At 44.6% G+C, this 72,089-nt stretch overlaps 1 protein-coding gene across 1 annotated transcript; it reads right to left on the bottom strand.

Annotated features, from left to right (window-relative positions):
* Positions 1–29,548: 29,548 nt before the first annotated feature.
* Positions 29,549–54,770, bottom strand: LOC124613567 (transcription factor SKN7-like). The gene is made up of 2 exons (XM_047142282.1): positions 54,757–54,770; positions 29,549–29,885 (listed from the first exon to the last, which is right to left on the bottom strand). Exons 1-2 carry the CDS (start codon positions 54,768–54,770, stop codon positions 29,549–29,551), a joined length of 351 nt encoding a protein of 116 aa, XP_046998238.1.
* Between the last annotated feature and the right edge of the window lie 17,319 nt (positions 54,771–72,089).

Raw genomic sequence — 72,089 nt, 5'->3', positions numbered from 1 at the left:
CCCAGGTTACGTTTTTGCACCTAAGCCACGCACCTCATAGCTTTCCCGTTAGCACAACCAACGCGTTTCCTTACGCACAGCTCCAGTGATTGGTTTTCCCTTTTATTTTAAAACAAGTGCTTTGATTAGGTCTTATTTTCAGGTATGTTGCTGGGAGCTGATCTTCTGCACAGTGTTCATGCATTTTCTATTTTATTTTAAATGTTTGATTCTCGTGAACAGTGCACGGGTAATACTATTAATTACATCGCATTCCCTATGAGCGACATCACAACGTACGCATTTTTATGAGTTTTTGGTCTGTGACCAAATTAATTTATTTTCCGGTTCGGCCAAACCTTTTATTAGTTGTATGGTCAGAATCTTCTCACGTTAATTTCACAATCAATAAGCATTCCCATTCTCAATAATAACGTGATAACCCGTGGAAACAGGTTAGTTACAACGCAATCTGACTAACTTTGTCAGATTTCGTAATAAAAATAAACTTTCTCATAGTGCAGAAGAATAATTGAATGGTGTTTATCGTAAGCTAAACCAAGACAAAACTGAAACATAATGTTCATGATATGATCCACGTAGCTATTCGCCAACTGTCTCACTAAATTAGAACGCAGTGCAAATATGTTTACATTTTGTACGCTAGAACATCAAATAAATTCAAAAGATATCCATTGGTGCGATAGCAACATATTGAAGTTTCCGTCGCTGCAACCATGTACTTTGAAGTTCCGTTTTAACACCAACATATCTGGCTAGCTGAGAATTCCATTTAAAAGTAAGAAAGTGTCGTCACTGCTGAATGTTGGTTACTCTCCCTCTGCTTGAAATACAGTGAAAGCAGATAGCAGCTCTTATGTATACACATGTAATTCATTTGAGTTTGAGAATTACAGAGATATTCAGAAGCACCACACTAGAAGGAAAAAGATTTGCGTTACCCTTTTGTGAACCTAATTTTGGCACAGAAAGGGATGAAACATGCAGTGATAGAACTCTTTGACACTCTACCCGCGGAAATATCTAAAAGATGGCAAAAGTGTTTTCAAATGCGGGTTAAAGATGTTTTTCCTTATCAACTCTATATAAAAAGAAATTCTTGAATGAAAATAGTTTGTAATTTTTACATAAAAAATTTAAGTGGCTGGTATGTAGCCATATAAACATTTTTTTCGGCTGTGTCTTCTACGTTAGTTCTGTAGTCACGTTCCACATCATAAGCTTTTTCGTGAATATTATCTAATAAACATTTAACTAATTAACTAATACACATGCAACAAATAGTGGAGTGCTTTGAAGTGGCAAAAAACACTGCCCAGTCACAGTTGACATACCAGCCTATTAGCGAACAAAACCGCCAAACACAAACCTCTTCAAGGATTAGGCCATTTTTGGTTTGTTCTGCCCTCAGAAGGTCGTAGAGAAGCCATGTCTTCCTCAGGCGTCAGACGTTCCGTCTCTCATGTTTGACCATCTAATTTAGCTATGTCTTCGAACTTCTGGTGAAATCCATTCATGTTGTGGAATTGTGTGAAAGTGGCATTTGGTTACGTATTATGTTTTTCAGTAACAGCTCCTTTATTGCTTTAGCAAATCCATTTTTTCCACACTTTTACACAGTTCATTACATGGCGGTTTACTCCCCGGAAAGACACCAGGTATTTATTTGATAGCAGGGACAATGGATCTGGGCCTGTTCTGGGAGGGGTTGGATCAAGAAAACTTTTAATAACAGGGCTATCTACGACTTTTTTATTTTTTAAAAACGTTGTTCTGATTTCAGTGCTATTAGTTATGATTTTTAATTGAAGTAATCAATGAATAAAACAAGTTTTATCACTTTTTAATATTTTATTAAAGTAAATAAGGTGTTCTATCACAGTAACAAGGTTCTCAAAGTGTTCCGTCAGAGGAAACGTTTCGAAACCCCTGTTCTACGGCGATACGTGACTCGTCTGCAATACAGACCGAGTCTACGATGTACAGGGAGAAGGAAGTCTTTATTGTTGCTACAGGAAAATGCGAGCTTTTACCACTCGTCATATAGAGTGTTTCAAAAGAAGACTGGAAAATTTAGAAATATTATCTTGAGTTTAGGAACATATGTCCGGAAACATCATCTAAAGCCTCAATTCCGTGACATAAATCTTCTTGGTTTACTTCTTTCGCGTGCGTGATTTATGACATGCCAGTGGAGTGAGATGAAAAGTTCGTATGAAGATGTTCTCACTTTTCCAGGAATTTTCTAATGAGGATGGTCTACGAAAGTATGCAGTAGTAGGCACACATTTCGAACGCGTTCTGCAGTCTTGTTTGTAACATTTCAATATTGACTAATAGTGCCTAGTTCTGCAAATTTAGTTTTCATGTTTTACCAATGACAGTGGATGATTTGCGTCCTCCTTTTCCCAGTATGTTTGCATCTTTCATTTCATATAAATAAAAGAAATTAGTGAGGGCTAGACATACAGACAGTTGTAGAAACCCTCTAGACACAAAACTTTAAACATGTTTTATTGCAGTCTAATTGTCACACTTTTTTGCACTGATTACCGGTTTCACTAAAGAACTGAGCTTATTCAGGTCAAACAGGAAAGAAGTTAATCGGAAAGCCATCCTCCTATGAGATTTCTCACTGTGCTTACCGCTCCAAAGGAGAATAAATAATAAATACACTTAACTCGGACGACTTCTCTAGACACGTCTTAGGGCTTGGATCTCATTGACTGGAATAGAATTGCTTTCTGTGGTGAGCCCCGCTTCGAACGGAGGTCCACTGACCAACAAAGAGGTGTCTAGAGACATCGCAGACGGCGGCGGCATACCAACCCGACTGTACCGCGCTATACGGCCCGACAAGCGGGAATGATGGGCGGGAGTGCAACTTCTTTTCATAGCGGCACCATATCGTTGTTATCCGCGGCACTTTTGCAGCAGTATCTCGACGATATTCCACGCTCCGTTTTGTCGCCCTTCATGGAAAGCCTTGCTTTGCTAACGTTTCAGCAACATAATACCCGACCGCACATGGCGAGAGTTTCTACTGTTGTATTCACGCTTGCCAAACCCGACCTTGGCTAGCAAGGTCGCCAGATCTCTCCCCAGCTGAGAACGTTTGTAGCGTTATGGGAAGAGTCCACCAATCATGTAGGGATTTTAACGATCTAACGCGTCAATTGGACAGAATTTGGTACGATATCTCTCAAGAGGATATTCAAAAACTCCTTCAATCAATGCCAAGCTGAAAAACTCCTTGCTTAAAGGCCAGAGGTGTCCCAACACATTACTGACTTGCTCAATTTCTGAAGCTCTTTCTGTTGAATAAATCATCCCATAATTATGAAATTGTAATCTGGCGTTTGTCTGTACACTTACATCACATATACCGATTTCCGTCCTATTCAGATAATTCTTTCGTTGTGGGTTGTCTTTTGTTTTTTCCTTAGAGTGTATGATCTGGTATCTTCTTTCCCCATTAGCAAGATGCACTTGGACGTTTCACTTTAAATTACATCTTAGAGGTTTTCTTAGACTCGCCAAAATTTGGCTTAACATTATTAACCTTAAGTAACGTCAAAATCAGTTTATTAGGAAAAAGTTAGGTAAAATTTAGAAGAAGAGAGCACCACAGGAGAAAGTACAATCATTTCTTTAGCTTTTTGAGCACGAAGCACAAATTCACGGTGAAGTAAAAAAAAAAAAAAAATCTTCCAAGAAATGATCAAAAAACACGTAATGAATTCATGAATAGATTTTGTGAGGATAAAATGACAGAAATCATCAAGCCAACTACCAAGATTAAATGCGCTTATTAACTGAACAAAATGAAGAAAGAAGAAGAATTTGCTAGTGAAGTTAGTGTGTGGCTCGATTCGTTTCATCGAGTAGTTACTAATCAAGTATACATGGAACAGCCTTAAGACAACGCTAAGTTGCCAACAGGCTGTTATCTGAAAAGGCCGATCAGTGTGGAGTCTAAGAGAGTAAATTTAAAGCAGCTAATTTCCCAGGGCGCAGCCAAACTTTGGGCACGGTCCCCTGCTGTAGTACCAGCTGACAGCTGCTATTGTCTCCCCATTCCCCAGCCCCTCCCATGCTTACGATCCTTTGTCTGCCCATTATACCCCCTGTCATAGCACAGAGAACACTAAACCTGACCTCTCACAGCACATATGCTAAGTAACTTCCATACTGCTACTTCACGCACTTGCACGACATTATTTGACTCCTGTTTGTTTAATTTTATGTTTCTGCGATATTTACACTGTAAGACAAAAGAAAAGAAAAAACCGACACACCACGAAGGAATTATCCGAATGCTACGGATGTACATGTACACACAAACAAATAATTACAATGTCAGAAAAACAGAATTATGTATTGAAGTGAAACAGCTTCACAAATTGAATAACTCAATAACGCATTGGTGCACCTCTGGCCCTTACGCAAGCAGTTACTCGGCTTGGAATTGATCGATACAGTCGTCGGGATTCCTCATCAGGGATATCATGCCAAATTATGTCCTACTGGTGCGTTAGATAGTCAAAATCCCGTGCCGGTTGGAGGGATCTGCACATAATGCTTCAATGCTGGGAGAGATCCGGCGACGTGGATGCGTAAGGCAGAGTCTGCCAATGACGAAAACAAGTAGTAGAAACTCTCGCAGTGTGCGTGAGTGCTTATCTTGTTGAAAAGTAAGCCCAGGATTGCTTGCCATGAAGGGTAACAAAAGAAGGCGTGGGCTATCGTCGACGTACCTCTATGCTGTAAGGGTGCGGCGAATGACGACCAAAAGGGTCCTGCTATGAAAATAAATGGAACACCCGACCATCACTCCTGGTTGTCATACCTTATGTTGGGCTACTGTCAGGTTGGTATCCTACCGCTGTTTGGGGCAACTCCAGACACGTCTTCGTTGCTCGTCGGGGCTCAATTCCAAACGCGACTCATCACTGAAGGCAATTCTACATCAGTCAATGAGATTCCGTGCCAAAGTTGTGTCTGGAAACGCCTTGGACAGCGGTTGGCTGCCAACATGACAGTCCCTCTTTATATCGCCTGACATCCAGGAGTGATCGTCTGGGATGCCATTTCTTTTCATTGCAGGAGTTTTTTGGTTGTTATCTGCGGCACCCTTACAGCACAGCACCGTTTTTTTGCCTTCATGGCAAGCCGTCCTGGGCTTCATTTCACCAAGGAATGCCCGCCCGCGCATGGCAATAGTTTCTACTGCTTGTCTTCGTGCTTGCCAAACCGTACCTTGGCCAGCAAGGTCACTGGATCTCTCTCCAGTTGAGAACGTTTGGGGCATCACAGCAGGTCACCCCTGCCGTCTGGGGTTACTGGTGATCTAACGCGCTGACTGGACATCATTTGGCACGATATCCCTCAGTAGGATGTCTAACAATTCTACAATCAAGGCCAAGCCGAATAACTGCTTGCATGAGGACCAGGGGTGGACCAATACGTTGTCGACGTGATGAATTTATGAAGCTCTTTCTCTTGAATAAATCATTCAGTTCTTCTGAAATTATAATTTTTTCTTATAGTGTATTTCATTATTGTTCATTTAATATTCACGTCGATGTAGTTCAAATGGTTCGAATGGCTCTGAGCACTATGGGACTTAACATCTGAGGTCATCAGTCCCGTAGACTTAGAACTACTTAAAACTATCTAACCTAAGGTCATCACACATCCATGCCCGAGGCAGGATTCGAACCTCCGACCGTAGTGGTCGCACGGTTATGGTCTGAAGTGCCTAGAATCGCTCGGCCACAGCGGCCGGCTTGATGTTCTCTAGTGTAGTGTTTTCCCAGACACATTTATTGATGTGTAAGCGATACTAGAACGCTTCATTACATCCGATGGTACGTATGCTTTTCTGTCAACGCTAATTAAAATGAGAATGTACACGACACATTGCTAAAGATAGGTACAAGAACGTCTTAATTTGTTCTCCAACGCAAACCACCTTACGAAGTGTAGTTTTATCATCGCCTCTCCCACCCGTTGCCTTGTATCTGGCGAAAAATATCCGAAAGGCATTGTATAACCTTATTTTTTTTTATATTATCTAGATAGAAAAGTAGGACACACATATGAAACATACACTTAATGAACCAAAACATGATGATGACTGCCCACGGCGAGAGTAAATGCCACCTGGTCGAGTTGGCAGCCGTGAACCGGTTGAGGAAAGTACGAGTACATGAGCGGATCAGATACTAATGGTGAATCAATCTAAAGACGATATGGGCCGCAGATGGGTAATCCGTCTCTAATGACCTCGATGTCGACGGAACTTTAAATCCAAGCTTCCTTCCTCTTCAAAATAGGCACGTCCACTGACGTAAGTGACTTTGACAAAGGACAAATTGTTATGACCCTGCGCCTAGGAACTAGCATCTCAGAAACGGTGAACCTGGTCGGCTGTTCGCTTGCTACTGTCGTGATCATCTATGTAAAGTGAGAAACCAACGATACGTGACAATTTGTTGGATGTCGACAGAACACGGAGGTTGGAGGTTTGTTCGCTCTGTAAAACAGGATAGGTGGCGATTTGTGGTAGATCTGATGATTATGGTTGGTTATATGGTCAATAAACCAAAATCCAAAATAATTTTGAAGAAAGATCTGCTGACAGAACACTCACAAGCATTTCAGGTCACACTGTTGAACATTGGACGATTGAACATTGTGAGAGGGTCCTGTAGTCCCCTTTTATTATCATTTTATTTGCTTTCCAGCGATGCAGAACTCTCTGGCATGCGTGAGTGAATGAATGTGGGTGTGTTTCATTTTGCTATACGGTGCTTTAGTCTGCTGCAGAGAATCAGCGGTAGTCGTACAGAATGGTAAATCCTTGTAGTTTTCAAGTAGGCAAAGAGGTTTGCTCGCCTTGTGTGAAAGTTACCAGTGTTAGGTTGGTGGTGGAAGCCTCATCTCTGAGCTTTCCTGGCCATGGGGTCGCGTGGGAGACGTTGGAGTGTGTGAGACGGGCAGTCTGCTTCCAGCTCGCCGAGGGTCTGCAACCGAGGTCTCTTTGAAGAAGGGTGAGTTGACTTAACCACGTGGCGCATTGTCTCATAGCAAGAGGGGTGCTTTTAGCTTTTTGTTTCGCGTTTCATCTTATAATGATTGATTTGCTGGGTCGCAGCAAAGAATGCATGGCTTTTGCAGACTTTCAGCTTGATTCCTAATGCAGACTTGAGTTTGATCCGTAAGAAGAACGTAGCACAAAGGTGTTGCATACGTTGAAGCGCTTTCGGCTCAGTGTGAATGTTTGTGTACCTGCAACTGAGTGTGTATGCATTCTAATCTTTTCCGGATCTTGGTAATTTTTGCTTCTTTGTGAATTTTCTTTGTCTCATTACTTTATGTTCCGTGCAAACCATCCACATGGGTTAATATTAGAGTCTGTTGGCCCTCTGCCATTATCCTCTGTCTATTCAAATGTGTCCTCTGTAAAATAAAAATTGGCCGTGACTGTGTGGTGTACTGTTAAAATTTGACCACGGTACGTAGAAATTCTGTCCCCTCCAACCGCGTGGGCACACGAGTTTGTTGTGAGTCGTATAGTGTCTCCATTACCTACGCCATTTATCTTGCAGTTTTCCTTGTTAGCCAATCCACGGCGTTTCCATGCGCACAGGTCAAATAATTGGTGTTCCCTTTTTATTTTAAACAAATGCTTTACAATAGATCTTCAGGAATGTTGCTGCAAGTTGCTCTTATGCAAAGTGTCCACGCACTCTTTGCTTTATTTTAGTATTTGATTCACGTGAACAATTCCGGGATCATATTAATAATTACATCCGATTTTTATGAGTATCTTTATAATGAATGTTCTTTTATGAGTTTTTCTTATGAATAAATTAAGTAATTTTTCGACTCAGCCCAGCCTCTTATTTGTCGTGTGGCTAGAGTTGGTAGCGACCAACTCTTTTACGTTGACTTCAATGTCAGATAGCATTTTCTTTTTCGAAGTACACGTGGCTCTTTTAACTATCAGGATACATTCAAAGTGCGCTTCACGCTTCTTACACATAGCGACCCTCTACTCACGCTACTTACAATTAGAAAAACTTTGTGTTGAGTGACGAATCGCGGTACACAACGTGGCGATCCTCTGGCGGGGTGTGGCTATGGTGAATGCCCGGTGAATGTCATCTGCCAGGGAGTACAGTGCCAACAGTAAAATTCCGAGGCGGTGGTGTTATGGTGTGGTCGTGTTTTCATGGAGGGGGCTGGCACCCCTTGTTGTTTCGCGTGGCACTATCACTCCACAGGCCTACGTTGAAATTTGAAGCACCTTCTTCCTTCCCACTGTTGAAGAGCAATTCGGGGAAGGTGACTGCATCTTTCAACACGATCGAGCATCTGTTCATAATGCACGGCCTGTGGCTGAGTTGTTACACGAGAATAACATCCCTGTAATGGACTGTCCTGCACAGAGTTCTGTCCTGAATCCTATAGAACACCTTTGGGATGTTTTGGAACGCTGATTTTGTGGCAGGCCTCACCGACCGACATCGATACGTCTCGTCGGTGCAGCACTCCGCGAAGAATGGGCTACCACACCCCAAGAAAGCCTCCAGCACCTGATTGAACGTATGCCTGCGAGAGTGGAAGCTATCATGAAGGCCAAGGGTGGGCCAACACCATACTGAATTCGAGCATTACCGATGAAGGGCGCCACGAACTTGTAAGTCATTTTCAGCCAGGTATCCAGATACTTTTGATCACATAATGTATTCCCATGTTGACCCAATGATACTGTCAGTAATGACTGATGGGATTGAGGTCATAGAGACTGGACTGAGGATCAGAGGAAATTTGTCTACTGGTTGGATGAATTGATCTTTCTTGTTGCACCAGATTGGTAGTAGTGTCCAAATACGCCGTCATCTAGATATCATGCTAGGGGGGAAATTCACCTGTACTTCTATGGGACCTGTGGTAGTAACTGAAGGCTCCACGACAGCTGCGGATTACGTGAACACTTTGGTGGACCGCCTGCATCCCTTCATGTTGATGTCTCCCTTGACGGTTATAGCTTCTTCCAGTTAGATACTTGTCTGAGGCCTGAATTGTGCTGCAGGAGTCTGGGGGCATGATAGTAAATTCACGGTGACTCCTTTGGCTCCAAATTCGCCTGATTTGAACCTGATGAGACACATCTGGAACGTATCGGCCACAAACCAACGGTCCCATACTCATGCGAACTGCGTGGCCTGTGTGCAAATATCTGGTGCCACATACCTCGAGAAAACTACCAAAGATTTGTCGAATCGATGCCATGCAGAATCGCTGCATTATTACGTTCTAAAGGTAAACCAACATCTTTTAAGCGCGTGATCATAATTTTTTGGCACGCCAGTTCATGCATTATTTAACAAGTTTCACTATTTGGAGTTCTCTAACACACGAGAGCATCAAATAGAAATTCGTGAATAATTATAGAAGTAACTTAGGGGAGTCCAAAATAGTGTTTAGTTATTGGTCAAACTCCCGCTGTTATTTTTTTATACCACGGTATTACTTTGTTTTCATTTTTGTACGTGTTGACAATCATTTCATGTCTCATATTTAATACGCCCAATAGTCTGTCTTACATATTCTCATCTTTATCTGTTGTAAAATCACTACAGTCACTGTTCCTTATGTGATTAGCAATCATAGTGTTAGAAATTCGCAGTAAATGATGGGACAGCAGTGTGAGGACGTTGGTGAACGTAATGAATATACCTTATGATACGAGGGGCTTTCAATAACTAATGCAACACATTTCTTTTTTTCTAAAAGCAAGTTTGTTTTATTCAGGACTCCAATACTCCACATTATTCCCCACTCTTCTGGCTACAAAACCTTACTTTTCAACATAATTTTCGTTCAGTGCGACGGGATTATGCCACCTTAATGGGAGGACCTGTGTGCCCGCATGGTACCACCCTATCAGTCGACGTCAGAGCCAACGTCTTGCTGCATCAATAACCGCCCCATCATCCATGTGCTCAATCCCGAGGAGTTCATTATTCATAGGGCTAAACAGATGGATGTCAGAACGTGCGGGATCCGGGTTGTAGGGCGGTCCAGTGATGTTTTTTGAGCTCCTCTTGGGTGTGAAGAGTTGTGTGAGGCCAGTTATGCAGCGAGGAGTTCGCTTGGAATCCGTCGATCCCCTCAGGTGAGAGTGTCCGCACGTTCCAACATCGCAGGTGTCACAGCAGTGCGCGGCTGGCCGGCACGCCAGATATCGGACACGCAGCCTTGTTGCAGTCATAACAGATGTCTCGCCTAATGCCTCACCATGCCTTTGTTCACTGCCAGGTCTACGCAGACATTCTGCAAGCGCCGGTGAACACATGGTTTTCCGCCAAAAGAAACCCAATGACAGCTCTCTGTTTGCAACTCAGCTCCTTTACAGACGCCATGTTGAAGGGTACATACAGCGCCGTCACGTATCAGAACTTTATGAAACTATAGCTGCTGAAGCGGGAATATTTCACGACAACCCAGAGCAAATTCCACATTTTTTAACCGAAGCTATCCGAGGGACAAGATGTGCTGCGTTACTTATTGAACGCTCTTCGTAAATTAGTCTAATTTAGGCTTCTTTGCACTAAGATAGAGCCTTATAGGTAAAAAAGATAGGTTTGATGGAGGGCAAGAGAACACAATGAAACAAATTACGTTAGAAGCACCATCGTCCTTTGGGAATAATGATCTTCCTCAATTACAAAGCAATAACAAATTAAGAACCTCCTGAGAAAATGACGCGAGAAGCATCGCAGCACGGTGTATGCTGGCTTAGCGGAACTCCTGAACAACTTCGCAGGGCAATTGAGCACGGACGACAAGCTGCGGTTTTCCGTGCGGGTAATTGTAGGTATAAGCGGTAAGTGACGCTAGCTTCAATATATGTGTATTCGTGCTCGTGGACGGTGGCGCAAAGTACGTTTACCCGCGGCTCGTAATAGTGACAGCCAGAGTGTTCACACGTTGCCTCCCAGAGGACGGCCATTTGCATTTCATCAAGTACGTAAACAATCATAGCGCACGAACGCGCCACGGAGACCGAACGCCGGCATTAAGATTTCATCAGCGGCGGCTCGCCAACTGCCGCCCGGCCGTTCTGCCCTACGTACCTGCTAATACGCCGACAGCACGCCTATTTTCAGCGTCATCGAAGTGGCTTCGTTCCTGCCTCACAGTACTGTTCCTGAACATTGTTTACAAAACTCAGTAAGTTCGCTACTTAAAAATCGTTAAACACTTTTACATGTATTACCCGTACATTTAACAAACAATGCTTAAGCTACTTCACAGACACCTACGAGGGCGTGCTGAAAGGTAATGCTTCCAAATTTTTTTATTCTGGTCTCAATATAAGTTGAGGTTGTGGCGAAACAAGCGCTGTATCATTTGAGAGATACAGAGGCGAGCGAATGTGCCCGGACTTACCCAGTTCACTGCTACTAGTGCCACATCACCGTAACGTGTCTCTGCGTATTGCATCATAATATAGGGATGAAATTAAAAATTAAAGTAACTTTTCCAAATTTTATCAACATATGCTTCAGTATATTAACGTTTAAATCATCAAATCTCAGAGTGATCAGATGAATATTTTTCCCTAAATACATCGTTTTTTAAAAAAAGAAAAAGGAAGCGTTAAATAACAAAGCTAGAAAGCCAAAAATTCGTATGCAGCGTCAGTTAGATATAAAAACCTTAACTATATGGCCCCATTAAGCTACCTCTAATAGCTTTCGATTGATATGTTGAAAACTAACGTCCTTATTTGTAATAGATTAAGTATCAGTTACGTTAATGCTAGAAAGTTATGATTACAGCACACGATTCAACCCATTAAATAATAGAGCTATAACAGGTTTCAAGACTTTGATGTAAATAATAATCAATACAAGGTCTCTTAAAGTTGTAGTTCAGAGGCCGTGCGGTTCTAGAACCGCGTGAACGCTACGGTCGCAGGTTCGGATCCTGCCTCGGGCATGGATGTGTGTGATGTCCTTAGGTTGGTTAGGTTTAAGTAGTTCTAAGTTCTAGGGGACTGACGACCTCAGAAGTTAAGTCCCATAGTGCTCAGAGCCATTTGAACCATTTTTTTTTGTAGTTCAGAGGTCATGTTCTAGTGTCACTTCCGTTCTAAAAATTCTAGACAGCAAAGTTTAAATACACGCGAGGTAAAACTTTTTCTGTGTTTAAAGCCTACTTAACTCCATTCATACAAAAATTGCGAAAATTCTAAATTAATACACAACAGTATTATAAAATACTATGTGTCCGAGAAAGCGGCCATTTAGAGGTTACTACCGGGACATAGAACGGATGACAACAGGTGTTCCCTTCGGCCACCCGCTGCTCCCGTATATAAATAAGGCCTGAGAGGTAACGACAGTACTTCACTTCGCACCTGGCCGCCATACAGACCGCGTTACCCTAACGCTGGCTTACGCGCTATTTCGAATGACGTCACAACCAGACTGCAACTAAACGCATGTTTTTGGCGCAAATAGGAAGTAAACCCGCGAGAACTGTACACCGTCCTGTACCGCTTAGATTTCGCTGAAGTAACTGTTGCTGTGCCGCCTGTAATGTTAACAAAACCGCGTGTCAAGTGGTGAGATTATAGATTACTACAAGTCAGGGCAAAAGACCATTTATTGAAAACTTACCATAGAGGTCGCATCTGAACTGCTCATAGTGCTGTTTATGATAGAGACATCATTATTATTATTATTATTATTATTATTATTATTATCAGGAATATTACTGTGTTGTGCATATGAAATTTTCTTAAATATAATTGAATCAGTTAGAACCCAAAACTTTTATTTTTCCTGATCCCACTGAGTAAACAGAGAGAGTTGCAGACTGGAAATATGTGTGTGAAATCTTATCGGACTTAACTGCTAAGGTCATCAGTCCCTAAGCTTACACGCTATTTAACCTAAATTATCCTAAGGACAAACACACACACACCCATGCCCGAGGGAGGACTCGAACCTCCGCCGGGATCGCAGACTGGAAACTATGGTCAGTATGTTCTCCATCGCTTTCTGGGTAACCACAAAGATAGTTTTCAGCAGCTCGTAGAAGAAGGTGAACAATATTTCTTATTACTTATCATTAACCCGCCGCCCCACAAGGTACTACACGTCATACACATTACAAGGTCAACTTTCCCGTTGGGCTGGCGTTAAGTTGCAGTTCTCTGCCGGACTACGAATTATAGCTTGTAACGTGACGGTGTGTAAAATAACTATATCGGTGCGTGAGAAACTGCGAGCTGTGATGGTGTTTCTAATCACAGAAAATGTACCTGTAATTGAAATCCATAGAAGTGTGAAAGCTCTTTCAGTGTGACAATCCCAGACTACACACGAGGGTTGCGGCATCTGCAACAATCCTACGCCTTGGATTCACTTTCACCGATCGCCCTCCATACAATCCCGACTTGGTCCAGTGCAATTTTTATCTCGTCTCCAAAACTTAAAGAACACCTTTGAGGACTTAAAAGTCATACTGATACCAGTAAAAATTGTGATCACGCCTCACTCCAAATGGATCATATCACACTCAATGAGATTGCAGTCCCACGATGCCCTTAGCAGTGCTCAGGAGGTGTCAGCAATGCCACAGCTTTTTTAAGAACCTCGTCCTGTTGCTCAGCGCACTGCGAACTGTCATTTTCGATCTCGAGCACGTAAGGAATAGCGTGATTTCAAACCTGGACATTGGTGAACTGTCAAACGAAGGTGTGAAACGAGGGTAAGAGGGTCTTGGCAACCTTCCATCGTGTGGCACGCCCACGGTGGTGCTGGACAAAATTGGAGTGAAGTTTGGTGTCAGTATGATGTCATTAATCCACCTTATACTTTACATGGACTTCTGAGCACTGTCTTTTTTTTTCTTTTTTCTTTCTCATGTTTTGACACCTTGCTGTTTGAAGCTTCGCCGAGCCCGAGGTTGACATCAAAGGGCACCAAGATTGTGTACCATCACAGAGGAAGATCGTAGCACCTTCGAGCCAAATTTCAAACATCTGCGTCGCAATAGGGATTTCGAAAACATAACCATTTAATCATGTTGTGCAATGTATATAAAACTATCAAACTTCGAAGCTTAGCTCTGGTTATAAATCTTATTTTAGCCGTATTGGTAAAGGGAGACTGTACTCCGCTAACGAGAAACGACACTTGAAAACACATCAGTTGTAAACTATTATAGATTAACCAACAGCTCTCGTAAGCTTTCTAAGCCTCTATAGACGTCTGTTAGGTAGATTTCAAACATTAGCTCTGATTGCCTCCCCCATGCTTGCCCCACACCCGTTGTTTCCTAAGCTATTAACTGCATATGGTTTGTTTTCGACTGGTCTACAGTGACCAAAATTTCCTCAGTTTCTCTATTCGAAGTCAATTAAAAAGAAGTAAAGATAGCTTCTTAATAAGGCTGTTACTAGTTTTTCTCGCATTCTCGACAATCACTTATAGTAAGAAATTGCTTCCGTTTCTAGTATCATCGCGAGAAGGATGTTGAACTACTTGCGAATTCAGACTTTCTCGGCAGATTTGGATAATGAAGTCTTCTCAGGACATCAGCCGAGTCAAGGCGCCGTTCTGCGGCAACGTTTCAACAATTTTGCTACTTGTCATCTTCAGGCGAAGATGACAAATAGGAAACTTGGTGAAACGTTTCCACAGAACGACGCCTTAACTCTTCTGATAACCAGAGAAGACATTATACACTGAAGCGCCAAAGAAACTGGTATAGGCATGAGTATTCAAATATAGGGATATGTGAACGGTCAGAACACGGCGTTGCGGTCGGTAACAGCTACATAAGACAAATAGTGTCAGGTGCAGTAGTTAGATCGGTTACTTGTGCTACAATGGAAAGTTATCAAGAGTTAACTGAGTTTGAAGTGATAGTCGGTTCACGAGCGACGGGACACAGAATTTCCGAGATAGCGATGAAGTGGGCATTTCCCTGTACGACGATTTCACGAGTGTACTACCGTGAATATCATGAATCCGGTAAAACATCAAATATCCGACACCGCCGCGGCCGGAAAAAACATACTGCAAGAACGGAACCAATGACAACTGAAGAGAACCGTTCAACATGACAAAAGTGCAACCGTTGCGCAAATTGCTGCAGGTTTCAGTGCTGGGCCATCAACAAGTGTCAGCGTGTGAACCATTCAACGAAACATCATCGATATGGACTTTCACAGCCGAATACCTATTCTTGTACCCTCGATGACTGCACGACACAAAGCTTTACTCCTCGCCTGGGACTATCAACACCGACATTAGACTGTTGATCACTGGAAACATGTTGCCTTGTCGGACGAATCTCGTTTCAAATTGTATCGAGCGGATGGACGTGTACGGGTATGGAGACAACCTCACAAATCCATGGACCCTGCTTTCCGGTAGGGGACTGTTCAAGCTGACGTAAGCTCTGTAGTGGTGTGGGGCGCGTGCAGTCGGAGCGATATGGGACACCTGATACGTCTAGATGCTACTCTGACATGTGACACGTACGTAAGCATCCTGTCTGATCAACTGCACCCACTCATGTCCATTGTGCATTCCGACGGACTTAGGCAATTCCAACAGAACAATGCAACACCCCACACGTCCAGAATTGCTACAGAGTGGTTCCAGGAACACTCTTCTGAGTTTAAACACTTCAAATGGCCACCAAACTCCGCAGACATGAACTTTACTGACATACCATCGTACAGTAAAGCATTTGCACAGCACCACCGCTCACGCTCCACTCTAGTCCTGTCAGATAATTTACGGTCGATGAACAGTCCTAGGTATTGGACTATAAACTTCTTAGGGAAGTGATACGGGCCTAGTGCTACTACTGTAGGCAGATCCACTCCGTACCTCGAAAAAAATTTCTGAATTTGATTTAGCTGTGAGCGTACCCAGCTCATTATTTGTGAGTCACTGCTAGGGTATGTTATTAGTTCCATAGCAAATGACAATGCGAGTAAAACGCTACAGAAATTCCAGTATCTACAAGGAATATTCGGAAAGTAAGTTCCGATCGGTCAAGAAATGGAAACCACTGTGAAAATATAATAAAGATTTGCACGTATGTGTTCGACAGTGTCTCTAGTATCCCTGTCGTTTGCATCAGTTCGCTATTTTCAGTTCTGAGCGCATGGTGAGCACATAAAGAAAATAGTGTCTCCCGCCAAGCACGAGGTCCTTAGGTCCTTGTGAGAGATTTCGCCTGATGTTATGCAGCCCACATTACAGAAGTGTCATACGGTTCCTACTTGGTGACAATTCTCGGTCGCAATCTGCAGGGGCAATGAAAATGCTACTACAGTGTTTCCGATGGGAAGTGTTTGATCACCCGCACTACAGCCGGTAATTGGCTCCCTCTGTGTGTTATCTCTGCTCTCATTAACTACTGGCTACGAAGACAACATTTTCAAACACACAACGAACTATAGACGAGCGCAGAGATTTGGCGGGAAGCACAGGCGACTGCCTTCTATGACGAGGATATTGGAAAGTTGGTATAACGGTGCGACGGATGTCCTAGCTGGAACGGCGACTATGTAGAGAAGTAGCTGGAAGGTGGAGCCAACTGTGACAAATAAAACATTTCTGATTCTCAGTGTAGTTTCCATTTCGCGACTGATCTGAACTTATTTTCTAGACAAGCCTTGTATGTGACAAAAAATTATCAAAATAGATAAATTTCTTAAAGTGTATAAAGTAGTGTCAGTCTCGACGTTATTGTATGGACGTGATAGTCGATGTTTATAGATCAAAAGGATCTAATATGCAGTGGTGAAACATCTGAGTGTAGTAGCTGCCTACACATTACTTGACAGGAAGAGAAAGGGAGAAATCAAGAAAGCATTTAACAGTTTTGATCTGAATGAATATGGCAGGGTGTGGGTTTGGCGAATGCCCGGTGAACGTCATCTGCCAGCGTGTGTAATGCCAACAGTAAAATTCGGAGACGGTGGTGTTATGGTGTGGTCGTTCTTTCGTGGAGGCGGCATCTTGCACCCCTTGTTGTTCTGTGTGGCACTATCACCCCACAGGCCTGCATTGATGTTTTAAGCACCTTCCCACTGCTGAAGAGCGATTCGGGGATGGCGACTGCATCTTTCATCACAATCGAGCACCTATTCATAATGCACGGCCTGTGGCGGACACGACAATAACATCCCTGCAAGACTGGCCTGCACAGAGACCTGACCTGAATCCTATATAACACCTTTGGGATGTTTCGGAACGCCGACTCCGTGCCTGGCCTCACCGACAGACGGCGATACCTCTCCTCAGTGCAGCACTCAGTGAAGAATGGGCTGCCATTCCCAAAGAAGCCTTCCAGGACCTGACTGAACGTATGCCTGCGAGAGTGGAAGCTGTCATCAAGGCTAAGGGTGGGCCAACGCCATGACGAAGGGCGCTACAAACTGGGAACTGGTAAGTCATTTTCAGCCAGGTGTCCGGATACTTTTGGTCACATAGTGTACGAACATTACGACGATTCAGTTTGTTGGATACGTAGAAGGTTGCCTCATTGGAGAAATAAATCTTTTCCAAAAAGTCATTGTTTGCTCAGTCTTGCCTGGCAGATCCACTGAAAACTTTGTCGCTTATGTTTGTCCATAGGTTTTAGTGCCTAAAGCGGCTTCATGTTGCAGGGATATAGCTGTAACGTCTTACGCAAGATATTGTGCACTGTTGATCGTCTCATTTCAAACTCTCTGTTGTCCGTACACACCAATGTTTTTGGACTCCTTGCAGACGCCTGCCGCACCTTTTCCACGTTGGCGTCTGAAATAGATAGGCGACCCACACGCTTTTGATGGAGAACACTAACTGTTTCGATAAATCACGTACACCAGAGCCGAATAGTTGGTCGGGACATAGCTTGCCTCTCATACAGTGATCGAAAGTTTCTTTTCACTTTGGTATCGGACGACGTCTGTACGAGCTAGGCCCCACACTGAGCTTTCTCCAATGGTTTTCAATTTCAGTTCTGTGTGGAAATTGCGTCTCTTGGTAGGTAAAAAAGAAGAGAAAGCCTTTTGAATTATCTTATGGCATGTTAAAATCGTCTGTCAATATCTGGTATAATTTCAAAGTTATTAAGGTCTTAAGTTGTAAACATAATTTATGGAACCTCTCTATGTTCCCTGACTCTTCGTGGAACATACGCCCTTGGAATTTCAACATTAAATCTTTCCATGATCCATAACGCTTCTTTTGCAGCATCTGCCGCTGCAATTTCTTGACCCTCTCCGTGACGCTCTCACGTCGACTACATTATCCCGTGGCGGAACTTACTGTTCTTTGTTGAATCATCTTTGCCTCTACTGTTCTCCATCTTGGTAAGTGGCGCAGACTGGTGACCAATACTCGTGAATTGTTTGAAAAAGTGTTTTGTAAGCCACTTCTTTCGTTCGTGAATTACATTTCGTTGCGAATCTCCCAATGAATCTCAGCCTACTGTCTACTTCTGCTGCTTATTTTATGTAGCCACACCACTGTGGGTCAGTCCTGATGATTACTGTTACGTATTCTTTGGTGCTTGCTGCTCCCGGTGGTTTTGTCACAAAATAGTGTAAGCGCACAGTTGTGGAAGTCTTCGCCTATTTATATACATTGCGTTGGATTTATTTCCTTTATGGGTCACTCCAATATCCCTGAAACTAGCGTCCAGATAATGGAACAAGGTGATCGAAAAGTCGCGCAAATCAAGCAGTAATCTTATATTTTATTTCGTAATCTCACACGCAATATTTATAACATATGCTTCTAATGGTTGCCCTGCACAGTAACGCATAAACAAACTTAATATTTGCCATCTTTGAGGGCGCTTTGCTGGGCCTGTTATTACTGATATTGTTGTTGTTGTGGTCTTCAGTTCTGAGACTGGTTTGATGCAGCTCTCAATGCTATGCTATCCTGTGCAAGCCTCTTCATCTCCCGGTACCTACTGCAGCCTACATCCTTCTGAATCTGCTTAGTGTATTCATCTCTTGGTCTCCCTCTACGATTTTTACCCTCCACGCTGCCCTCCAGTCCTAAATTGGTGATCCCTTGATGTCTCAGAACATGTCCTACCAACCGATCCCTTCTTCTAGTCAAGTTGTGCCACAAACTCCTCTTCTCCCCAATTCTATTCAATACCTCCTCATTAGTTATGTGATCTACCCATCTAATCTTCAGCATTTCTCTATAGCACCACATTTCGAAAGCTTTTATTCTCTTCTTGTCTAAACTATTTATCGTCCATGTTTCACTTCCGTACATGGCTACACTCCATACAAATACTTTCAGAAACGACTTCCTGACACTTAAACCTATACTCGATGTTAACAAATTTCTCTTCTTCAGAAATGCTTTCCTTGCCATTGCCAGTCTACATTTTATATCCTCTCTACTTCCACCATCATCAGTTATTTTGCTCCCCAAATAGCAAAACACCTTAACTACTTTAAGTGTCTCATTTCCTAATCTAATTCCCGCAGCATCACCCGACTTAATGCGACTACATTCCATTATCCTCGTTTTGCTTTTGTTGATGTTCATCTTATACCCCCGCTTCAAGACACTGTCCATTCCGTTCAGCTGCTCTTCCAATTCCTTGGCTGTCTCTGACAGAATTACAATGTCATCGGCGAACTTCAAAGTTTTTATTTCTTCGCCATGGATTTTAATACCTACTCCGAACTTTTCTTTTGTTTCCTTTACTGCTTGCTCAATATACAGATTGAATAGCATCGAGGAGAGGCTACAACCCTGTCTCACTCCCTTCCCAACCACTGCTTCCCTTTCATGTCCCTCGATTCTTATAACTGCTATCTGGTTACTGTACAAATTGTAGATAGCCTTTCGCTCCCTGTATTTTACCCCTGCCACCTTCAGAATTTGAAAGAGAGTATTCCAGTCGACATTGTCAAACGCTTACGATATTGTTAATCGTCTATATTTTGTTAATTTCTAGTTTTGAGTTTGTCCGTCTTGCTTTTATACACCCTTCTTTTAACTTAGCTCCAGAGGAACAAGACTGGAGACCTTACATCTCGAGAATGGAAGTACTGTACTCCTTTGGAGATGATTCTATTACCAAAAAATTAACTGTTTCATTATATATGACAGAAGTGGCACCGCACTGTTGCATGCAGCAGTAACGTTCATCTGCCTCAAGATACAAACTACGAGTAAATTGTGTGATTATGTCTCCATACACAACAATGTTCACTGTAGTTTGAGAGAGAAGATGGCCCACTATTCGACGAAGCTATACGTCCCACTACACTCCAATTTTCTGGCAGTGCAGCTGTTTTCATTAAAGATCATTGGATTTTCGGTTGATCGTATTCTTGTGTCTTGATCCCACACCCACTAAAGCGACACCACGCGTCGTTATTGGAGAAAAGGTGCAGTCCTGCCATTCCATGGATGTGAACAAATGATCAAAACCATATAGAGTACGCTAGACGCTTTTCTTTATCCAAAACCTTCAGTTCCTGCACAAAGCGGTCATGATATGCACGACCGTTCAGCGAACGTTGCTGCGTATGGACTTCTGCAGCAGGCACCTCGTTCATGCACCCGTGTTGACTCCTGTTCATCGGCCACGTGGGATGGAATTTGCAGGCCAATACCGCAACTGGGCGTCTACTGAATGGTGATAGGTGGCCTTTTCGAATGAATCAAGTTTTTTGTTGCATCGCACAGAAGCCCTTGGTGTGTACTGCGTGGAAAGCAAATACCCTGTCGTCGGAAGGGCCAAGGTTGGAAGATGGAGCGTTATGGACTGTGGAATGTTTCCGATGCGAAACCTCGCTGATCTCGTCATTCTGGAGGACACAACATATCAGCGCAAGGATGCACATATCCTTGGGGACCATGACGATCTTATATGCAATCTGTTTTTTCTCGGCACGATGGTATCTACCAGTAGGATACTGCATCGAGTCACAGAGTTCGCAGTGTACGTGCGTGGGTCGAAAACAACCAAGAAGAGTTTACCGCACTGCCCTGAACGCCAGACTTCCCGGATCGACAATCTGCGGGACTACCTCGATCGAGCTGTACGCGCCGTGAATTATCCGAGAAACCCAGCGCAGCTGCCGGCCGGAGTGGCCGTGCGGTTAAAGGCGCTGCAGTCTGGGACCGCAAGACTGCTACGGTCGCAGGTTCGAATCCTGCCTCGGGCATGGGTGTTTGTGATGTCCTTAGGTTCGTTAGGTTTAACTAGTTCTAAGTTCTAGGGGACTAATGACCTCAGAAGTTGAGTCCCATAGTGCTCAGAGCCAGCCAGCGCAGCTGACGACGGAATTGGAGTCGGCACGGCTCCACATCCCTATCGGTACCTTCCAGAACCCCATTTGCTCTCCTACTGCACGTCTCGTAGCGGTCCGCACTGCAAAAATTTGTTATTCAGGTTCTCGGCAAGTGATCACATTAATGTAACTGGCCCGTGTCGGTCGGTGCTTATTAACAACAAACAGGACGAAAAAACTACAACTACACTGAGGTGACAGAAGTCATGGGATAGAGACGTGAACATACGAGGTGCGACAATAAAGTAATGAGACTGACATGAAAAAAAAAATGTTGCTTACCGTTTTAGTCAAGTTTAGTGTTCTGTCTTTCAAAGTAGTTCCCTTCTGATTGCACACACTTTTTCAGGCGCCTCTGCCATTGGTGGTAACATTTCTGGAACTCATCTTCTGTAATATCCTCAAGACCCTCGTCACAGCGTTTTGGACATCTTGTGTTGTTCAAAAATGGTGTCCTTTGACCGCCGTTTTCACTCTTTGAAATAGAAAAAAGTCGCACGTAGCGATATCTGGTGAATAAGATGGCTGTAGTAGTACTGAAATTTGTTTTGAGGTTAAAAATTGCTGTACTGACAGAGCAGTATGGGATGGCGCATTATCGTGATGCAGAATCCAATTATCAGCAATGTTGGCACAGACACGAAGAACTCTTTTACGAAGCCTTCCAAAAATTTCTTTAAAGTAATATTGGTTAACTGTTTCTCCAGGAGGCACCCATTCTTTATGAACAATTCCCTTGGAATCAAACAAGCACACAACCATGCTTTTCACTTTCGACTTTGACATGGGAGCTTTTTTTTGTTCTGGGTGATGCCTTTGAGCACCATTGCGAACTTTGGCGTTTTGTCTCTGGATCGTACTGAAAAAAAAAAAACTTTCATCACCAGTGATAATACGGATCAACAATTCTGGATTGATTTCGGCCTACTCTAACAGCTCGGCTGCCACATTTTTCTGTGTTTCTCGCTGTTGTGGTGTGAGATTTTTTGGAACCATTTTTGCACAGTTCTTTCACATACCAAGATCTTCAGTTATTATTAGACGAACCGTTTATCGATTGATGTTCAGTTCTTCTGAAATCATTTTCATGGATAATCTTCGATCAGATCGTACGAGTTCACGCACCCTGGCCAAGTTGACTTCCGTGCGTGAGGTTGACGGTAGTCCACTGCGGTCTTCAACTTCAACATTCGTTCTGCCTTCACGAATCATTTATGCCAACGAAAAATTTGAGCTCTTGACATAACCTCCTCTCCAAAAGCCTTCTGAAGCTTACCGTAAGTTTTCGTCGTGTTTTCACCCAATTTAACGCAAAAAGAAATGGCATACCGTTGCGCAGTATTATGTGGTTCTATTTCCGTGATGAGAGACGCAAACACGTGTTAACTTATTATAGCACAACTCACGACAGAGCAGTTGCATCTATGTGCCGCTTGGACTAGAAGCAGCTTATAGACCAAGGTCAAAGATATTGTGCCAACGCAAGCCTGCAGGGTTGCCACATCTTGCAAAGAAAATCAGTCTCATTACTTTATTGTCGCACCTCCTATACAGTTGGCGGTAGTATCGCGGTATAATAGGGCATTTCATTCGCTGAGTTGCCATTTGTACTCAGGTGATTCTGCGAAATGTTTTCTGACATGATTACGGCCGCTCGACGGGAATTAACAAACTTTGTACGCGGAACGGTAGTTGGAGCTAGACGTGTGGGATATTCCATTTCGGAAATCGTTAGGGAATTCAGTATATCCAGATCCACAGCGTCAAGAGTGTACCGAGATTACTATATTTTAGTCATTACCTCTCAAGAGGTTCAAAAAATCAGCCAATCACTTACAAAACTAAGGTTTATTAGCCCTTAACCTAGTTTTCAATATTTCTCAAAATGTCTTCTTCAGAAGGAATGGGCCTTGTTACATCACATGGTGGTACATTACATTAGCTGAAGCCGAGCGGCTCTCACCATGGACAACGCAGTAGCCAATGGCCTTCCCTTAACGGCAGTGAGCAGCAGCGTTTGCGTAGAGTTGTCAGTGCTAACAAACAAGCATCACAGCGTGAAATATTCGCAAAAATCAAAGTGGGACGTACGACGAACGTATTTGTTACGATGATGATGATGAGGTCCCATACTCCGAGGAGCGTAGGTGACGATGCGGGAGACCCGCACCGCCGTACTAGGCAAGGTCCTAGCGGAGGTGGTTCGCCATTGCCTTCCTCCGACCGTAAAGAGGCTGAATGATGATGATGAAGACGACACAACACCCAGTCATCACGAGACGAGGAAAATCCCTGACCCCGCCGGGAATCGAACCCGCTACACCGTGCGCGGGAATCGAGAATGTTACTGCAAGATCATGAGCTGTTAGGATAGTGAGGCAGAACCTGACGTGAATAGGCTATGGCACGAGATGACCGAAGGGAGTGGCTTTAGTAAAAGCACGACACCACCCGCAGCGTGACCATATCGGTAGGACCTTAGACGACTGGAAACCAGTGGCCTGGTCAGATGAGTCTCGATTTGAGCCAGTAAGAGCTAATGGTAGGGCTCGAGTGAGGTGCAGAACGTACGAAGCCATGGTCCCAAATTGTCAACAAGACGCTGCGGAAGCTGGTGGTGGCTCGATAATCGTGTGAGCTGTTATTACATAGAATAGACTCGGTTCTCGGTCCATGTGAACTATCATTGTATTGTATTGTATTGTATGTTAACCGGAGACCTAGAAACGACGGAGAGGCTCCTTCCACGCCGCAGCCGCATTGGTCCACAACCCCACGACGACTACCGCAGTTAACTTCACCCCTCCGCCGTCCCACACCAAAGCCAGGGTTATTGTGCGGTTCGCCCCCCCGGTGGACCCCCCCAGAGAACGTCTCACACCAGACGAGTGTAGCCCCTATGTTTGCGTGGTAGAGTAATGGTGGTGTACCAGTACGTGGAGAACTTGTTTGCGCAGCAATCGCCGACATAGTGTAACTGAGGCGGAATAAAGGGAACCAGCCCGCTTTCGTCGAGGCAGATGAAAAACCGCCTAAAACCCATCCACAGACTGGCCGGTTCACCGGACCTCGAAACAAATCAGCCGGGCGGATTCTTGCCGGGGACGGGCGCTCCTTCCCGCCCGGAAAGCCGTTAACTATCATTAGTTTTAAATGGTTATGTTCAGCTACTTGGAGACCATTTGCAGCCATTCATGGACTTACTGTTCTCAAACAACGATGGAGCTTTTATGATTACAATGCGCCATGTCGGACTTTCTGGACAGTTCGAGCATATGATTTGGCTACCCAGATCTCACGACATGAACCCCATCGAATATTGATGGGACATAATCGAGGGGTCAGTTCGTGGACAAACCCCTCCAGTGGCAACACTTTACCAACTATAGAGGCCTGTAGAGGCGGCATGTCTCAGTATTTCTGCGGGAGGCTTCCAACGACTTGTTGAGATCATGCCACGTCCGGCTGCTGCGCTACGCCGGGAAAAGGTGGTCCGACACTATTTTAGTAGGTCTCTCATGACTTCGTTCACCTGAATGTACACTACTGGCCATTAAAATTACTACAATAACAAGAAATGCAGATGATAAACAGGTATTCATTGGACAAATATATTATACTAGAACTGACATGTGATTACATTTTCACCCAATTTGGGTGCTTAGATCCTGAGAAATCAGTACCCAGAACTACCACCTCTGGCCGTAATAACGCCCTTGATACGCCTAAGCATTGACTCAAACAGAGCTTGGATGGCGTGTACAGGTACAGCTGCCCATGCGGCTTCAACACAATACCACAGTTCATCAAGAGTAGTGACCGGCGTACTGTGACGAGCCAGTTGCTCGGCCACCATTGACCAGACGTTTTTAATTGGTGAGAGATCTGGAGAATGTGCTGGCCAGGGCAGCAGACGAACATTTTCTGTATCCATAAAGGCCTGTACAGGACCTGCAACATGCTGTGCTGCATTGTCCTGCTAAAATGTAGTGTTTCGCAGAGATCGAATGAAGGGTAGAGCCACGGGTCGTAACACATCTGAAATGTAACGTCCACTGTTCAAAGTGCCGTCAATGCGAACAAGAGGTGACCGAGACGTGTAACCAATGGCACCCCATACCATCACGCCGGGTGATATGCCAGTATGGCGATGACGAGTACACGCTTCCAATGTGCGTTCACCGCGATGTCGCCAAACACGGATGCGACCATCATGATGCTGTAAACAGAACCTGGATTCTTCCGAAAAAATGACGTTTTGCCATTCGTGCACCCAGGTTCTTCGCTGAGTACACCATCGCAGGCGCTCCTGTCTGTGATGCAGCGTCAAGGGTGACCGCAACCATGGTCTCCGAGCTGATAGTCCATGCTGCTGCAAACGTCGTCGAACTGTTCGTGCAAATGGTTGTCGTCTTGCAAACTTCCCCATCTGTTGACTCGGGGATCGAGACGTAGCTGCACGATCCGTTACAGTCATGCGGATAAGATGCCTATCATCTCGACTGCTAGTGATACGAGGCCGTTGGGATCCAGCACGGCGTTCGGTATTACCCTCTGAACCCAATGATTCCATAGTCTGCTAACAGTCATTGGATCTCGACCAACGCGAGCAGCAGCGTCGCGATACGATAAACCGCAATCGCGATAGGCTACAATCCGACCTTTATCAAAATCGGAAACGTGATGGAACGCAATTCTCCTTCTTACACGAGGCATCACAACAACATCAGGCAATTAACGAAACAGGACAAATTGACGAGGCAGTGGAAACCCTCACTAACGCCGTCCGGGACGCAATGGCAGGCACCATACCTGATCGCACCTCACAACAACGCAGTGCGGCCCTGCCCCAGGAAATCCTGGGCCTAATCTCAATGAGGAATCGCCTCAGGAGACAATGGCAGCGCACCAGGCGTCCGTACTTCAAACGGCACATTAACAGACTACAGGGCATCATACACGATAAAATACAAACACATAGAACACAACATTGGAATCAAAAACTCGAAGGGCTGGACACCGCACGACCTGGCGTGTGGCAGCTAGCCCGACATTTCACCAGGGAGAAAATATACACCCCAACGCTTCAAGGGCCTGACGGACCTGCATACTCAGCGGAAGAGAAAGCAGAACTAATGGCTCGAACACTCGCAGCGTCATTCACACCGAACCTGGTACCATCAGATCCAGTGTTCACACTTGCTACTGACCAAGAGGTTACACGCATTCTAGCCCAACCATCGCGCGACGACATTCGACATGCTAGCACAGCCGAAGTCTCCTGGGCTATAATGCATTCTGCTGCTAGGAAAGCCCCTGGTCATGATGGCATTCAAAACCGTGTCCTCCAGGAGTTCACGGATAAAGCAACTGAGTACCTGACACACATAACGAATGCCATACTAAAACACCAACACTTCCCCGCCTTTTGGAAGACGGCCAAGGTCCTGATGTTCAGGAAGCCGGGGAAAGACCACAGCCTCCCACAAAATTACCGACCCATCAGCCTTCTGAGTTCGCTCAGTAAGATTGTTGAGAAGGTGATTCTCAAACGCATCACTAGGCACTGCATAACAAATAACATCCTGAGACCGGAGCAATTCGGCTTCAGGAATCACCACTCCACAACACAACAACTCCTACGGGTCGTTGAACATATAACACATGGCTTCAACATAAACAAAGCTACAGGGGCAGTGTTCCTGGACATCGAAAAGGCTTTCGACCGTCAATGGCACAACGGCCTCATCCGCAAACTCAGCGACGGGGGATTCCCTGACGGGCTGCTGCGTCTAATACACTCATACCTCACAGACAGGAGTTTCAACACTGACGTGCAGGGAAAACAATCAACACAACACGGTATACACGCGGGAGTACCCCAGGGAAGCATCCTAGGGCCCCTGCTGTTTAACCTCTACATAAACGATCTCCCAACCACACACAACACAATGATGGCAATCTACGCGGATGACACAGCCATCCTTGCGCAAGATTGGAAACCATCAAACATTACGTCACGCCTACAGACTGCACTCAGAGTGGCCGAGCCTTGGTTGGAGAAATGGCGTGTTAGAGTAAACGTCGACAAGTGCGAAGCCGTTCTGTTCACTAGAAGACCGAAGCAACTGCGCAAACACCGCTACTGCAGACCAATAACTCTACATGCACGCCCAATACGTTTCCGCGAGAAAGTCAAATACCTCGGTGTCTGGATGGACCGGAAATTACTCTGGGGGGACCACATACAACACATGACCAACTGAGCTAACGCGAGGCTCAAACAGCTCTATCCTATGCTCAACAGGCGTAGCACACTGAACAGAAGGGTGTCGAGGTCCATGTACATGACACTTATCCGACCCCTGATGACGTACGCAGCTCCTGTCTGGGGATACGCTGCGCCTACACGTCTGCGCCGTCTGCAGCTCATACAAAACAAAGTACTCAAAATCATAAGCAATGCTCCACGATACACACGCATAGCGGACCTTCACCGGGAATACCGACTTGAGACTCTCACGGAGGTAATCCACAAACTCACCACAAGACTATACAGAAACTCCAGACATTCGCAGAACCCGTTTATTCTGAATCTGGGGAACTACGACCACAACCATAGATGGAAACATAAGAGACCAAAAGACATACTTGTAAGGACATAACATCTATGGCCAAGCATACGCAAACATAACGGCACAGGCGAGCCCCTGTTTATCAGACCCATTACTGGATATCCAGCTGGATTGGAGTACACTGCCGAATAACTGGCACCACACAGGGAAGCCGTACCGTACACTGCATGCAAACAAGCTCCACACATCCCCCACACAGTGAGATGATCTATGGCCGATCTCCCACTACTGTGTAACGATCTTGATTGTTCCAGGAATGCAGCAGCAGCAACAACTGGGACACATCGGCATCGCTTGTCATGGTAATGATGCATGATACCTATACTAACAAATCCAACCTTGCATGAACTATCGCAGCTAGTAAGCCACCACTGCTCTTACTACCCATCCCACTGTCGCAGAGGTTTTTTTCCCACGGCACGAGTCAACGAGTCATGGCACTTTTTTTCCTCTGCTCTTCAAATCGCTACCCTCACTCGCGTTTCGTCCACTATCTATCACCTGATGGACCGTGTTAATGCGTAGCCTTACCCAGACGCACGGACAACGTCACAGCCCAGCATCCTGTGATCCACATACTAGACAACTAACATGTTTACGGAGGTGACAGTAGAACTTTTGGTTTGGTCACCACGTTGGTGCGGGCGTGGAGGGGCCCCATCTTCTTTTTAAAAGGCAACGCCGGGCAACTGTGTATGAGAAATCGGTTGGCCACCGGAGCCAACCTTGTGTGAATGCTCTGAAAAGCTAATCTTTTGCATATGACAGCATCTTCTACCTATCGGTTAAATTTCGCGTCTGTAGCACGTCATCTTCGTGATGTAGCAATTTTAATTTTCAGTAGTGTAGATAGGCTGGTGCTCACTAACAACCAACTGGATGAAAAAAACTAGCACTGTAGAAGACGTGGACGCTTGTCAGTGTTTAACCCTGGCGACGGTCTGAGAGAAGAGCAGTGAGCAGGATGGGTTGGCGGCCGCAAGGCGAGCGCCCGGCAAAGCGGCGGTAACGGAATTTGGCCGTCGCGCCGCGTCGGGCGGCCCTGCTAATTCCCATCTGCATAATGCGGAAGCGGCTGGAGGCGGCAGCCGGCGGGCGGCAAGCAGTCGGCGTCGGGCCGAGTGCAGCTCGCCGATCACGGCTCCGTTTTTAAAAGGCGCCCGCTAAGAGTTTTAATGACCGCTTTCCTGCCCCTCCCTCCCTCTCCACCCCGCCTCACACCTCTCCACCTCGGCTGCTCTTCCCTCCTCTGCCTCTGTCTCTCTCTCTCTCTCTCTCTCTCTCTCTCTCTCTCTCCCTCTCTCTTTATTTTCGGCGCTGAATTTGCTAAACGAGGCAGTTCGGGCGAGGAATTACTTTGGCAGGAGAAGAGTACCAAAACTAATCCATAATCCGGGCGCGGGGAGCTAGCTACGTAGGTAGGTCGGTCTGGGAAGCTTTCTTAAACTTTAATGTAGGTGGAAATATTCCATTTAATCTCTTCCTAATCCCATTCCCCCCTAAACACAACTGCCAGCAAATAATAACATGAGTTAAATTAGCTGTAAAATATGGAGAGCGGACTAATCCCCACGGAGATTAAATCCGTTGAGGCAGTAGGGGGTGGCGGCGGGTAGCGGCCGTCCGTTCCGTGGGGCCCGGAGGCGGAGGCGGAGGCGGAGGCGGCGGCGGCGGCAGCAGCGTGGGCGGCGGGGGGCGGCGGGGGGCGGAGGGAGAAAGAGGTAAAGCCAGCCGGCGCGGCACCAGAGGATGTTTTCGAGCTCGCGGAACAAGAGATTCGGGGCCGGTTTAGCTGGGCACAAAGAGCCGCCCCCGCCCCCGATGCAAACCCCGCCTCGCGCAGCCCCTCGTCATGCAAATTCCCACCAGACTCGCTGAATTATTTAATTACGACGCGCCACTGTGCCTCCGGATCATACGCGTCAAATTCTGACGATAACTGGTCCACAGGCTTCCTCTGCAGAATTGTTCCAGGTTCAGAATTTTTTCTTTCTTTCCTTTTTTTCCTCCCTGCAATCTTTATTTTTACGTAATATTCAGTCTTAGACTGTGGAAACAGAATTATCAATTCCTCGATCACGAAACAGTTGGTCAGGACTCATAAAAATACGCTTTTTGAAAGAAATGTGTCAGGTGCCAGGTATTGGGACTCAACTGCTGAGGTCATCAGTCCCCTAGAACTTACTTCTTAAACCTAACTAACCTAAGGACATCACACACATCCAAGCCCGAGGCAGGATTCGAACCTGCGACCGTAGCAGTCCCGCGGTTCCAGACTGCAGCACCTAGAGCCGCTCGGTCACACCGGCCGGCTGCCAGGCATTCAGCGATGTCGAAGTTTTTCGCGGGGCCATACTCGCATAAAATCTTCTTGATGTACAGACAGCAAAAAATCTGTGTTGAAACTCCGCCTCTTATCACTACAGTCCATCTTCTTCGTCAGGAGATGACTGTTTGACAGAAGCAAAATGCTGGTTTTCAGGGTAGTCGCTGTAGCTTCCATAGGCAAAGTGGCGTCACCTGGAGGGCGGGAGAATTCAAATACAGGGAAACGCCACCTGGCCAATGACACCTATGATTTGTTTATGGGGTATCACGTGTTCTTGTAATTTGTTCGTAACACTTTTACGGCAATACAATACTACGCCAAACGCAGTTGTGAAAATAAATTTTGAAACTTCAAGAGTCAGTATCCAGTGAAAACTGCGTCCTGTGTAGTGCCTCCTCTGAGTTACCACAGATTGCATGTGCCTGCCCTTAAGTGTACTGTGAATGCAGAACCTGTGACTGGCCTCGTTGTACTCTGCCACATTAAGGCAGAACGGAGAGATTCGAATATTGTCCAACCATCTGGTGTCTTCTATACAGTTTGTCTCAGAAGTAATGGCCACTATTCAGGGGTGTGGTAGGAATGATAATTTGCAGTAAAAAGCTTCATATGGAACATCCACTGTTCCGAGTGGTTTCCGAGATAGAACACATTTAATGGTCATTGTTATTTATTTTTTGGATTATTCAATACATTGTCAGGACACATGTGCACATGTACACCAGTTAGTAAACATTACAACGCGTGTTTTGCTTGGTGTCAATAGAGGAATGCGTATTCTGAAGATATTTACCTCTAAGCATTATCTTACACGCCACATTACTGCTGTTGCACAATTCAGAATAAAAGTTCGAATATCACATATTCAATTTTAATTTCTTTGTCCACTCCTGGGAAAACATGTTATGTTGCTGGTCTGATTGACTCTACATGTTCCCTAATGCGGGCAGTAGCGTCCATGATACGACCGAACAGTTTATCTCGCGTACTCACCTTTCGTTTGTACACCTCAGGTTTCATCCAGCCCCATAAACAAAAATCTAATGGCGTAAGGTCTGACGATCTTCGTGGCCAGTTAATTGTACTACCACTGTCAATCAAGTGACAACTGAAAGTGCAGTTGAGATATTCCCTCATGCATTTGCTAAAATCTGGAGGGGCTCCATCATGCTGGAGGTACATGGCAGTCCGCGTGGCCAAAAGAACGCTCTCAAGGTGTTCAACAACTTAATTTTTCAAAAAATGCATGCACGTACGTCCTGTCATTCGTTCTTCTAAAATGACTGGACCTACCAACATGTTGCTTGTCACGCCGCACCATATACTGATCGAAAAACGAAACTGGAAATTCATTGTCACTGTAGCGTGTTGATTTTTCTGCGGCCATCGATGATTATTACGTGTGTTGTTGATTCCATTTGGTGTAAACGTAGCTTATTAATGGAAGCCAATGACGATTGCCGTTAAACCAGTGACAAATTTCAAGTCTTTTGACACTGTGACACGCTGCACATGAAATGGGTGCAAGTTTTCCGCAAGTAACATTCACCTTACACTTGTTCGTGGGACATTGATACGTTCAGAATGTAGCCGTGTGCCGCTGCACCATTTCAACAATGTTTTGCTATTCTTGCGCATGTTGTTGCACTGCACGTTCAGAAGAAAAATGGGGAACTAGAAAGAATACATGTCTCACGCTATGTGATGAAAACTCTGGTTAACACTCTACGATCAGTAATTCGACGAGTCCGAAAGCGACGACGGTATTCTTCGACACCACCAGGAGCGCTACCATCGCACAAGCCGTAAACATGCAACATATCTACGTATAGCTGCGTATTCTTCATTAGCGAAGATGTGTGGAATTTTAATCAGTGTGTGTATAAACACTGTCTAAATATCTCGCAATTTTTCACACTCAACACACCATGGGAGCTGCGAGTTCAAGGGTCTAGTTTAATGTCAGAAAGACCCCTCCCGAGCAAAGAGGTTGAAAACAACGAGTTAGGCTGAGCTAAAGTAAAACGTCAAAGAGGTTTGGTACGTAAGACACGTACGTGCGCGCCACTAGCTCAAAAACAAAAGTGCGTTAATTGTGTTCTGTCACAGAAACCATTCAGAATAGGGCATATGCCCATATGAAGTTTTTTGCTTTTTTGCTTTTTGAAACGTTGCCGCAGAACGGCGCCTTGACTCGGCTGATGTCCCGAGAAGACTTCATTATCCAAATCTGCCGAGAAAGCCTGAATTCGCAAGTAGTTCAACATCCTTTTTTGCTTCAAATGAGCGTTCCTGTCATACCCTTGAATACTGACCTTTCCTCCTGGAACACCCTGTATATGCCCTTGTCCCTAGGCGGGAGTAGCACTCATGTCGTAGGTACATGTTTCCTGATGGGAGGTTGTAAGAAACTTCTAGTGAGTGTCATCGAGCTGTCTATGCTACTAAACGAGAGATAAAATTTAAAAAAGGAATACCAATGGCTTTTAATTGACGTATTGCGTAGCAGACAATGCCATAAACTGCTAACAAGTGATGGTTTCACTACGTAACAACTGAAATTCTTGTTTGTAAAATATTTTACATATCTTACAGTCATATACCACAACAGACTTCGTATGTACACAGCTCTTCTCTCCATTACTCGCAAAGTAGTGATTCAGTAACATTATTACGTATATGCTGTACAACAAAGTATTAATCAGGCAGCCTCCCTTCTCGAACTGCACTATCCAGCCATTTGACTAAGACTTTCATTAGACTTTACAGTCTCGACTGGGTGGCCTGGAACACTTCACTTGCTGGGCAGTGTTGGCGCAATCTGAAGGTGGACAAAGATCTTCAACTGTATTTCCTAATACTAACATTGTTAAAGAGAAATGGTTATTAAAAGAAACTGAAAATGGTGTCTAACAGCTTGCTATCAAGACGATCACTACTATGACAGTAAAATCTTAATTATTTACGAAGAAATAATAATAATAAGTGAAAACATGCCAACGCCTCACTCCACTTCTTATGTCATACATCAGCTAACATTTTTTTCCCTCAACTATGAAGTAGGGCTTGGGAGAGTATATCATAACTCACAGAGCAAGAACTGTTACATCTTTCACAACTTCTAAGCTGTTGTTTTCACAATCAAAGGGGTCAAATTAGTGAAGATTAGTGAGATCACATGCGTATCGCGTTTAGGCTGTTTGTGGATTGCATGCCGGAAAGATCGTTGCAAACTACAGCTCTCTCTCTCTCTCTTTGTACGCAAAGATCTTTTTTTGAAGTGCCTTTTAAGTCAGCCGGCTACTAGTTTTGTGACATCAATTTGTGTGTGTGAGATAGCTACCGCGCCTGCCTTATACACTCCTGGAAATTGAAATAAGAACACCGTGAATTCATTGACCCAGGAAGGGGAAACTTTATTGACACATTCCTGGGGTCAGATACATCACATGATCACACTGACAGAACCACAGGCACATAGACACAGGCAACAGAGCATGCACAATGTCGGCACTAGTACAGTGTATATCCACCTTTCGCAGCAATGCAGGCTGCTATTCTCCCATGGAGACGATCGTAGAGATGCTGGATGTAGTCCTGTGGAACGGCTTGCCATGCCATTTCCACCTGGCGCCTCAGTTGGACCAGCGTTCGTGCTGGACGTGCAGACCGCGTGAGACGACGCTTCATCCAGTCCCAAACATGCTCAATGGGGGACAGATCCGGAGATCTTGCTGGCCAGGGTAGTTGACTTACACCTTCTAGAGCACGTTGGGTGGCACGGGATACATGCGGACGTGCATTGTCCTGTTGGAACAGCAAGTTCCCTTGCCGGTCTAGGAATGGTAGAACGATGGGTTCGATGACGGTTTGGATGTACCGTGCACTATTCAGTGTCCCCTCGACGATCACCAGTGGTGTACGGCCAGTGTAGGAGATCGCTCCCCACACCATGATGCCGGGTGTTGGCCCTGTGTGCCTCTGTCGTATGCAGTCCTGATTGTGGCGCTCACCTGCACGGCGCCAAACACGCATACGACCATCATTGGCACCAAGGGAGAAGCGACTCTCATCGCTGAAGACGACACGTCTCCATTCGTCCCTCCATTCACGCCTGTCGCGACACCACTGGAGGCGGGCTGCACGATGTTGGGGCGTGAGCGGAAGACGGCCTAACGGTGTGCGGGACCGTAGCCCAGCTTCATGGAGACGGTTGCGAATGGTCCTCGCCGATACCCCAGGAGCAACAGTGTCCCTAATTTGCTGGGAAGTGGCGGTGCGGTCCCCTACGGCACTGCGTAGGATCCTACGGTCTTGGCGCGCATCCGTGCGTCGCTGCGGTCCGGTCCCAGGTCGACGGGCACGTGCACCTTCCGCCGACCACTGGCGACAACATCGATGTACTGTGGAGACCTCACGCCCCACGTGTTGAGCAATTCGGCGGTACGTCCACCTCGCTCAAAGTCCGTCAACTGCACATACGGTTCACGTCCACGCTGTCGCGGCATGCTACCAGTGTTAAAGACTGCGATGGAGCTCCGTATGCCACGGCAAACTGGCTGACACTGACGGCGGCGGTGCACAAATGCTGCGCAGCTAGCGCCATTCGACGGCCAACACCACGGTTCCTGGTGTGTCCGCTGTGCCGTGCGTGTGATCATTGCTTGTACAGCCCTCTCGCAGTGTCCGGAGCAAGTATGGTGGGTCTGACACACCGGTGTCAATGTGTTCTTTTTTCCATTTCCAGGAGTGTATTCCCTACATCACGATCAAGTGACTGGAAATTAATTATTTATTAACTTCAGCAGTATTTCTGAATCGATCCTCAGTCAGACATTTGCCTTGAAGGAAGGTGTCTCTCGTACATCGGTATTCCACAAACGCTGCTTTGCATGTGGTTCAGTCCGACCACGACTGATGCTGCACGCAGCCCAGCAGTGGCGCGCTACAGGACAAGAGAGGGAGAGACAGGGCAGGTGTATCTTGGGTGCTTTTGTTTGGGGATTAGCTTGACACCCAGTCTGTCAATCGCGGGGCCTGAGCGACCACCTCTTCGGCACTGACGCCTGGCGCATCCGCTGACGGATCCGTCACTTGGCGAGGGCCCGAGCGACCTGCGCTTACGGTGGCGTCACCCAGCACTGGGTGCAGGATGACGGACAGTGCGTGCTTCGCGATCGAAAGATTTGTAACAGTGTAATTACGTGTGGTGGGTGTTTTATGATGGTATTCCTTGCACGATCAGGAGAAAAACAAAGCGATCGATTTAATTACTTCTTTTCGATGTACTTTACAAGACCTGCATCTACTCAAACAGCGGAGATTGATGAGCAAGAGAGATCCAACCCCTGCAAATTGAATTTTTTATAAATAAACAATATACCCTTAGCTGTGTAATTGAATTTCCTGTCGTAAGATCCTTCTTCTTTAGAACAGAGCCGCCAATTTCCAGGTAGGAGAGGGGGGGAGAGGAGGGGAGGGAGAGAGGGTTTAATTAATTGATTGATTTAATTAAGTAGTCAATCAAACTGATATAAGAAGTGTGCTGGTATCAGTGAGGGGAGTTCCCAGAGGGATGGGGGAGGGAGAGAAGCAGGGGGAGGGGAATGGGAGGGAGAACAATAGGTGAAGGACCTGTCAATCAAAAGGAAGGATTATCCCCTGGCGATCATAATCCTCTTAGCAGAACAATAGATTAACGACCTGTCAATCAAAAGAGAACAATAGGCTTGCCCCTGAATGTATAGTTGCCCATGATGCAGGTAACCCACACAAACAAATTGTGCTCATGACGCCATTGCCCTACTATTGACACCAACCACTAATGTACAGAGTTTGTGCTGGTTGCTCCATCTTTGTCACTCACAGGACTTTGCTCATTATTAACTTGTAACACTCGAACCTCTCTTTGAATCTCAGTAGGATTTTTGCGGACGGTATATTTTTCCAGTTCTGCTGCTATACTCCCGACTGTGACCACTCGTTGTTCACTGTTGCCTCTACAGATCGACTTTCTCCTTATCCTTCTGTGACCTTTATTGCCTTCTGTCTGTCCTCTTCAGCACAGCACTCCACGTTCCTGCCACACTCTCATCACGTGAACATCATGAAAGGGTTCACAGTGGGACATAATAGTAATATGACGAGCACAATATTTTCCTGAACTATTGCTTTTGTAGCATTACCCATATGGATAGCCATTTGGGTTAACACGCTGGTTCTCGTACTCGGGAAGGCGAGCATGACACGGTTTGAAGAGAGAAGCCTAGTGAGCCGGATGTTTGGCATACCTCCTAATATTGTATCACACCTCCTTTTACCCAGTGCAGTGACTCGACATCGCATGGGTCCCACAAGTCATTGTTGGAAGTTCCTTGCAGAAATACTGAACCATATTGCCTCTACAGCCGTCCACAATTGCGAAAATGTTGCCAGTGCAGGATTTTGTGCACAAACTGCCCGCTCGACTTTTGTAGCATTACCCATACTGGGCGATCTGGGTGGCCAAATCGTTCTGTCAAATCGTGCATAATATTCGTCAAACCAATCGCGAACAGTTGTAGCCCATCTTCGTGGCGCATAGTCATTTATAAAATTTCCATCGTGAACTCGAAGTCCATGAATGGCTGAAAATGCTCTCCAAGTAAGCGAACATAACCATTTACAGTCAATGATCGGTTCAGTTGGACCACAGGATGCAGTCCATTCCATGTAAACACATCCTGCGCCATTATGGAGCCATCATCATGTTTCACAGTGCCTTGTTGACAACTTGGGTCCACGACTTCGTGGGGTGTCGAATCCTATCGTCAGTTCTTACCAATTGAACTGTGGAATCGTCTGACTTGGCCCCGATTTCGAGACGTCTAGGTTCCAACCAATATGGTCATGATATCAGGAGAGACACTGCAGGCGATGTTGTGCTGTTGACAAAGGCACACGCGTCGGTCGTCTGCTGCCATAGCCCATTAACACCTAATGACCTAAAGCATTCGTTCCTCGTACGTCCTACACTGATTTATGTGGCTATTTCACACAGTGTTGCTTGCCTGTTAGCACAGATAACTCTACGCAAACGCAGCTTCTGTCGGTCTGTAAGTGAAGGCCGTCGACCACTGCGTTGTCCGTGATGAGAGGTAATATCCTCAATTTGGTACGCTTGACACACTCTTGATACTGTGGATCTCGGAATATTAATTTCCTAACGATTTCCGAAATGGAATGTCCCGTTCATGTAGCTCCAACTACCATTCCGTGTTCAAAGTCTGTTAATTCCCGTCGAGTGACCATAATGACGTCGGAAACCTTTTTATATGAATCACCTGGGCACAGATGACAGCTTCGCCAGTTTACTGCCGTTTTACGTCTTGTGAACGCTGTACTACCGCCGTCTATATATGTGTGTTTAGCAATCCCATGACTTTTGCATCTTAATATGGAGTACACAGACTGAAAAAGAAACGGGTGATCATAGATGTTTAGTCTCTTCAAACCCTTAGCAGTAGTCTACAGCTCGTGTCCAGTGGTTAGCGCTCCTGCCTCTGGATCAGGAGTTCTTGGGTTCGATTCCCGGTCGGGTCGAGGATTTTCACGGCCTGGGGATGGATGTTTGTGTTCTCCTCGTCATTCGTCATCATCCGGGAAAATGGCGAGACTGGACAGTGAAAAGATTGAGAATTTGTATGGATGCTGATGACCACGTTGTGAGCGCCCCACAAACCAAAATCATCATTATCTTCATAATCATCATCCTTAGCAGTAGTATTAGATTACATGTTACTTTGTAACCAATGAATTAAATCAAAGGGACTCTAATTTCAGTCTCGACTCGGATATTAATTATTATAACTTAATCGTATGTGCAGTAATAAAAATGTGATGTAACATTTGAGGTGAATCAATACACACTTATTTTACAGCAGACTGTGGCGTAATCTCTTACCTGGCTAATCTATTTCATTGTTACAAAAGATACTGCTACTGAGGTGAAATTGACATTTCAGTTTTGATTTAATGTTACCTTGCTTGACCTCCGCTTTATCGGAAGATGTGTGGGCACTAATTGTGACAAGTCTTCGTTGACCCAATACGGATAGTGGAACGTGGGACAACGGATAGCATTAACTTCTTGATGCAATAATTTACCAACAGCCGTATGTTTTGTAGGAATTTATTTTATTTTATGAACTTCTATGTGCTACCAGTTTCGGAACTATATTGATGCCATCTTCAGGCACCACTCGTCATAGTCGTAAAACCGGTATACACGCCTGACCACCAAGAGCTATTGCAGGACGAATTGATTCACGGATACAGTTATATGGCTCCTTCCGTGTATAGCGGTTTTACGACTATGACGAGTGGTGCCTGAAGATGGCATCAATATAGTGCCGAAACTGGTAGCACATAGAAGTTCATAAAATAAAATAAATGTTTACAAAACGTACGGCTGTTGGTAAATTATTGCATCAAGCAGGAATTGTGACAGTAGCTGACTGTAGTTATCCGACTGCCCCCTTGACTGTTTCAAAGGACACTTAGAATGAGCCCCGAAGGCGGAAGCTTTAGTGGCCCGTTAACTGGTGGTGACTCGGCGTCTTGGCGGCGGCCACTGTAGTTGGGGCCGCGCGCCCCTGGAGACGAACCGCCCCTTCCGGCTGGCGCGTGATTGGCGACTAACTGGCGGCGCGCCGGCCCGGGAGGCTGACGAACGGCCGTGCTGGTGCGTAACTCACGTCGCCCTCCGCCGGACAATTTAGTGGCCGCCCAGGGCGGCGCTCCGAGGGACAGCGACGGCCCTACACCGCACCACACCACACAGCCCCCCCCCCCCCTCCCCACTGCTGCCAGGCTGACCCTCTACTCCGAGGAGCTTACTAACAACGGGAGCATACACTCCTAGGCTCACCTTCACACTACTGGCCATTAAAATTGCTACACCAAGAAGAAATGCAGATGATAAATGGGTATTCATTGGACAAATATATTATACTAGAAATGACATGTGATAACATTTTTACGCAATGTGGCTGCATAGATCCTGAGAAACCAGTACCCCGAACAACCACCTCTGGCCGTAATAACGGCCTTGATACGCCTGGGCATTGAGTCAAGCAGAGCTTGGATGGCGTGTACAGGCACAGCTGACCATGCAGCTTTAACACGATATCACAGTTCATCAAGAGTAGTGACTAGCGTATTGTGACAAGCCAGTTGCTCGGCCACCATTGACCAGACGCTTTCAATTGGTGAGAGATCTGGAGAATGTGCTGGCCAGAACAGCAGTCGAACATTTTCTGTATCCAGAAAGGCCTGTACAGGGCCTGCAACATGCGGTCGTGTATTATCCTGCTGAAGTTTACGGTTTTGCAGGGATCGAATGAAGGGTAGAGCTACGAATCGTAACACATCTGAACTGTAACGTTTACTGTTCAAAGTGCCGTCAATGCGAACAAGAGGTGACCGAGACGTGTAACCAATGGTACCCTATACCATCACGCCGGGTGACACGCCAGAATGGCGATGACGAATACACGCTTCCAGTATGCATTCACCGCGATGTCGCCAAACACGGATGCGACCATCATGATGCTGTAAACAGAACCTGGATTCATTCGACACAATGAAGTTTTGCCATTCGTGCACCCCGATTCGTCATTGAGTACACCATCGCAGGCGCTCCTGTCTGTGATGCAGCGTCAAGGGTAACCACAACCATGGTCTCCGAGCTGATAGTCCATGCTGCTGCAAACGTCGTCGAACTGTTCGTGCAGATGGTTGGTGGCTTGCAAACGTCCCCATATGTTGACTCAGGGATCGAGACGTGGCTGCACGATCCGTTACAGCCATGCGGATAAGATGCCTGTCATCGCGACTGCTAGTGATACGAGACCGTTGGGATCCAGCAAGGCGTTCCGCATTACCCTCCTGAACACACCGATTCCATATTCTGCTAACAGTCATTGGATCTCGACCAACGCGAGCAGCAATATCTCGATACGATGAACCGCAATTGCGATATTCTACAATCCGACCTTTATCAATGTCGGAAACGAGATGGTACGCAATTCCCCTCCTTACACGAAGCATCAAAACAAAGTTTCGCCAAGCAACGCCAGTCAACTGCTGTTTGTGTATGAGAAATCGGTTTGAAACTTTCTTCATGTTAGCACGTTGTAGGTCTCTCCACCAGCGCCAACCTTGTGTGAATGCACTGAAAAGCTAATCATTTGGATATCACAGCATCTTCTTCCTGTCGGTTAAATTTCGCATCTGTAGCACGTCATCTTTCGTGGTGTAGCATTTTTAATGGCCAGTAGTGTATATCGCGCGGAAATAATTAAACTCTGTTTAGAGCACTGCTATGTGGGCTGCATATATTACAAGGAGCTGAAACTTCACGGCACGCCGTCTTCAGGCCACAGGTGGCCCATCGGGACTATCCGACCGCCGTGTCATGCTCAGATGGGGCGTGCTGTCAGCACACCGCTCTCCCGGTCGTTATGATGGTTTTCTTTGATCGGGAAACTTCATATTTATGTTCACAGTGAGTTCCTGGTGTATGCTGAAAACAATATAGTTACACTTTCTGCCACCAGGTGAAAAAATGGCGCTGTAAGCAGTCATAATGTGATGTAGGTGCAGCGAAAGGGGAGCACCGGTCTAAAACATGATAACGATGGTTCTACCACGTCACAAATTGGAACATGTGTTCAATAATGCCTCACGACTTAGCAACATGCTACATCTGTAACACGACATCGTTACATTTGCTCGCAATACATCCAGTGTAATCAGAGCAATAAGTCGTTGTATGCTGTACTTCAGATCAAGAGGAGTCTGGATACGTCCCTGATAGACACTGTCTTTAAGATATCCCCACAACCAAAAGTCACACGGATTTAGGTCACGGGATCTGGAAGGCTACACATCTTGGAAGTGCCCAGTCATGATGTGGTCGTTGCTAAAGATTTCTCGAAGCAATCGTTCACCTGGAAAGAGAAATGTGGTGCCACCTCGTCTTGCATGAAGAAAGCGGTGTCGAATCAGTTGTGTTCTTGCAAAGCTGGCATCAAGTGTTGCACAAGGAGATCCTTATAACGTGCAGATGTCACTACACACCTAACAGACCCGCGAGGTGTCATCTCCACGAAGTAAACACCACCGAGAGTGAAGGAGCTTCTGAAACCACAACATACAGCCACATAAGCTGAGTGCAGTGGATGTTCTCACACAACACGTGGCGTAGCAGAACTTTATATGCGACAGTTTTATGCGTTCACGTCAACGTGTAGAATGAAATGTGCCTCATCCATCCATAGAATATTCCCTGGCTACATGTCATCCACTTCGATGAGTGCCAAAACAAGAAGAGAAAGTCACGACGTTATAGCCTATCATGGAAATTCATTTCTTGCACGTTATGAGTGTTGTAGGAATACCAACGTAAAATGTACCGTGAAATCTTTTGAACTGTTGAACAGAGGAGACACAGTTCCGTTGACACAGCACGAGCACTGGCTGCAGAGTGTGAGAATCTGCTGCACGGTCGGCTACAGCTACAGGAAGTTCATCAACAAATGCCATGCCCTCTTCCTGCTTCATCCTCCAATTCGCCGGTTTCTTCATATTTCTTGATCACCTTTTCTGTCAGCGATATTCCCTCAGTGCGGCGCTGCTCTTGCTGCCGTTCCGATAGCACAATTTTACCAACAGTGCATGGTCTTTATTCTCAATAGCCATTGCGTTTCGTACGGAATACTTCAACGTCTTTAACCCATTACACCAACAGTTATTTCATAAATGAAATCGACACGTGTTGCCAACGCAATAAACATCATACTGAAGTCGAAACAGGAAATATTTCACATTTTGACTGCTTTAAGCTCTATGTTTTCAATTGGCAGCAGAAGGTGGGACTATCCTCCACTTACCAACGATTTTTCGATGTCCTGGAATGTGTACATCCCACACTACAGCACTCAGGTCACCGTTAGTTTAATCATAATCATCCAGTATAGCACCCTTGATGTAATAAATCCTGATGTAGTACGATACGTTTTTCGTGGGTTTCCGAGAAACCGAGGTTCGAAGTTCGAATACCTTTGGACCAGCCGCGCTAGGTTTACATACGACACGGAAGCCGACCCGACTAGATGTGAACCGACTCGTACAGGAAGTCGGGGCAGACAGGTACTCAGCAGGTATTACCGTCAACTCCTGACCAGAGTTTTGAACGACATCATCGTCACAATAAACGCTCGTATTCGGGTAGATTTGTCATGCAATCATCAGCCAGTATGGAGGTGACTGTACAGTCCAGCGCAAGAAGTACACAGAAAAAAAAATGGCTCTGAGCACTATGGGACTTAACATCTATGGTCATCAGTCCCCTAGAACTTAGAACTACTTAAACCTAACTAACCTAAGGACATCACACAACACCCAGCCATCACGAGGCAGAGAAAATCCCTGACCCCGCCGGGAATCGAACCCGGGAACCCGGGCGTGGGAAGCGAGAACGCTACCGCACGACCACGAGATGCGGGCAAGAAGTACACAGAGTCTGCCACACTGATAAAAGGTGGTACTTCTAACTGGAGCAGCTTCTTCCTTTCGCTTCCTCTCAGCATTTTCTTTTCTGCATCTACGTACATACTCCGCAAGCCACGGTACGGTGCGCGGCGGAGGGTACATCGTACAACTACTTTACTGTTCCACCCGCAACTACGGCGAGGGAAAAACGACTACCTAGATATCTCCGTATGGGCCCTAATTTCTCGTATCGTATTTTCGTGGTTTGTTCGCTAAATGTACGTTGGTGGCAGTAGAACCGTTCTGCAGTCGGCTTAAAATGCCTGTTCTCTAAATTTTCTCAATTGTGTTCCTCGAAAATAACGTTACCTTCCCTCCAGGGATTCCCATTTGAATTCCTGAAGCATCTATGTAATACTTGCGTATCGTTCGCACCTACCAATAACAAATCTAGCAAGCCGTCTCTGAACTATCTCAATGTCTTCGTTTAACCTGACCTGAAGCGAATACCACACACTCAAACAATAATCAAGAACAGGTCGCACGAGCGTCCTATATGCGGTGTCCTTTACAGATGAACCACACTTTCCCAAAATCCTCCCAATAAACCGAAATTCATCATTTGCTTTTCCTACCATAATCCGCACATTCTCGTTTCATTTCATATAGCTCTGTAACGTGACTCAGATATTTTGACGACATGGCTGTGTTAATCAGCACACTACTAATGCTGTATTCGAACAAAATGGCTCTGAGCACTATGCGACTTAACTTCTGAGGTCATCAGTCGCCTAGAACTTAGATCTAATTAAACCTAGCTAACCTAAGGACATCACACACATCCATGCCCGAGGCAGGATTCGAACCTGCGACCGTAGCGGTCGCTCGGTTCCAGGCTGTAGCGCCTAGAACCGCACGGCCACTCCGGCCGGCTGTATTCGAACATTACGGATTTGTTTTTCCTACTCGTCTCTATTAATTTACTTTTTTTCGCATTTAGAGCTAACTGTCATTCATCACATCGACTAGAAATTTTGTCCAAGTCATCTTGCATCCTCCTTCAGTCACTCAACGACAACACTTTTCCGTACACAATAGCATCATCAACGGACAACTGCGGACTGCTGTCCATTCTCTCCGCCAGATCATTTCTGTACATAGTGAAAGGTATGTGCTAAGGTCTGATCAAGGTATATCCAGAAAATAAAGTCGGTAGTTGCCAACCGCAAGGTGGAATGAGTATAATATCTTTGAGTAGGAAGACCTTTGATGGTTAAGAGAGCCGGGCGCGCGCAGTAAAAAACTCGTGAGTCGCAGCTAGGTGCCCGGAGGAAGCAGGCGTGTGGTGACAGCCTTAAGGGCAAGATGAGTTTGGCACGAGCTTTGCTGGTTCGTAGACAGAAACTTACCGGTCTCAAGGATATTTAGTAGATTCCAACTCAGAGTATGTTCAAGAAATCTGCAGCAAACCGATGTTAAAGATATTGACCTGTATTTTTGCGGATCCATTGTTTTACCATTATTATATACAGGAGTCACCTTTTTTCCAGTACCTTGGGACTTCGCTCAGGGCGAGAGATTCGTGACAAATTCAAGCTAAATAAAGGGCAATTTGCTGTAGAGCGGTCGACGGTTGAGGCCTCCTGTCGTTAACACGACATTACATTGACACATCTTGATGGTGGGATGTATCCTTAAATCGTTTCCGGTGACCCCACACACATCGTTTGTCCGCTGTTAACTTAGAATCAAACACTTTTTTGGGAATGCGATTGTCAGACATGCGCACTACGAGCCCTGTCCGTCGTACCTGGAACCTTAAAGCCATCGTTTCTATACCTGTTGTTTGTGCTTATTCAAAGACGGTGAAATTTGTGCGTCTCTCTTTCATACGCAAAATGCTCCTCAGTCGTCGCAGCTGAAATTATTACAGATTTTTAAGGTGTTGTCTGTAACAGGTGAAGAATTTCAGACCCACAAAGCAGGGTGGGAGTTACATTTGAAGTGGATACTAGGATCATTGTTGCAGCATTCACATCGTGGCTGTCAAATGTGCATCGCCTTAGTGTAGTAAAGGATGCTCCAGCCTGGATAACTTTGTACTGAATTTCAGAATCTATATTTGCGCTTGATGAGGGTGTGCGACCAAGGTAAGGAAGATTTTACCTACTTGAAGACCACACCGTCGATGGTGACAATGAAATTTGTTTGTCCTTCCCGAGGTGCTGGTTGATGAAGGACCTATGTTTTGCTGGTATTCAGTTAGAGACCAATCTCTTTCTCTGCTGTGGAGAAGGCATTCAGGATTAACACTAGTTCTTCTTCGGTCTTCGCTATGACTTTGTTATCGTCTGCATCTAAGGGAACAGTATCCTTACATGTAGAATATAATATCGCTGACGACAACAATGCGCAACAGTAACGCACACAGTGAACAAAGAGATTTTTAACAAGTTAGTGTTGCACTACGGTGAGCCACAGGTGCCATGTAGCAAGGCCCTTCTCGTTTTTAATTTAACGGCACACTTTAGCGCAAAATAATGTAATGTGAAATGTGTTTCTATTAGAAAGTTATTAAATGTTAATAAATGTTATGTTCAAAGTTTGTGCATTCGAATATTCAATAGTTGGAGAAAACTGATTCAAAATAGTTGTAGTTATCGGTCAACAATCCTCAGCAGTATAATCAACAGAAATAATAACACATCATATTAGTCGTAACGAAGCCCATATCTTACGCTAACGTATTATTGACACTTATGGTCAAATAGTTACAAGCGCACTGTAACTGAACTAATTCCACAGAAAATGTTGGTGTCTTGCTTTTAGACGGCTCTGATTGAATAACTTCTCATCCATTTTGCAAGTTAACTGTATTCCTAGAGGAAGATCATCTTTAACTCACTGCATGACAGAGGCAATATATGTACAAGGGAAATAGCGTAGTGACAATCACACATTCTTGCGTAACACTGGTATTGTTGTGGAATCGCTCAGCAACACAGTCGTTACCAATGACAGTTGCTGTCATATTTGTGCAGAGCTATAAATGTCTACGGAAAACTATACACAGCTAAAATCTTGTCGTAAAGCTTTACGGTTTGCGGAGTGAAATGCCTTAGCGAGATCAATAAGGGCACTGAAAGATGTCTACTTTGTACTTTGCATTTCTCCTGAAGCTGATGAGCTGGAACGTCGTATCTTTGATTCCTCCAGAACAGGATTTCACAAACTATGTTCCGCGGGACACTCGTGTTCCATGGGAAGCGAATAAGTGCCCCCCCTCCCCCCGAAAAACTATTAATAACATGACTTTTTCTACATTTTTACGATATTAATTCTATTTATTAAATGTTATTATGATGTCTGTGTTATTACAGTAATTATGATTTAAAACTTAAGTGATCACTGAACAAGAAACGTTTTCTCATGTTTTAAAAATTTTAGTAATTTTCAGATCAAAAACGTTTTCCATCATAGTACCAGGATTTTCAAAGTGTTAGAGGAAAAGTTGGGAAATCCTGCTCTAGAAGGCCTGAAGCCATACTGGCTCCCTGATAGTAGTTTCTCCACTAAACGAGACAGCAACGATATTCCGCAGCTGTTATTAAAGTCTGCACCATCTCTGTTCTTAAATGTGGGAAGCCTCAGAATATTTCTGAAATCAGGAGGCATTACTTCAGTGTTCCATACTTTAACAATCAGTTCAAATCAGTTCATCTGTGTTACTTATGAGTTCCTGGCCACCTTCTTGGTGAACTTCCGCTGCTGTATCATCAGGACCAGTTGCCATGTGTTGTTTTACTAGACTGACAGCACGTTAGACTTCATCTAATATTGGTCAGGTGCCAATATTCTTCTTTGTGAGTCCCTGTTGTATTATGTCCTACACCTGCTCATCAGTAACCTGATTCAGAATGACTTCAGAACGTTCATTCCATCTATTCGTGACAGAGCACTGATATTTTAAAAGTGCACGCTTGTCACTGGACCAAAGTAGGTGTCTGCCAAATGCGATTGGACCATAAACTGCTTTTATGACTTGGAAGAACTGTCACGTATCTTCGTCTGCGAGATATTGTAAGTCTTTCTTGTTACCCACCACTCATTCCTCAAATCACGGGTAGTTTGTTGTATTTCTTTCTTAGTGATGGAGTTCATATCCTTGCGCCGTGCGTGCAAGGTTTACCTCATCTCTGAGATCAATAATTCAATTTCTTCACCATTTTCATCAAACCAGTTCCTGATCTGTTTCTTTTAAGGCATCTAGTTCTTTCGGTGTTGTATTACATCATGATGACATTCCTTAGACAGTATTTGACGGAGCTGTTTCCTGTACTGTGAGGAGTATTGTGACTTGGTGATCTTCTCAGTATCAGATGTGCGTCTACGTTCTTCGTTTGTTTCTCTTTCTTTCTTTCTCTTTCTCTCTCTCTCTCTCTCTCTCTCTCTCTCTCTCTCTCTCTCTATTTCTCTCTATCTTCTCCTTCTCTCTTTGTGGATAGTGACAAATGCATGACGGATCTAACAAGTCGATGATCTGTCGAACAGACATCGGCTTCTGTCACATCTCTAGTGATGAAAATATCGTGCATATCTTCCTTGCAGACAATCACATAATTAGTGAAATGTAAGTGCTTCGATGTATGGTGCTCCATTGCCATTTTGAGCCGATCCTTTTGACGAAAGATGGTGTTGGTAATTGTTAGTTTATGTTCAGCACATTTTAAGAGAAGTATAACACCACTAGAGTTTTCACTGCCAACTCTCTCCTTGCCAGTGACACTACTCCACACTTTCTAGTACTTACCCAATATAGTATTAAAATCACCAGGATTATTTTGCCTTGGCGATTGACGTTTGATAAGATGTCATCCATATCCGAATAGAACGTTTCTTTCATGTCATCATCAGAATCCGGACGCAGGACATAGAAACTGTTCACTATCGAAGTCTTTAATGTCATAAGGCGCTCGCTCATTATGCCGAACTGGAAGCTCCGACATGTCCCTGAGAAGCTTGTGGTTAATAGCGGAGCCTACTCAGTGTATTTTAAGCTCGTTAGTTGCTTTCCCCTTCCTGAATAAACTACTATATCCTTCACCTGCTTCAATCAACTGACCATCTGGAATACGCGTTTCCTGGAGTGCTGCTGTTAACGCATTGCCGACGATAGCTGTTCTGCGCTCGCAGGGACATTAGTCATTCTTCTTACATTTAAACAGGACTCCTCAATAGTAGATGCAGCAACCGAATTTCTCTACACTCGCAACCCTAAGTAATACGATCGATACATAACAGCCCTGCTCCTATGGTAACCTCTTCATCGCCGCAGGTTTTTTAGGAAGAGAATCAGTATTTTGTTGGAAGGATGCCGTGCGCTGACTTCTTTTAGAGTGAGAGTGTTGCTGCACTTCAATAAATACGTATTTCTTGATGACCTAGGAACTATTTTCAATGGTATGATGATGCAAGACAACTGAAGGATCTGGTCACAGTAGCCTTCATTCACCATTCCAGGCTAGACTGGACTTACTGTAATAGGGAAAGCTTCCAGCCCCAAGGACAAGAGTGTACCCTAACAATTACCAGCTCATCTGCCTACCTGAAGAGCTGTTGGAATGGCAGATGGAGAATCCCGGGAGTCATTCGTTCGCGAGAGTCTCGTCAAGTCAATAGCAGGGCGCACTAAGTGCTGGTGAGGTTGACACTTGGATACGCTAGTTCGCAAGCTACTCCATATACCCTGTCGCTGTTACTGGACGATATTTCAAGATTAGTGATTCAGATAAAATGGCCGACGTTTTACTTTGCAACAGAAGGGTTGTTTTCTGTACTGGCTGACAAAAACTACAGCACCCAAGGATATGGTCTCATGTCAGTATAATTTTGTACAAGTACACACCATCGTGGATATGTAAATGATTGATTTGTGGGACAAGTAGATCGTCCACCAGAGTGCTTTAGAGTTGATCCTGTTTAATTCTGTTACAAGGTCTGGTATAGTATATGAGAGGCAAGAAAGCGTCAGATGTTGAGTGATAGCTGTGAAGAACACGGAGAAGTTGCATACTCATATGAGACAGCGTTATCAGCCCACAGTGTTTGGAATAGGCCTCATTGTGGGGCCCGCATCTCGTGGTCGTGCGGTAGCGTTCTCGCTTCCCACGCCCGGGTTCCCGGGTTCGATTCCCGGCGGAGTCAGGGATTTTCTCTGCCTCGTGATGGCTGGGTGTTGTGTGATGTCCTTAGGTTAGTTAGGTTTAATTAGTTCTAAGTTCTAGGGGACTGATGACCATAGACGTTAAGTCCCATAGTGCTCAGATCCATTTGAACCTCATTGTGGGTGTCACTTTTAGCTGGCTGGTAGGATCGTGCAACATGCAGAGTTGTGAGGAATTCGAATGTAACAGAGGCCCAATATTGGACCGCATGGGAACGTGAGGGCAAGCCTACATGTCATGAAGGTTCTAGTCAACCACGACTGACCATCACATAGGCGCATGATCATACTGTGCCCCAAGCACATGTAACCCCTTCACGTTTGCACTTGCCATCAGAGAATAAGTAATGGACTCTCTGCTACATTCTGCGCTGTCCCGCATCGTTGTTCAGAGGCTAGCAGTAGCCACTCTACGTAATTACAGTCCCATGTGTAGGCTGCCGTTAACACAGGCGGCTCCGTCTGGAGTGGTGTTGCGACCAGAAAGCACAGTCTTCGGCTGATTGGCGTCGCATTGCGTTCAGCTATGAATCGCGGCTCTGCGCTGTACCTGCTGACCATCGTTGGTGAATGTGGTGATGATCTGTGGAGATTTCCCGTTCTCCCAATGTTTTGGGGAGGTACAGCGGTTTTAATCCTCGCGTCATGGTGTGAGGATCCCCTGGGTATATCTTCATGTTACGGAGGCTAGTGATTCTGCGAATTCTGAAGGCATAATGGTACGTCACCGACGTAGTGCGTCCTCATGTGTTAGCTCTGATGTGACTCTATAGTGGTGCCACATTTTAACAAGACAATATTCGTCCATGTACTGCACGTGTCTCTATGAACTGTCTGCACAATGTTGAAGTATTCCTGTAGCCATCGTGATCACCACATCTCTCCTGTTAGATCATGTTGTGGACCACCTCGGACGTTCACTCCATCTCGGTGCCAGTACCCAGGATATCTTATTGTCGGCGGAGAGAGGGTGGGGGTAGGCTGGCAGTGAGCATGTTGCCGCTGTCAAGCTACTGGTTTTTAAAATACAACAGAAATACAAAAATTTATTAAGTTAACGTACAGATAATCATGTTTATGAAAAGACGATTATGATGTGCTGGACGTTCAGACTCATAGTGAGCATGATGTGATTGTGATATGAGCTCCTGGTAACTGTGAGCGGGGATTGGTGTGTGGGATGTATTGGGGAAGGTGTTGGATGGAGAAAAATGAGGGATGTCGTTATGGGAAGGAATTGCTAGTTGGGATGGAGATGTGATAAATTTGGCATAGCCGAACACTGTGATAGGCTATGAGAACGTCCGGATTTTAAACCATGTTTCTTCATTCTAGGATTCAGTTTTCAAAAACGATTTAATTTATCATGCCAAGGTTATTGGCAAAATGTGGTGCCCGCTGTTGGCAAAAGTTAACTCTCAGCGCAGTCGACAAGAATTTATGACGCAACATCCTTGGCAGACGGTGTCACGATGCTATCGTGTAATATAATTATCTTCTTCTATGATTTGCTGTGCAAGCTTCCGCAGATGTCTCGACCTCTTGGTATGAAATGTGGGCGGGAGTATTTTACCATCTTCTCCACCCACAACCAGCCGATACCTCCTATTTACACAATAAAGTGTCTAGGACTAATCCTCGACCGAAAACTAATCTGCAAGTCCTACCATCCAACACAAAACCGACTACAGCTACTAACATCCCCCTACTACTATCCCCGCCGGCCGCTGTGGCCGAGCGGTTCTAGGCGCTTCAGTTCGGAACTGCGCTGATGCAACGGTCGCAGGTTCGAATCCTGCCTCGGGCATGGTTGTCTGTGATGTCCTTAGGTTAGTTAGGTTTACGTAGTTCTAAGTCAAGGGGACTGATGACCTTAGATGTTAGGTCCCATAGTGCTTAGAGCCATTTGAACCATTTTTGAACCACCATCCCCACCCGTAAAACCTTCGTCCGTCCCTTTCTAACGTATAACATTGCCTGGATGTCTGCAACCCCCTTGTACAGACACCATGAAATTCTAACAAGATAAGCATTCCGTCTTGCTTTTTGGATCCTACTCCCTTCTCCAATTTCCATCCAATACCAGCTCATCCAGTTCTCACACTCTCGCTTCTTAGAATTCCTTCGGATCTAATACATTAATCACAAACGCAGTTCCGAATCACAGTCTCCTGCCTACTAATTACTAATTCACTACATCTATATCCCATTTTCCATACATCCATACACCTCCATCGCTGAAAGACATAGCAGGAAAAATACCCACAAAAAATCACAGAATCACCTGCAATCACTGCTGGTGTAACTCATTTACGGGCCTTCGATTCTCTCGACGCTACGCATCATTTGCAAAGAGGCAAACTGCGACTTGTCGGACTACATCACATGCATTCAGTCAGATACTGTCCAGTTTCTACGTCGTTTGGCCCACTGATGAAAAGCAGCGTTGTGAGCCGCCGTGGACAATAAATTTTTGAGAGGTACCCGACTCCAAAAGTGTGTCGTATCCGCTTCTATTTGCACATTGGCGTCACAACAGGGTAATCCGAAAACTAGACTCAGTCACAGCATACGTAACGTATTGGAGAAGAAATTTTACGTGTTCTCACGAAACAGATTTTATTTACACTTCATTAACCGTCATCAGTAAAGGACGTTCGATATACAACAAATCTCACTTAGAAATAAGCTTATAAATACCTGCCTCCGTAGAAGCAACTTACCCTTTAGGCAGTAAACGACCGTGGCTGTGTGTGGTGCTGGTGGAAAGTAACCTCATTGTTATGCTTAGGAAGGATACGACCTATCGCAGTAAGAAAGTCCTGAGAAACAGTAGGAAGGCCGTGGACATTAACTTATTCCATCCAACTTTTTTATGTTTGACAGTTTCGGTATGAACTGCAAAGCCATGCAGATCCTCCATGATTGATATCCACTATCTACAAAACTTTTTTGAATGTTCAGATTCTTCCTGTAGATGGTCCCTATCAGCTATCATATGTTGTCTGTGCACAAGTGCGTTCAGGACACGATTCGTGCAACGGATGGTGAAAGCTGTCTCCTCACAGATGGTCAGAAACAGTCCGAAAAGCTTGCAAGGGCGTTCCAGGTAATTGTAATGAGAAATAAGTTTAAAGAAGAAAGTTCGATATGTTGCGCCCTTTCCAAGTTAATTAGCTTCGAAGTTAGACAATGAGACCGTTGTGCGCGCAAATACAAGCTGCCCTCCAGATACGGTGTTGCCATACTTGTTCTTCGTTTGGTTTCCCAACACCGAACAAGAGAACGATACAACGATTGGACGTGTCTCTGTGGTAAAGATCGAACCCGAGCCAAAGGCTGAGCAGTGTAGAGCACTATCATCTGCACCGTGAGAAGAACTGACACTAATTGGATAGCCGGCCAATGTGGCCGAGTGATTCTAGGCGCTTCAGTCTGGAACCGCGCGACTGCTACGGTCGCAGGTTCGAATCCTGCCTCGGGCATGGATGTGTGTGATGTCTTTAGGTTGGTTAGGTTTAAGTAGTTCTAAGTTCTAGGGGACTGACGACCTCAGATGTTAAGTTTCATAGTGCTCAGAGCCATTTGAACCATTTTTGACACTAATTGGATATGGCGGGGTACTTGAATTTGCCTGCGAAACGGTCTGACTGGCTAACTTTGGTGCTAATTAACTTCGAAACGGCATAACGTATCGAATTTTTTTTAACAATTGTTTCTCAGCACAGCCCACCCTGCAACACCCTTAAAGCTTTTCAGACTCTTTCTGCCCACCTGTATAAAGGCTTGCGTAAGATACCCTATCCTATGGTCCCGTGAGTTTTACAATGAACCAAACATCCAGAAAAGGGAGGCATCCACCCTTTTCAGCTCCATGGTAAATTGGACTTCCCCGTGAATAGAACTGGAGATGTTCCAAGAAGTGAAGATTTTATCCTAATGACTGAAAAATTCATCACCATACCTCCAAAGGATGACACCCCTACTTTGTTTTTGAAATGACTCTATCACGGCCTCCAACGGTAGCTGAAGAATCGTGATACGAGTTCTTGGTATTTTGTTCAAATGTTCAAATGTGTGTGAAATCTTATGGGACTTAACTGCTAAGGTCATCAGTCCCTAAGCTTACACACTACTTAACCTAAATTATCCTAAGGACAAACACACACACCCATGCCCGAGGGAGGACTTGAACCTCCGCCGGGACTAGCCGCACAGTCCATGACTGCAGCGCCTGAGACCGCTCGGCTAATTCCGCGCGGCGCTTGATATTTTCAGACATAGTCAGGTCCCCTAGGTAGCTGCTCAAGATATGCGCGAAATACAGGGGCGACAAATATATGGATACTCAGGCAGCACAATACATTAACGTGCATAATACGGTTAGGAATAGCGTTGCCATTGGCCGGCCGCAGTGGCCGAGCGGTTCTAGGCGCTTCAGCCTGATGACCTTAGATATTAAGTCCTATACTGCTCAGAGCCATTTGAACCATTTTTGAACCGTTGGCCACTTGTCTAGGAGTGGATACGTACAAGTCTCGCATGATTCTGAAGTAAATATTACACCAGTCTTCCTGCAAAACATTGGCAAGTACAGATAACGATGACAGAAGTGAATAAAGATCATACAGTCTTCTCTCTAAAGTGTACTAGAAAGATTCAATAATATTCTGACCACGACTGACATTTGCAACACATTGAGGACATCGTACATGTGCAGTTCATGGTTAGATACAACAGCGCAACCAGTAGACTTGGCCAGCATGTGCATTTATACTCAAGCATGATGTTTTCACGGTGAAATGAAATCCCGTGTGGCCAGGGCCTCCCGTCGGGTAGGCCGGTCGCCTGGTCCAAGTCTTTTTAGTTGACGCCACTTCGGTGACTTACATGTCGATGGGGATGAGATAATGATGATGAAGACAACGCAACACCCAGTCCCTGAGCTGAGAAAATCTTCGACCTAACCGGAAATCGAACACGGGACCATTTGCATGACATTCCACCACACCGACCACTCAGCTATCCAGGCGGATTTTACATATTACATATTATTGTCCAACCTTTGCACGTGGCGCATGAAATTGTTAGCTCGTCGAAAATGTTATTGTTTCTACAGGGCCACGGAGGCACCTCTAGAAGAATTTTCCCGAAGCCAGGAAGAATTACGTAAAATCTACGTTTTGTTCTCTGACTAGCAACAGCCAGACGACATAAAGCTGCAACTAATGAAATTAGAACATAAGTGAAAAATAATTATTTTTCGGTGTTCTGGTCAAGCTAAAGCTAAATAACGGACCATACATTATAACTTTCCATTCTCTGATTCACTGACACGAGCGAGGTGGCGCAGTGCTTAGCACACTGGACTCGCATTCAGGAGGACGACAGTTCAATCCCGTCTCCAGCCATCCTGATTTAGGTTTTCCGTGATTTCCCTAAATCGTTTCAGGCAAATGCCGGGATGGTTCCCTTGAAAGGGCACGGCCGATTTCCTTCCCCATCCTTCCCTAACCCGAGCTTGCGCTCTGTCTCTAATGACCTCGTTGTCGACGGGACGTTAAACAACACTAACCTAACCTAACCACTGACACGAGTGTTACCACTGACAATCTTATATAGCCATTCTCAACTAACCCGCAATCAACTGAGCACTCACCTAGCCTTCTCCATTCAGTCACCCTATTTTGAAAAAAAAGAAAAGAAAAAAAGAAAGCCTGTGCTAAACAGAAGTGTGACGCAATGTGATTAAATGAAATATTTTAAATCATACATTTTTTTCTGTTACATGCATTGGTGTTCTATGTTTACTCAACGTTTAGTAATAGGCTACAAAAGATACAATTTCTCATACGATCCGAAGGTTGACTAGGGTTCTCGCCATGAGATAGTATACCAAACTTTGGAAATGTTATTTAATGATTAAAAGATAGAAAAGACAATTCAATATCATAAATCATGCTGAAATATAACAACTTGTTCGCAGATATGTAAACAAGCAAATTACCAAAAAATCATCCATTTACGTAGCAAGTAAAGAACTCATTATGACAAAGCTGAATGACCCCCTAACATTGTCCAGTTTTAGTATAAAAATATTTCGAAAACCCAGCAATCCTCCGGCAAAACTCATTAAAACGTTACAAAATTATACAACCCTAATCTGACGAATGCATGTTAGCAATGATGCCCGAAATTTTCTCTTTGAGGTACAGGGTGCATAATTTCCTTGAGAAACGAAATTTCTAAACTCTAATACATAACTGCAAAATACGAATTTGTAGTTAATTTTATGGAGAGTATGATCTAAGTTAAAAATACTAGTTGTTTATAATGCTAGCTATTGTTCATCGTATTACTGTAATATTCATCAAAGATCTTACAATGTGTTGTGACTTGCCAAGACAGCCAAGTCACAATGAGAGGAAGCCGAAAGGCACGCGTTAAGCTCACGCAGATTGGCGTGAGGTCTGGAATAGTTAAAGGAATTAATAGTAGGAAATAAAGTGCGTAGTTGATGTAATACTTAACTTTAATCCACAATTGTAGAACATCTCTCTTGACGGTACATGTTATAACCACAATATAAAATAATATCAAATGCTATGGCGCCTTGCTAGGTCGTAGCAAATGACGTAGCTGAAGGCTATGCTAACTATCGTCTCGGCAAATGAGAGCGTAGTTGTCAGTGATCCATCTCTGGCTAAGTCGGCTTACAACTGGGGCGAGTGCTGGTAAGTCTCTCTAGACCTGCCGTGTGGCGGCGCTCGGTCTGCAATCACTGACAGTGGCGACACGCGGGTCCGACGTATACTAACGGACCGCGGCCGATTTAAAGGCTACCACCTAACAAGTGTGGTGTCTGGCGGTGACACCACACAATGAAAGGCCAACCCCTGCGAGCTTCTGATTTCGGTGAGTTCCCGTTCTAAAATGGTTCAAATGGCTCTGAGCACTATAGGACCTAACATCTGTGGTCATCAGTCCGCTAGAACTTAGAACTACTTAAACCTAACTAACCTAAGGACATCACACACATCCATGTCCGAGGCAAGATTCGAACCTGCGACCGTAGCAGTCACGTGGTTGCGGACTGAGCGCCTAGAACCGCTAGACCACCGCGGCCGGCAGTTCTCGTTGTAGCTACAACTAATTATATAATCAATTTAATTAATGAGTAACCCTTAATATTTATCATATCATTCGGACATAAATGAACCGCCAAAAGAAGTGTTTCGGAAACATCACATTTTGGGCTGGAAATAAAGGAGTGCGCGAAAGTTTTCTTTCAGTGTGTTTGAAGCAGGCGGTTTCATTGTTTTCTCTGCTTCTGTCGTGGACAGCATCTGACGCACTGTGAAGACTTATCACCAGAGAAAAAAGTAAACAAGTGTTAGAGGAAAAAAGAGAGATAGTCTACCAGTTATTGTGTAACACTTTTTGTCGCTTGTCCTCTCATTTTTCCTAAATAAAAGTAATGTATTTTGTAAAGCAGAAACCACAGAAAAACGGAAAACAACACGCAGTCTGCAGCTATCAATATTCGTTTTATAAATGGAAACCCCTTTTTCTTCCTGCAGACTATATTTACATATGTTACAGACGCGTTGCGCCTTCTAAATTAAGGTATCTTCAGTGGATATTTTCTGGAATAGTACAGTTTTATTTTGATATACGCTAACTTCTATATCTGAAAACAGATCATGTCATAATTTATACAATAATAAATTATTACTCACAACTATTCGTATGTGCAACCGAAATCTCCGTTTCCTCTAACCTATGACCAGGTGAGAGGTCGTACTGTCACTTCATTTATAAAACATGGGCATATTGTCACGTGATAATCCTTTAGCTCTGTCGTTTCTCAAGTTAAATGCTGTGGAACAACTCTACTGTTTACAGTAGTGTTGCCTATCTAACTACTGTTGCATTCTGTTCTCACTCTCCCCCCCCCCCCCCCTCTCTCTCTCTTTTCCTACTTAGTGCCCACATTATGTCAAGCTATGGAGAAGGTTGCAGAATGCTGAATGTCGATCTTATCGGTTTTACGAAGTGGTTACAGACAACTAAATGACTTGTTTATAGTGTATGTTGAAGTGATCGGACAAGACTGAGGGAAGGATTTTGTGTGCCACTAATCTGATGTCATCTGTTAGGACATGGAAATTGGTGGATCGCAAGATCTAGTCTCTAATTGTTAATTTGCCCCGCGGGATTAGCTCAGGTGTGTGTGTTTGTCCTTAGGATAATTTAGGTTAAGTAGTGTGTAAGCTTATGGACTGACGACCTTAGCAGTTAAGTCCCATAGGACTTCACACACATTTGAACATTTAGTTGTTAATTTCAAAGAACATACAGGGAATTCAGCTGACCTGTTCCTGGACAGTGTAAGATATCAGAATTCTGATTTCACCCAAATGAACTATGGAAATGTTCTCACCGACTGAGTTTATCTATCTTTGCAACTCTCCATAAATTAGAATGATATCGTTATCCTCTTCCCTTTTCCAAACGGAGCTGTGGTAATTTCTGGTGCTAGTGTCGTGGCTCTAACAGATACGAATTCAAGAGCGTTTCACTCTTCAGTATCCGATAAGTACCTGCGGAGAAGTTGCAGTAGTAATGATGTATACTTTTTGGGCGTGAAATCATTTGCTGCCTTATGCGGAAGTTGGTGTTGTTATATGAAGACAGCTACGGAAGCCCACTTACAAAAGCAGAATTTTAGAGAAAAGTTTAATTTAAATTAGATACTAATCACACTGGACTACGCATCAACTGCAAGGCAAAGGACACGTCTTTTACGTAAAACAGTGCTGTTCTTGTCTGAGCCAGATCTTTGAAAGAAACGTGCAAGCAAAAACAAAATAGATTTGTAAATCAAGAAAATGAGGTTTAAAGACTGTTAAGTAATAACTTCGCGTCGTGAGTTTAATGGCATGACACACATTTACGTTACCATTTTCTTGAAAAATAGTGTCAAGTCCAGGTAACGATGCTGGAGATAGGTAGGGATCACGCGTCCTTCCCTCCAAAGTCAACCACAATGGCTCAATAACAATGAGATCTGCTGTGGTGGCCAGGATACATGCAACAATTTTATCCTCGTGCTCACAAAACGAGTCTTTCAGGATGAGAGCTGTGTGAAGAGGTGTCCTTTCGTCTTGGAACACAGCATCACCAAGGGGGGAACAAACGTTGTACCTTGGCACAGATCCGATCAACCAAAACGGTCACATAATCTTTGGCAGTAATGCGACGTTGCAAAGCAATCAAGGAGCCCATGGAATACCACGATGTGGCAGCCTAAATAGTCATCAAACCCTCGCTTTTGGGACGTAAACTCGGTCAGAAGTTGGGAACACAGCGAAATAAGATACATTCGACCAAATGAAATTTGTCCATTTGTCCACAATCCAGGTTTTATAGCTTCGGCCCCTACGTTTTCCAGTTACGGGCGGTTTCATCACTGATGAGTGGTTTTGGAACTCCAGCCCACTCTGCAGTTCGTAGCTTACGGAGTTTCCTTCGAGTTATTTTGTCGCTGACAGGATTTGTGTGTGTGACATTCGGGTGTGCAGTGATTTTTGCTGCTACTGTCCTCTTATTCTTCGTCACAATTTTCTTCAATGCCCGTCTGTTCGATCACTGAACACCCACTTTCGTCCGCATTCTCACTTATGGGTGATGTTTTCCCGGTTTCCCTGCATGCAGTACAAATCTTTGATACGGCAAATTATGAAACACCAAACACCTCGGCTCCCTTCAATACGAAAGCACGCACCATACAAGCACCAACAATTTGCCCTCAATTGAATTCAAGCTGTGATACGACGCCCTCACTAGCATCCTGTACACTGTTCTGACCACGACTTACACTTGCGACGTATTGAGTATACTGCACAGGTACCTTCCATGGTCAAATACGAGAATACAGTCTCCAATCTGGGCTAGCATCTGCATTTGTGTTCAATCAAGTGTTTCTCGCGGTGTTTGCTTAGATTAGACAACAAGGTGCTGGCATCTACGTCTGAACTGTGGACGTCGGAGGCTTGCAAATCTGCAATGTAGGATACGTGGCGATCTGTGGCAGGTCTGACAGCTGGTGCAGGCATAAGTACTTCGGAGAACACGGTTCAGCGCACATTGTTGTACAACGGGTTCCACAGACGGCAATCAAATATGTTCCCATACTGACCCAAAGACGAAGTGAACTGGAACGGACGCAGGGTAGTCGAGATTGAAGGACCGATCAACGGAAACCTGTCGCCTGGTTGGATGAATCACGTCATTGTTACACCAGGTCTGTTGTCGTGCCAGGATACACTGTTATCCAGGAGAACGTCAACTAGAAATAAGATTCTATCCACTGACGCTGCCCGATGGGGCCAGAATCACGGCAAGGGGACGTTCACCTGGGCTTCCACAGGATCAGCGGTAGTAGTCGAAGGGGCTATGATAGCTGTGGACGACGTGAACATTATTGCGGACTTCCTGCATTTCTGCAGGGTTGATGTTTTTCATATGTAAGGTAATGGAAATGAAATGAGCGTATGGTGTCAGTGGCCGGGAGTTCCCAGTCGGGAAGTTCAGCCGCCAAGTGCAGGTCTTATTGAGTGCGACACCAAATTGGGCGACCTGCACGTCGATAATGGGGATGAAATGATGATGAGGACAGCACAACACCCAGTCCCTGAGGGGAGAAAATCTCCCTTCCCATCCGGATAACTGGCCGTGTCACAAGTGCAGAATCGTGCTACAGCGCTTTGAGAGACGAGGTAGTAAACAAATGTTGATCCGAAACCTATGGACTATGCTATTGGGCGCCATCTCCACACCCATTAACGGCTGGCCCGTTATTTATGGGGATAGCGTAAACTTTGCGTAAACATCGAGCGCTCGTACCTCCAGAAACCTACCAAGCACTTGTCGATAGCATGCCCCGCATATATTGAGTTCCGAAGGTGGACCAGCAAGCTATTAAGCTGACGGTAGTAATGTGTTGGCTCATAGGGATATACACTACTGGCCATTAAAATTGCTACACCAAGAAGAAATGAAAATGATAAACAGGTATTCATTGGACAAATATATTGTACTAGAACTGACATGTGATTACATTTTCACTCAATTTGGGTGCATAGATCCTGGGAAACCAGTACCCAGAACAACCACCTCTGGCCCGTACAGGACCTGCAACATGCGGTCGTGCATTATCCTGCTGAAATGTAGGGTTTCGCAGGGATCGAATGAAGGGTAGAGCCACGGGTCGTAAAACATCTGAAATGTAACGTCCACTGTTCACAGTGCCGTCAATGCGAACAAAAGGTGACCAAGACGTGTAACCAATGGCACCACATACCACCACGCCGGGTGATACGCCAGTATGGCGATGACGAATACACGCTTCCAATCTGCATTCAACGCGATGTCGCCAAACACGGATGCGACCATTATGATGCTGTAAACAGAACCTGGATTCATCCGAAAAAATGACGTTTTACCATTCGTGCTCCCAGGTTCGTCATTGAGTACACCATCGCAGGCGCTCCTGTGTGTGATGCAGTGTCAAAGGTAACCGCAGCCATGGTCTCTGAGCTGACAGTCCATGCTGCTGCAAACGTCGTCAAACTGTTCGTGCAGATGGTTGCTGTCTTACAAACGTCCCCATCTGTTGACTCAGGGATCGAGACGTGGCTGCACGATCCGTTACAGCCATGCGGATAAGATGCCTGTCATCGCGACTGCTAGTGATACGATGGCGTTGAGATCCAGCACGGCGTTCCTTATTACCCTCATGAACCCACCGATTCCATATTCTGCTAACAGTCTTTGGATCTCGACCAACGCGAGCAGGAATGTCGCGATACGATAAACCGCAATTGCGATAGGCTACAATTCGACCTTTATCAAAGTCGGAAACGTGATGGTACGCATTTCGCCTCCTTAGACGAGGCATGACAACAACGATTTACCAGGTAACACCTGTCAACTGCTGTTTGTGTATGAGAAATCGGTTGGAAACTTTCCTCATGTTGTAGGTGTCGCCACCGGCGCCAACCTTGTGTGAATGCACTGAAAAGCTGATCATCTGCATATCACAGCATCTTCTTCCTGTCGGTTAAATTTCGCGTCTATAGCACGTCATCTTAGTGGTGTAGCAATGTTAATGGCCAGTAGTGTATTTAATTTATGTCAGTGTGTAAGTCCTGTAAGGCAACGATGTCCATTTCTATATAGAAACCATGCTACAATGATTATTAAACGGCCCAGTCACATTAATGTTACCACCGCCCATGTTCGTCATCAACGTGCAGCAACAACTCACAGACGGCAGGTGGCAGTACTAGCAGTGGAGGGTATATAAAGCGTGTCGGGAGGACGCGGAAGCCGGCCGGAGTGGCCGTGCGGTTCTGGGCGCTACAGTCTGTAGCCGAGCAACCACTACGGTCGCAGGTTCGAATCCTGCCTCGGGCATGGATGTGTGTGATGTCCTTAAGTTAGTTAGGTTTAATTAATTCTAAGTTCTAGACTACTGACGACCTCAGAAGTTAAGTCGCATAGTGCTCAGAGCCAAGGACGCGGAAAACAATGCTGTCGTTGTTGCAATGCGGAAACGCAGCGATTTATCTTACATCGAAAGGAGTGTGATCATTGGCTTTCGGACCAGACGTGTAAGTATTTGCCGAACGGCTAAGTTTGCAAACTTTTCGCGTAACACAGTGATTAAAGTACACCGTGCATGGCAAAATGGTGCCATCCAAAACCAGCGCCAAGGTAACTGTGGTGCTCCAGGAGCTATGATGACAGGAGTGAACGGCGGCTGCAGAAGTGTGTACGAGCGAACAGACATGCAACTGCAGACCAACTGACAGCCCAGTTGAACCAAGGATTGCCAACAGTGTTCCTCAACTACTGTTCAGCGAATGTTGCTGCGGATGGACCTCCGCAACAGGCGCGTGGTTCATGCACCCAAGCTGGCTGCTGCTCACAAGTGACGAAGTCCGAGCTTTTGAAGCCCCGCAGCAGCCGAATGTCCACTGAGTGGTGAGAGGTGGTACTCTCAGACGTGTCACGTTTCACGCTCCGTGACCGTTAGCCTGCATGGTGTAAAACGTCTGAAAGCAAACACCCTTCAACAATCAGCAGAAGGGTACAGGCCGGATGGCATTCCCTGTGTAATCTTGTCATTCTGGAAGGCACAGTTGATCAACACAAATATGCATTTACCGTTGGGGACTGTGTCCACCCCTATATCCAGCTTTCTTCTCCTCGGCATGATGGTATCTACCAGGAGGACAACACAATATACCACGCAGTTCGCCGTGTACGTCCGTGGTTCGAAGAGCACCAGGATCAGTTTACCGTGCTCCCCTGTCCTCCAAACGTCCCGCATTTAAACCCAATCGAGAATCTATGGGATAACCTCGGTCGGGCCCTTCGCGCAGTGGACACTCAGCCGAGAAACCTAGCGCAGATTGCCACGCTACTGGAGTCAGCCTGCTTCCACATCCCTGTCGGCACGTTCTAGAATCTCGCTGACTCTCTTCCTTCACGTCTAGCAGCGGTCCGTTCTACAAAAGGTGGTTATTACGGCGTTTGGCAGGTGGTCACATTAATATTAATGGACAGTGTGTAGTGACGAGGGACGAAAATATGAAGAATCTTTGAAATACGACGAGGAAAGTATGTACATGATAATTTTTGAAGATAATTGTAATGAAATGTATTTAAAACGTCTGAACAGGAACATAGGGCATATTTTTGTGTTTTGAGGGGGGGCGGTGAGTGTGGTAACCAACGATATAAGGACTGGATTTCGTAGGCCTAGGGAGAAATTACCTATTAAAATACGTATAACATTAGATTCTTCTGAAGTTCTTGTGGCGGGTTAACATGCATCACCAAGATTGCTAAGCTTCTCAGAACAGTAAAATGCATCGTCGAGATGAAAGATAGTCGATTGTGTTTTGCAATTTCGAATATTTGAATAAAGTACACTAGGATAAAACCTGCGCAGATGTGCTGTATTGAGACGTAAAGCAGAAAATCTTTCAACTGCAATGCTTGAGAAATATTTATTCTCGTAGTATTACTAATGTGCAAATGTTTTTAGATCTATAATGACTTTTCGTAGCGACATATTATCGACCAATGTGCTGACTTACGGAGAGTGCATAAACAAGAGTAGAACTCCTCTAGAATTTCTGTTCTGGAAACCATTTGTAAGTAGGCTGTTTAGGTTTTTATGTTGGTAACTCCACGTAGCGCTCTATACGAAAATCACTGACTGTGCTGTGTGAAGGCTATGTTTGGTTTGCATTGTTGAAATAGTCACTATTGTAGTGTTTGGCAGTTGGCTGTTAACAGCGCGTAGCGTTGCGCAGTTGGAGGTGAGCCGCCAGCAGTGGTGGATGTGGGGAGAGAGATGGCGGAGTTTTGAGACCGGACGATCTGGACGTGTGTCCATCAGAAAGAGTAAATTTGTAAGACTGGATGTCATGGACTGATATATATATAATGACTTTTGAACATTATTAAGGTAAATACATTGTTTGTTCTCTATCAAAATCTTTCATTTGCTAACTATGCCTATCAGTAGTCAGTGCCTTCAGTAGCCTGAATCTTTTATTTAGCTGGCAGTAGTAGCGCTCGCTGTATTGCAGTAGTTCGAGTAATGAATATTTTTTTGAGGTAAGTGTTCATGAAAGTTATAGGTTATTGCTAGTCAGGGCCATTCTTTTGTAGGGATTATTAAAAGTCAGATTGCGTTGCGCTAAAAATATTGTGTGTCCGTTTAGTGTTGATCAGAATACGTAAAGAGCGAAATGTCTGGGTACGTTCAGTTCTGCTCAGCTGTTTGAAAATCAAATAATGTAAGAGGTTTATCAACACAGTAATTCATTAATTTTTCTAAGGGGAGGTTTCACATTTTCATTTGAAAAAACGAATTTCATACCTCCATCTCTGTGCTTAATAAGGTTTCAATAACACTTTGTGACTCCTTGACAAACCAAAAACGTTGTCAATAACTTTAGCCTATGAAGGAGTATCTAAAGTGAAAAAACGTCTCACGTCGTATGTGGGATTCGAGGAAGCGCCACTACCCTGACCATGAAGGAAGCAGTTTGAAATTGTGAGCGAATTCTCCCTGTTTAACCGCAGCTAATCTGAAGATCTGATCGAGGTAGCGCGAAAGCTCTACCTTCTGCCCAGCACAAAGCTAAGCAACTTTGTGACAAATTACAGTACATAGCGGAGCTGGCAGCACGCTGTCCACAGAAGGCAGGGGTTCATATCGCAGTCCCGATTCAAAAGACAGTTTAACTCTCCGCGAAAGTTCATCGCATCATACATTCCTATAAAGAGTAAGAGAAAGTCACCTCCCTGCCAGAGTGCAGCAACAAAACGCACTCACATTGCTCAACAATTAGAGACTACTCACTGGGAACAGAAACAGAAGAAAGTGATATGAAACTGTACACTGCCCTGGTTAGCGAAATTCTGTCGTATTTCTCTTCCTCATTTTGGACGACTGACGGACGTGCGTGTTTGCGACAAATTAAAAAATAATATCATGTACGGTTATGAAGAGGAGGCTGTAGTTGGTTGCATGACGATATCGTATCCCTACTTGTTAGCAGAGGTCAATCAAACGCTGTTCGTGATATTTACGTCGAGGAACATGTCACGTGGCCATCGCTCGAAAAGGAGAATCTTTCAGGGCGAACCACAGTGTTCTGCGAACGCTTATAATCTATTTAGGATCTGTTTCTTCGGATGTATCGATTAACCTTAGCTACCGCTTTAATTTCTAATGAACACGCAACAGGGGTCGAATTCATTTCCGTCTAACACTGGAAATCTCCTGACAGCTGTGTTTCTATCATCAAACAGACAATCTACCGACAGCAAATGAGTATAATAACTAAAGAGTAGTTAGTGTCAGATACAGAGATCCAGAGTCATCCATATATTACGAATGTCCTTTCTACGTTGCGAATGATCAGCACGTACGTCTTTCTGCATTCTTCACCCTTCTCTTTCTTCCTCTCTCCCCGTCGATTTTCATACACAAGATAAACCCGGACTATACCGACAAAATTTTGGTGGCTAAATCTGCTAAGTATTTTGGTTTAAACGACCCACTGTCTTAGATAGTTGGTTACAGAGTACTAATGTAATTACGATTTATTCAGTTTGTTAACCCAGTTACCTTTGTTTCTGTGAAGATACCTTCATAACAGTGGAAAAAACTGTAATACACGGTCACCATAACACGGGAGGACCCAGTTTCTTGTAGACGCCTATGTACTGATGCAAAAGTAGTACTATGTTGTGTTTGCCATCGCTAAGAGTACGACTCAGTATGGTTCACGTTTACATGAAACACAACTACTGGAAGCCGAAAACCGATTTTCGGAAACCGGTTCTCGGTGTTAAGTCTTAAAGCGGTTTTTCTAGACCAGTCAAATATCGCTTTTCCGATTGCCAGTTGTTTTACACGAATGAATTCTTGAAACCGGCTGTTCCGGTTTCTGATTAAACCAGCTCAATGGCTGTTTCTCTTCAATTAAATATATAGTACCTTCACGCTCAGCCTAATATTTCTACTTCTCCTTCGCTGCGCAAAAGGTCAGTATGTTCGCATTAGAGCAATAAATTTGAAAGCAAGAGGTAACGTGACAACCGGAACGCGTTCCGGAAAAGGTTGTACGTTTGTTTACATGGAAGCGAAATTCGGTTGTGGAAGAGAGAATCCGGCAGCTAGAACTGCATTTCCAGAAACGATGTTGGAGTATTTGCATGACGATCCAGAAGCGGTATTGGGAAAGAGAGTGATGAAATATTACACGTAAGTTTCCGCTGCCATTGTCACAATCAAATTTTTCTGGGTTTGTGACCACATGTAAAACTAGCGACGTTTCGATCACTATTGCAAGTGACCTTCTTCAGGGTATTTTGTTAAACAAAAACATCCTGAAGAAGGTCACCTGCAATAGTGACCGAAACTTCGGTAGTTTTACATATTGACATATTGAAAACCGAGAAAATTTTTATTGATGATGAAATACTGTTTTGGGAGTCTTATTTAATCGTAGTGAAAGCGACATTGTTTGCTGTTCCATTACACTGAGTGATCTCGTGCATGAGAAGGCATATCGACCAACTATTCTTCGGTTAACCTATCCATACAGTTGTGGATTACTGTTACCGACAAGTAACACTGTCAGAGAAGCAAAATCAAGACAGAACAGATTATTGTTGAATGCAAGCTTGAGGGTCAAGGGTAAAGTGGACGTCACTGTATTCGACAGCTGAGTGAATGGGGCAAGTTTATTTCCAGAGAAGACACGTAGTGCATACTGTCGATATTTTGCACCGTTGTGCAGATATTTTCAGTTAAATACAGATACAAAAATAAATCTTTAACTTTTAGTACCTGAAGTTCAAAGTCATAGAAAAGTTTGTAAGTGGCATCATAGTCACCTTTCGCTGCAAAATTATTTTAATATAAAACCCACTAATATAGTTTTGGCCATGTGGCCATTATGATACGGAACACTGCAAAACTCTGCTTTGGTAAATGCCAGTACTTCAAAAATATATGACATGTATAAGGGTGGTCGTCAAATTTGTACAATGGGTACAGTAATGTTACGGTTCTTACGATCTTTTATACGTAGAATATCAAATCAGCGTATGGTATACATGACAACTGAGATAAATTCAGATGGCCTGTGTTGTCATGTACACCGTATAATGTAATTTTTCTACTACGCAAGAAAGGAGACAGAAAAGATTTAACACGCTATAGACGTATCAGCTGTGCAAGGTTGTCATTACAATCATCATCAGTCCCTAGAAATAAACATAATATTGAAATATGGGGTAATTTCGAAGAATGATTGCCTATCGAAGTCGCGGTGTCCAAAGGATACATATCGAACGCAAGATCGTAAATCGATCGTGCGACTCCGATGACGTATGTTGTATGTTTACAGTGGTCACTGCAGCAACGACAAAAGAAGAGCGTTACAAAAATACTTGTAGTTACAAAGGAGACCACTTACCTTACTCGTCGTCATTGTCGTCATGTGAAACTCCATTATGGTGGTCTGGATGGATAATTTAGAAGAGTCGAACCGCGTATTCTTCCATGTACTCGAACGTTTTCCGCACTGTCCGCAATGAAATTGTAACGGTACTTCAGCATCGCAACTGTTCTTACGAAGTTTTTCACACTTCGCAGTTCGCTCCACCACAGTCTACACAGTCCCTTCTTTCCTCGTCCGGTAGTACTCCATATTTGCGACAAAAAGTCGAACAATTTTCTACGCTGGATAAACATGGAATTAGATTTTCCCATGTGAGAAAATCCGCCGAAGAAATGTCATGAACACTAGACATCCCACTAACTAAAGACATAAATCGTCTGCGTTTCCCTAGCAACTCACAAACAATTCGCATAGTTACGTAATTTAGAGCAACTAAGGGAACGACGCAAAACAGATAAAAATTACGATGACAAATAATTGATCACAGCAACCGCCACCGGAGTCGCATGATCGATTTACTATCGCACGTTCGATATGTATCCTTTGGACCCCGCGACTTGGATAGGCAATCATTCTTGGAAATTACCAAATATGGCAAAGGAACAAGCTGAGTTTAAAAACAGGTAAAGAGCGATGCTCCATTTGCAAATCGTCAATGATATTATGGAGAGGGCTAATGAGTGTGAACGACCACTTCGTCTGGGATTAATAACTTTTGAGAAATGGCTCTGAGCACTATGGGACTTAACATCTGTGGTCATCAGTCCCCTAGAACTTAGAACTACATAAACCTAACTAACCTAAGGACATCACACACATCCATGCCCGAAGCAGGATTCGAACCTGCGACCGTAGCGGTCACGCGGTTCCAGACTGATGCGCCTAGAACCGCGCGGCCACACTGGCCGGCTAACTTTTGAGAAACATTTCGGCTCTTTTTTGAGAACATATGTGTTAGAACGCTTGAGAAATAAATCATTGCCTTATTATAGCACTCTGAATAGTATATATATATATCCGTCGTACAACACCATTACAACTGCCCATGACAGTATGAAATTCGTAACTGAGAGAAGTCAGGCAAGATGATTTTATATTGCCATAAATACTCTCATCAGTCAGAGAGGAACTGATGAATAGCCGCACCAGTTGCTAGAAAGTTCTTCATTGTACTCCACCATGTGTCCATGACACCCTAGCAGCCTGTACAATTCTTGTTGTTCTATGTTTTTCACCCTAACGCTAGATGGCGTAGGCCAGCCGGTGTGGCCGAGCGGTTCTAGGCGCTTCGGTCTAGAACCGCGCGACCGCTACCGTTGCAGGTTCGAATCCTGCCTCGGGCATGGATGTGTGTGATGTCCTTAGGTTAGTTAGGTTTAAGTAGTTCTAAGTTCTAGGGGACTGATGACCCCAGATTTAAAGTCCCATACTGCTCAGAGCCATTTGAAACTAGGTGGCATAGCTTGTTTGACCTGGATGGAGTGTCCAAAGAAACTATTTTACACTGCTGCAAAACGTAAACAACTACCTTTAGCTTTTGACTAGTAAATTATGTAATTTATAAGTTTAAACATGTAAAAAAGTTATGCTTTTTAATACTAAAGCTCGCCAATACCCGCAATGTATCAAACTGACAGTTTTTATAATTATGACATGCTCATGTTTCCCACGGTGTTACTCGACATTTCACTTTGAAATCCATCCGACATTTTCTTCCGTAACCATCTGACTTTCCGTAGTCACAGTAAAATGCTAGCTATGTTTTCCTTTTTTCTTTGTATTTTGACAGTACAAGTGCGAACTGAAAGTTTTTTATGTCGAAATTCTTACTCCCAAAATATTGATATATTTGTTATATCATTATATACACTGAAGCGCCAAAGAAATTGGTATAGGCATGCATATTCAAAGAGAGTTATGTGTAAATAGGCAGGATACGGTGCTGGGGTCTGCAACGCCTACATAAGACAACAAGTGTGTGACGCAGTTGTTAGATCGGTTACTGCTGCTACAATCGCAGGTCATCAATATTTAATTGAGTTTGAACGTGGTGTTACAGTCGGCGCATGAGCGATGGGACACAGCACCTATGAGGTAGCGATGATGTGGGTATTTTCCCGTACAACCATTTCACAAGTGTGCCTTGAATATTAGGAATCCGATAAAACATCAAATCTCCGACATCGCTGCGGCCGGAGAAAGATCCTGCTAGAACAGGACCAACGACGAGTGAAGAGGATCGTTCAACGTGACAAAAGTGCAACCCTTCCGCAAATTGCTGCAGATTTGAATGCTAGCTCATCAACAAGTGTCAGCGTGCGAACCGTTCAACGAAACATCGTCGATGTGGGCTTTCTGAGTCGAAGTCCCACTCGTGTAACCTTGATAACAGCACGACACATAGCTGTACCCCTCGCATTGGCCCATCAACACCAACGCTGGACTGTTGATGACTGGAAATATGTTGCCTGATCGGACGAGTCTCATTTCAAATTGTATCGATCGGATGGACGTGTACGGCTATAGAGACAACCTCGTGAATCTATGGACCTTGCTTGTCAGCAGGGGACTGTTCAAGCTGGTGGAGGCTCTGTGATGGTGCAGGCCGTGTGAAGTTGGTGTACTATGAGACCACTGATATGTCTAGAAACGACTCTGACAGGTGACACGTACGTAAGCATCCTGTCTGATCACCTCCATCCACTGATGTCCACTGCGCGTGCCAACGGACTTGGGTAATTCCAACAGAGCAATGCGACACCCCACACGTCGAGAATTGCTACAGATGGGTTCCAGGAACACTCTTGTGAGTTTAAACACTTCCGGTGGCATGAACATTAATGAGCGTATCTCGGATGCCTTGCAACGTGCTGTTCAGAAGAGATCTCCACCCCCTCGTATTCTTACGGATTTATGAACAGCCCTGCAGGATTCAAGGTGTCAGTTTCCTCCAGCATTGCTTTAGACATTAATCGAGTCCATGCCACGTCGTGTTGCGGCACTTCTGCATGCTCGCGGGGCCCGTACACGATATAAGGCTGGTGCATCAGTTTCTTTGGCTTTTCAGTGTATACCTTCAGTGGTAGTATTTACAATATCAGTTTCAGATTCCACTAGAAAATGGCTTGATATTAACCGAAACCGGCAGCATAGCAAATATTCATCAATTCAGTACACCGCTACGGGACAGTAGCGCTCTTCATAGGTGGGGAAGCTAGTAATCACACAAAAAGCTTTCACGTAGTGAGCTGAAAAAACGAAAATGCATACTAGTTAATATAACATGTGTTACTCATCTTCGCTTTGCGGATGACATTATACTGATTTTTTCTGGTGGAGATGAACTTCAGTAGCCATTGAAGGAGATAGACCAGCCAGTAGAAAAGGATGCGGGGAGTATTATCAATAGGCAAGTAGAAACAGAGGAATGGAACGGTCTGGAGAGCTCAGTGACTTAAAACGTGGAGTTTATTGAAGGTCACCTGAGTAACAAATCTGTCAGGGACGTTTCAGACCTTCTAAAGCTGCCCAGGTTGACCGTTGGTGATGCTATTGTGCAGTGCAAGCGCGAAGTAACAACCACCGCAAAACAAAGATCAGGATGATTTAATGTATGTGCGAGTGTTCTACGTGGAGGATAATGTACGTAGGAACACTTGATGTTTCGTGGTCAGTGTTTCAATGTAGTGACTAATGTTAGAATCGCACGAAGAAAAGCGTATTAGAAACCGCCACAACCAGTTTCCGGGGTTTTCCACTGAGTTTGTTGTTGTGATACGCGAAATTGTGTTTTTGCGGGTTTTCTAGGTATTAAGAGTTCTGTGTGTTTAAGCGCCGTGTAATATGGGGGGTCATTTGTTCTCAACCAATTTCAAACTATTAAAAAAAAAAAAAAGAGAGAGAGAAAGGAAAAATACAGAGTTTGTTGTGAGGCATCGTCGAATGTTCCCGCTTAGATCCCTATGCTATCTGGAAGTTCCGAAAGGTGCCGGTGCTATATGTGGCCTTAAAAATGGCGTCTGTGACGGAAGTGCGTTTTGGAAAGGAAAAAAATGTTGTAATTTAATCTCAAAGATACAATAAGAAACGTTGTTCGACTGTCATAACGGAGGAATACTCTGGAAAACTGTTTTATCCTTGATAGACAAAGGACTAATTTCGAGATTCTTTTATTACTTCTAATATTACCTACCTTTTTGTTCTGATGTGCTGGCGTAAAGACGTACTGTATAATTTCATGTCTATGCGTGTGTTAAATGATGAAAAATGTGTTTTATAATTTCTGTCAAGATCAAGCTTATATCCCATACCAATGGAGTACAAATTATTCTGTTAATTCGAGAAGGCGAATTTTAGATGGAGGCGACGATCTTCACGACGGCGGTGCTCAACAATAGAGGTACGTGATTGTGCTCACTAGTTTCATTTCGTGCCCGCTAAGATTAATTCCGATGTGTTTTTGCCGAGACATTCAGAACTTGCTATCTTCCTTTTCATATAAAAATAGGAGTCCGATAGAAAAAGAAATATTATTAAATTTAAATAATTGCAATTCTTTTACCCAGGCCACGGAGAATGACAGAACGTACGTGCCTCTACCCTGATTGTAAGTTCGCAATCTCCCAGTGTGTTACGACGTAATTATTTTACGAAACAAAATTAAGATAGATCTTTCTCATCAGATCGCAACCACTTGCACGCGAATGTACGTACCCTCTGAATGTGTCTAGTCAGTCGTGCGCATTGTTCTAAAGCTTTTCTGTTAATATTCAGTGGATTGCATCTCCGCAATTAATTTTTGTTTATGCCGCAAATCACACTTCACGCGAAGTATTTATTACGCAAGTTTCAGGCTGCATTTAATGTCAAAAAATTCCGAAGTACGGCTGACTAAGCAAACCGCTACAATAATTTCATGTCTCTACAACTA

The sequence above is a fragment of the Schistocerca americana genome, chromosome 4 (assembly GCF_021461395.2).
Source record: "Schistocerca americana isolate TAMUIC-IGC-003095 chromosome 4, iqSchAmer2.1, whole genome shotgun sequence".
NCBI lineage: Eukaryota > Metazoa > Arthropoda > Insecta > Orthoptera > Acrididae > Schistocerca > Schistocerca americana.
The sequence above is the reverse complement of the archived record's forward strand: the minus strand, read 5'-3'. Positions and strand labels throughout refer to the sequence as shown.